The sequence below is a fragment of the Lissotriton helveticus genome, chromosome 3_1, assembly GCF_964261635.1.
Source record: "Lissotriton helveticus chromosome 3_1, aLisHel1.1, whole genome shotgun sequence".
In the NCBI taxonomy this organism is placed as follows: Eukaryota; Metazoa; Chordata; class Amphibia; order Caudata; family Salamandridae; genus Lissotriton; species Lissotriton helveticus.
Genome location: NC_136061.1, coordinates 674,677,004 through 674,749,092, shown reverse-complemented (window position 1 = coordinate 674,749,092; position 72,089 = coordinate 674,677,004).

Sequence of the window (72,089 nt, the reverse complement as noted above, 5' to 3'; positions counted from 1 at the left end):
TGACAGATTTAACTCAGATCTCTTGACTGGGGGTGAGTGGTTGAAGTTTCAGCACTCCGCCCATCATCTTGCTGTGTTTTCTATGTTTGCTCTAAGTAGCCAAGGGTATGCCCAGATGAGGGTCCCTTGCATGCTGTGCCATTGAACTCAAGCTAGTCCAGCAGTTCGGGCTGGACTGTTCCCATGAGGAGCAGGATCAAGACTGATTTGCATATGGCGGGGTCCAAAGTGGGGTGGCAGAGTAAGCAAAAGAACGATGGATTTAACACAGATCTCTTGACTGGGGGGAGTGGTTGATAAGTTTCTGCACTCCTTCCATCATCTTGTTGTGTTTGCTATATCGGATGAACAATGGCAGTTCTGTTGCTTTCAGCCCAAAGAGATCTCAATGAATGGCTGTCATTGCGCTATGCATTATAAGTTTCTGCTTAGTGCATGTTACACCCCATCGAAAAAACAAAATAACTGATGCTAATTTTAGATGATGTAGCTACACCAAGGCAGATTTCTTGCACCGGCTTGGGACTTCCCTCCGGTGGTAATAGAATTGAGCCAGACTACATTATACCACTATTGAGTTATGTCGCCTTATTGCTGGCTAGGAGGTCTGTATCCATTCTTTTAGGCAGAGATCCACCACCAATATTGTGCACTGGCATATAGATTTAATGTACTGTAACAAGCTAATTTAGCTTGGTTCCCAACCTCAGCCTCCCACTTCGCTCCCCAGAGACTTCTGGCAGTCCCTGCGAGGATTTCTAAATGCCCATGGGCAGGATGCACACACAAATTCACCCAGCCCAGTGTAAGGAATAGACATGGATTCGAGCACATTCAAGAATTTAGCAGATGCACACCAGGATACACTCTTTGGTCAGTAAAGAGGCAACACACACTAGACAGTGAGAGGTTATGGAGGCCTTTAATAAACTGAGTAGTCAATGTGCCTTGAAGTGTATCCAGTAACACTGTATTACGTATTTGGGCTACCATGCTCCAATATTTATATTCCTGTGATTATTTACATAGAATGTTGTTTTGCTTTGTAGTTAAATAAAATGATAAAGTATTAACAAAAAGAAACTCCAATAATGATTGTTTAATGGTTAAATGATATTATATGCAATAGGACTCTTAGCAAGACCTAAAAAATGTTGGTGTAAGCTCTTTCGCTGAGAAAATCCTGTTGACATGGTAGGTACAACTCAGAGAGGTAGAAGAGGGGGCTATGGTAGGGGTCCTGGCAGCATCCCACCTGTTTAATACTAAATTAAGATATAAGCACTAAAGCTTTTGTTTCTTTTTTACACCCACTCCAAGTTTTTCTTAGTTTTCATTGAAAAAGCATTTCTTTCAAAAGTCTCTCTGCATGAATCTGAACAAGATGAAGTAAAGTTGTTAAGACGTTTTTGTCTGCCCCACACCGCTGCTGGCAAACCAAAGGGCATGTATACATATTTTTAATATTTCTTCAGCACATACCTTCACCTATCAGCACCTGAGCACTGCCCTGGGGACAGGGTGCTCCACAGTGACCTGCTTACTTGCCGGTGTTTGTAAATCTCTGGATTTGTGCCTTATGCAGTAGCGGTTGGCATCTATGGGGAGTGTTGGGCAGTTAAATGGGTGGTGGGTTTTTGGTCACTATTGATCACGTGCCGCAAATAAAATAATAAAAAATGAAATCTGCTCACCTTACACAGACGACATAGCCACCTCCTCGTCGCACATCCTCCTCCTGTTGCACAGTGATGTTCAGAGCAGCCCCCAGCCAACAGCCTTAACCAATCCTGGTGTTGCTCAGACCAGCATGAGAGAAGAGCCAGGATTGGAGGGCACAGCCTCTCCCGCTACTCCCAGGACACTGGTGCCCTGCACTTGCTCTAACCTAGCTGTCTAGAGACAGTATCTAAAACAAAAGAACTGACGCAAATTTTAGATGATATAGCTACACCAAGGCAGATTTCTTACATTTGGCTTGGGACTTCCATCCGGTGGTAATAGAATTGAGCTAGACTCCCTTATACCACTATTGAGTTATGTCTACAATACATAGTTATGGCCTTATTGCTGCATTGTTGAACTGTAAAAAATGTATTCTGTTAAGTTAGCCTCTACTCCTCTTCCATTTTGTCTACCAGTCCCCATTTTGTGTTTCTGCGGAGACGTTCGTGAAGTCAGAAGTTACGTGTTCACTGAATGCTGGTTGTACTGATAATGCTTGTCTGCCACAGTAAGGATCCCTGCCCTGCCGAAGGGCTTAAGTGCATAGATGTCTAATATGTTAGCCCACCAACGCCTGTAACCTCCCTTGCCTACCTACAAAGATGACGTGGGTAGGGGTTTATCAGGATTCAACTGTTCAGCATGTAAGCATTATACAAAGGGGTTGTGTAAGCATTATGTAACAATGACGAAGTGGTTTCAATGTGTTTCACAAGGCACCGAAAGTATAAATTCCATGTTTGAACTTGTACTTGTTAGCCCCCTCCCTTAGACACTTGCAGTGTCTGAATGATGGGACTCCTCTCATGAGTGAAATAAACTTGTATTTTGTTTCCACTCCCATGTTAATCCTCATTTTGTGAACCCGTAGACTAAGGGTGTCCCTGCACCAGTGGGACAGATAAAAATCTCACTTCTACAGTCGAGGAGGTCTATATCCATTCTTTGGGGCAGAGATCCACCACCAATATCGTGCACTGGCATATTAATTTAATATACTCTAACAAGCTAAGTTAGCTCAGTTCCCAACCTCAGCCTCCCACGTCACTTCTCAGAGACTTCTGGCAGTCCCTGCAAGGATTTCTGAATGGACATGGGCAGGATGCACACACACATTCACCCAGCCGAGTCTAAGGGATGGATATGGTTCGAGCTTTATTCAAGAATGCATAGCAGGTGCACACCAGGATACACTCTTTGGTCAGTAAAGAGGCCACATACACTAGACAGTGAGAAGATCCTGCTGACATGGTAGGTACAACTTAGTGAGGTAGAAGAGGGGGCTATGTTAGGGGTCGTGGCAGCATCCCACCTGTTTAATACTTAATTAAGCTATAAGCTCTAAAGCTTTTGTTTCTTTTTTACACCCACTCCAAGTTTTTCTTAGTTTTCATTGAAAAAGCATTTCTTTCAAAAGTCTCTCTGCATGAATCTGAACAAGATGAAGTAAAGTTGTTAAGACGTTTTTGTCTGCCCCACACCGCTGCTGGCAAACCAAAGGGCATGTATACATATTTTTAATATTTCTTCAGCACATACCTTCACCTATCAGCACCTGAGCACTGCCCTGGGGACAGGGTGCTCCACAGTGGCCTGCTTACTTGCCGGTGTTTGTAAATCTCTGGATTTGTGCCTTATGCAGTAGCGGTTGGCATCTATGGGGAGTGTTGGGCAGTTAAATGGGTGGTGGGTTTTTGGTCACTATTGATCACGTGCCGCAAATAAAATAATAAAAAATGAAATCTGCTCACCTTACACAGACGACATAGCCACCTCCTCGTCGCACATCCTCCTCCTGTTGCACAGTGATGTTCAGAGCAGCCCCCAGCCAACAGCCTTAACCAATCCTGGTGTTGCTCAGACCAGCATGAGAGAAGAGCCAGGATTGGAGGGCACAGCCTCTCCCGCTACTCCCAGGACACTGGTGCCCTGCACTTGCTCTAACCTAGCTGTCTAGAGACAGTATCTAAAACAAAAGAACTGACGCAAATTTTAGATGATATAGCTACACCAAGGCAGATTTCTTACATTTGGCTTGGGACTTCCATCCGGTGGTAATAGAATTGAGCTAGACTCCCTTATACCACTATTGAGTTATGTCTACAATACATAGTTATGGCCTTATTGCTGCATTGTTGAACTGTAAAAAATGTATTCTGTTAAGTTAGCCTCTAATCCTCTTCCATTTTGTCTACCAGTCCCCATTTTGTGTTTCTGCGGAGACGTTCGTGAAGTCAGAAGTTACGTGTTCACTGAATGCTGGTTGTACTGATAATGCTTGTCTGCCACAGTAAGGATCCCTGCCCTGCCGAAGGGCTTAAGTGCATAGATGTCTAATATGTTAGCCCACCAACGCCTGTAACCTCCCTTGCCTACCTACAAAGATGACGTGGGTAGGGGTTTATCAGGATTCAACTGTTCAGCATGTAAGCATTATACAAAGGGGTTGTGTAAGCATTATGTAACAATGACGAAGTGGTTTCAATGTGTTTCACAAGGCACCGAAAGTATAAATTCCATGTTTGAACTTGTACTTGTTAGCCCCCTCCCTTAGACACTTGCAGTGTCTGAATGATGGGACTCCTCTCATGAGTGAAATAAACTTGTATTTTGTTTCCACTCCCATGTTAATCCTCATTTTGTGAACCCGTAGACTAAGGGTGTCCCTGCACCAGTGGGACAGATAAAAATCTCACTTCTACAGTCGAGGAGGTCTATATCCATTCTTTGGGGCAGAGATCCACCACCAATATCGTGCACTGGCATATTAATTTAATATACTCTAACAAGCTAAGTTAGCTCAGTTCCCAACCTCAGCCTCCCACGTCACTTCTCAGAGACTTCTGGCAGTCCCTGCAAGGATTTCTGAATGGACATGGGCAGGATGCACACACACATTCACCCAGCCGAGTCTAAGGGATGGATATGGTTCGAGCTTTATTCAAGAATGCATAGCAGGTGCACACCAGGATACACTCTTTGGTCAGTAAAGAGGCCACATACACTAGACAGTGAGAAGATCCTGCTGACATGGTAGGTACAACTTAGTGAGGTAGAAGAGGGGGCTATGTTAGGGGTCGTGGCAGCATCCCACCTGTTTAATACTTAATTAAGCTATAAGCTCTAAAGCTTTTGTTTCTTTTTTACACCCACTCCAAGTTTTTAGGTCGAGCCTAAACAGCGCATACGCTGTCACAAGACCTGTAGGAAACAGAATATGGAGGGTAATTTCTCCTGCCTCTTGCCATTGGTTAACTCTGGCATTGCTGTTTTTAGCTGGCTTATTGTTGGCTGTCGATCAGATACGTCACTTCCATTTATTCCGGAAGCAGCACCGCCCAACTACAGTTTTCTTCCACTTTCGTGGTTCATGTGTCCCCGAGAGGAACTTTCTTTTAGTATTTTTGCAGACAAGCATGCTGAGTTGCAGCATGACACACTCACTTGCATACATAATCTGCATGGAGCTTGTTACAAGCGCAGCGCTGTTAATCATACATATTCAGCACACCGCTCATCATGAGCGCCGCGCTGTTAATGGTTTCATTGTTTTCTCCAGCCCCTGCTCCCACTCCCCACTCCCTTCTTCCTCCAGTGAAGTATTAGTGGCGCGTCGGCATGAGGATGCGGCAGCTCGCATGTGTGTCCCTAGGATTATGGGGTCTTGTACCTGGAGACTTAAGGCGTTGATGCCTGAGCAGCTGGTGCAAGGCACTTGTGTTCAAGAAGCATGGGGTCCCATGATCTGAGGAATGCTGGGGTTCGTGTTCTCTGCCATGCTTTCGTTGAAGGTTTACAGATAGGGCGTGCATGCAGTTTCGTGTTTCCATGCGCCAACACTTCATTTCAACCATACTCTCTCAAGATGAATTTGGAACTGTGGAAGTAAGCAGGGCTCATCGGAGAGGGTCTCTGATAGAGCAATGTTTAACCCTACCTGGTTGGCACCATAGCAATCTTCTAAAATGCTTAATATTATTTTTTTTTTGCAGTGTTATATAGCGCAAACTCAACCCGAAAGTATCACACGTTTCCAAACGCTTCGTTGGTTAAAACAAAAAGTGCCTGTTCGTTTGTCCATTAACTCAGGAAGCCTAGCCGTGCCTCGCACACATATCTACGGCTGTTTCTGCAGAGCCATGGAAGGGGTGAGCGCCTGACACCAGCTGGTGTATATATACCCTGACAACTGGTTTATTACCTGTGCCTGGCTTCCGGTCCCATACGATGCCTGGCTTCCGGTTCTAAGACTTGCCAGTTTTCCAGTGTGCGAGTTGTCTGTCTTCCGGTCCTATAAGTTGTCTGCATTAATTGTGACATCCCACCCCCCTCCTGACACAGCAGCCGAGACCCTGCTGACGGTGAGTGCCGACACATTATATCCAAAATATCAACGATCATAAAACGCAGAAGGACCTGGTTTATTCCTTGCCCAGCCGACTAAATGTTTTATGACGTGTTGTTTAATGTCTCCTGCTCCCCTGAAGTGCTGAACCTCATGAAGGGGCCCTTGTGGTGAGGATGTAACGCATAAGGTACCAGCTCATCCTGTGGGAACAGTTGCACATTTTAGTTTTGCAGAAAGAAGTGTTTCTCGTCTGCTGGGCATCTTTGTATCCCTTTTGTCTTCTGAGGTTTTATGAATTTCACAGCTTGGCATGTGTTAACACTGCCTCCACTGAAACAAACTTAAAAAATGCTGCAACAATGTTGTGGGCTTTATCTCTGTGGCTGTGTGTCTGCATCAGTGTCTCCATATGTGCCTTTGTATTTTCTTTATTTTGCTGATGCTGGTCTCCAGCATTTAATTTTGGGGTATGGAATGGATACTAATTGTGTGAGCTCTGTGTGTGTGTTCTTTGCTTTATATGTGTGATTATATGTAAGCTCTAGTCATGTGCTGTGCGTTGACAGTGTGTAAATTGTGATTATGTGTGTGTGAGTGCATACTGTGTGGTACGTGATTATGTTTCTGTGCGTAAGGTGCCTGTATGTATACTGTGTGGTATGTAGTTGAGTGTGCATCTTCTGTTGTAAAACTTGCTTTTTTGTGAGAGTTAAACAGAATGATTTGCCAAAAGGCGAACCATGTGAAATATGATGTTTGTGTTTGAGCTATAGGCATTTTAAATTACAATGCCTTTTATTTATGTGCTGTTTTTAAAACAGATAAATAAAAGGCATTGTCATTTACAATGCCAATAGCTTAAACTCTCACAAATGCAAGACCTATGGCATTGCAAATGCTTGGTCTTAGTGTGTTCATTGTAAAAACATTTCTTTCGAAAGTCTCTCTGCATGAATCTGAACGTGATGATGTAAAGTTGTTAACACATTTTTGTCTGGCTCGCACTGCTGATGGTGAACCAAAGGGTATGTATGTATGTTTTTACTATTTCTATAGCACATACCTTCACCTATCGGCAGCTGAGCATTGCCCTGGGGACAAGGTGCTCCACGGTGGCCTGCTGACTTGCCGGTGTTTTTAAATCTCTGGATTTGTGCCTAATGCAGTAGCGGCTGGCATCTATGGGGAGTGGTGTGCAGGCAAATAGGTGTGGGTATTTGGGCACTGTTGATCATGTGCCGCAAATAAAATAATAAGAAATTAAATCCGCTCACCATACACAGACAACAAGGCCTCCTCCTCATAGCACGTACTCCTCCAGCTGCAGAGTGATGTTCAGAGTGGGCCCCAGCCAACTGCCTTAACCAATCCTGGTGGTGCTCTGACCAGCATGAGAGAAGTGCCAGGATTAGAGGGAGCATTATTTCTGGGCGCTCCCAAGGACACTCTAATCCAGTTGTCTTAGACACATGCGTTAGAGCTTTCAAAGTGAGCCTTTCCAGCTGGCCGTCGAAAGACGTCTGGCCAAAGGGACATGCACACTTTAAAAAAGTGCCCAGGTAGCCCACCCTCCTCCCAACTGCTATCACGCAGTAAGCTCTGCCCTGTCCTGACATTCGGTTCGGGACGGAGAGGATGAAAAATGAAATGGTAATAATGAACTTTATTACCATTTTAGTTTTTCAACTAGGGGCTTTTGGTGGCATTTTACTTGGCAGAGCGGCACTCCTTCGCACTAACGCAGGAGCCACCCCTGCCCTTATGTGGGGTCAGCGGAATGGTTCAAACCCCAAGTCAAACATCCTTGTACTGTACCAACCTGGTTCTCATAGCTTGCTACAGAGTCTCTACCTCCCCTCCGCTCATGCACTTAGTCCAGTCAGTCATCCACTGACAATTCAATCATAATGAGCTGTTGACCATAGAGAAAGGACGGACCACATGGACTACAGAATAGCCCAATGTATCCTCGAGGACAGGACGCACAGATACTTTCAGGATTAATTAGGCTGAGGTATCCTCGCCCTATCGAGACCCAAAATAGACCAAAACAATAAGGCATGAGGGTTGTTGTACTGACTTTCATGATTTATTGCTGTGGGGAAATTTTGTTCAAAGGAACTGCCCCGGACAGACTGTGAAGTATGGTAATGTTTCATGTCTATCTCTTCCAAAAGGTCTTTACAACTCATGGCTTTTTAGCCAATTTAGTTGGAAGGCAATATTTGTAAAATAACATATTTGGTCTAATTAAAACGAATTGGGGGGTATAACTTTGCCAAAGGCCTCTTGCGAGGGCCGGACTCAGTTATACATAACATTGGTGACGATAATGATCCTGGGTTGCTTTAAGCTGCCAGCCTGTCCCTGAACACCTGCATAATGCATCGTTGTCTACCACACCACCAAAGCCCACCTTCTCTGATCGCTGCATATCTCAAGGTGGGATTGCCTCTTAAGACGCCCTCAATCACCCCAGCACATTTAAAATCTAATTGTTGTGCAGAATAATAGCACAGCGCGTTACAGCAGCCAACCCCCCATCAGGTGCTGCTGAACGAGATGCAATGTTCACTGAGGAGCCCCGGGAGCCCGTCGGAGGGATGCATTCATATTTATAAACCAAGCCATTATACTTGAAGAGAAAAGGGAAGTGAAGATTAGCATACTTAGAGGAATGTCTGACATAAGAGGATACACATCCTCATCAGATTTCGAGCCTTGCTTGGCTTTCAGCTTTTGCAGTTGGTAGTGTTTTTGAAGTATTCGATCACTATTAATACATGTTAGACCGGCTGCTACTGGTTAGAGGGGTTTCACTGAAACGTGTGGCCAAGAATGCATGTCCATCACAGGTCTGGAGCAAGCTGAAAGATGGCACTTGGACTAGTTGGGAGGGCATCTGGCATGGCCATGGCTGGAATCTGAAACCAGAGTCCGGGAATGCAAAAGACAAGAGCAGCACACACCCCTTAAACACTCTTTGCTTTGGTTTATTCATCATTATCACGGAGGCTTCTTGAGAGGGCCTCGTGTCACTGAGTCCCATACTCACCCACACAGCCATGCATTGTGGAAGCAGGAAGAACTGAGCTCTCATCACTCAGAACTGATTTGTATGCTGGCAGAAAGGAGGCTCTGTCACAATGTCAAAAGAGTACCCTTTCTGCCAACCTCAAGGTCTCCACGCTTCGTTTAGAGTCAGAAGGACCTTCAGCGTATAGACAGCAGAGACTTCTCCGTCTCGTCCACCTGCACACACCTTGAGTCGTAGGCATGGCCCTGTATCTGCCTACTGTATTTGAATTGGGTGGGCACATGGCGATTTTTTACTGCCCCTCACCGCCATGAAAAACATGGCAGTAAGGGGCAGTGAAAGCTTTTAAATGATCGCCATGCCATGGAAGAATGATCACATGGCGACAGTATCATTGTTTTTTTTTGTGTTTTTCTTCAAATCCTGTTTTGGGAATTTCTTTTTGAAAATAAAAACAGTTGTAAATTTGACATATGTCTCCGCCATGTTGATGGAGCCCTCCATATAACTTACAATGCATTTCCAGGAACTGCCATGACAGCATTCCTGTAAATGCAGGAGATGTCTGTAGGGGCAGCAGACATCTCTAAATACGGTGGCAGTGTAATGTACAGTAGTGACAGAAGTAATGTACTCTGCGATGGCAATGGTAATTACTCCGTATGCCAAGAGTTAAATCATCCCCTCATTTTCCTCTCTTGCTGTGTGCACTGCAGTCCAAGGGATTATAATCCCAAAGCACACCCAAGGATACAGGATGAAGAGGCATGGCGGCTGTTGAAAATCCAGTACATCAAGGATGTTGTGTGTACAAGTAGTTGCTCACTAGTTTAAAATTAAAGTGTATAGGTATTTATTTTAAAGCTAATTTCCAGTTTTACTAGCTAAAAACGAGATTTGCACAGATTTCCATGGCTCAAAAAATGCATTCTGTCATGGGAGCCTCTCACCTTGACGTGTTCTTGGTTTACATTTTTTTAAGAGAGGAAGTCTCAGCAAGTTAAGATGGGCCCTTTCATCTCCTCAGCCTTGTTCATTACTTGCAGAGAACTGCACAGGTAGGCATTGTACCTTTATTTAATATTTACACCTGAACCCTGTTAAACATTTTTATGGCTGTAGGAATAAATTTCAGATCATGCATGGATAATGCTCAAATTAATTGTTTTCCCAGTAGCTCAACGGACAATTTTGCTAGCATTGAATTAGGGTCCTAATTTAGAGTTTGGCAGATGGTACAACAACCTCCAGGGTGGCACAGAATATTAACTTTGACACTCTTAAAGACTACTTTCTGCCAGGTTTAGATATGACTGCCAGCCCCACAGTCATCATTGTACGTTGGAAGAAACAACCGTCAAGCAGTATCGTTCATGGTGGATGACTGCTGTCGGTTTTGATAGCAGTCCACTAAACTCTTAACATTTTTGGGGGGATATTCTCAAGAACGTGTGATAACCATCACAAAATTAACTTAACGCAGCTGTCAACATTGCAGTCTATTGCGGGAAAATAACACCGTGTTAACTAAGTATTCACAACACGGAGGCACCATGCGATAGGCCCCCGACAACGCGTCAAATGTCCGCGATAAAGTCAACGCAAAGCCCCAAAAATGCAAAAAAAATTGCGATGATGACAATCGCGACACAAAAAGCAGCGAAAAACAGCGACAGGCCTGCAAATCTCACGCATCTGGTGGGAAAATGCACTATAAAAGCAACCAAGAAAACACACCAAAAATAATTCAAAGTGCGTAGCAACATGGACCGAGTGAACGCGAACCCCACAAGCCCCACAGACCACCAGCAAGGAACAACGGGCCTCGGGGAAGGCCAAGGAGAAGAGGGAGAGGAAGACGGGGTGCAGTCCGCAGGAAAACCAGATCAGCGTCACTGAGGTGACAGAACACTACCATCAACTGACCCACAATTGGACTACCGTGAATGCAGTTGGAGAGTCGAGGAGGTCAATGGAGGAGGTCAAGAGGATCTGGCATGATGTGAAAACCAAACAAAGCACAAACCCGCTGCCAACAGGAAGGCAGCAATGGCGACAGGAGGTGGGAGTCCTGCGCCACAGGAGGAGCTGGAGGAAAGGGAGGCCACAGTCATCAGTGTGAAGACGGTGCAAGGAGGTGGGAGTACGTACACAGTTCTATATGACCTGACACAACATCAAAAGGGTGAGTAATGACCAGGGACTGGGGGGACGGGGGCGATGGGCACAATGGCACACATGCACAATGATGTGTAGCACACTGCACACCTACAATGACCCAGGATCATGTCCCTGATCCCCGTGGCACACTGCAGCACACACACATAGCAATCACAGCACATCCCACGACAATGGGTACAAAGTGCAACACCGACACTGCAGAACAGGGAACACAACTGGGTCCGCTCATGCACAGAAACAGGCCAATCACATTGAACAGAGCAGGAAACTGTGAGATGCACATGTACGTGTACAACCTCACATCGGCCATGTAGTACAAATGTCCACTGTCCCCATCAAATTGCCAGAACTGTCCAAACAGTCACAATGTACATTGTCACACAGTCTGCATGTCAACAAGAACAATGTGCCTACATAAATGTCAACACAATGTCAACATGCATCTCCCCTTCACATTGCAGAGGGACAAACAACAGCTCCAGGATAGCAGACCAGACAGCCCATCAGTGATTCTGGAGACGACCACCACACCTTCAACACCGACGCCCTACAACAGCTCATGGACATCTCAGGCAACCCACCCCCAGAAGCAGGGCAGCCAAGCTACATAGAGGAGACCCCAGCCCCTGCACAGACTACACAGCAGGAAGCACTCGCCACCACAGCTGGCTCCCAACACGTCACTGAGGCTCACATCGCATTCCAATGCCAGGTGTCAGAATGCTAAAAGGAGGTGTCCGAACAGATGCGGGTGGGGTCAGAGCTCATGGAAGTCAAACTACATCACATACGGGTTGTCTAAGTCCCATCAGGGATCACCTAAACCCCACAAAGGAGACCCACACTGCGACTGAGACACATGCATGTGCATATTTCCGGTACTGAACCCCGCCCAGAGTCCCGGAATTACCACTCACACACCCACGCTGGTCCTTCGTACGATGGCCCAGTACACCCCTCATACATATTAAGTGGCTGGCGACAAAGCTACATTTCTAAGCTCTAACCCCTTGCCTGCGATGACACGGGTTGTGTCTGCTGTACACAGCACAATTTAATGTTGTAGGGCCCGGGGCCCTCATGCACCTATCATGACCACACGGACACACGCAGATAGTTTTTGGAACTGGCTATGGGCACGTGCGCCCGGCCCTTTTATTGGCAGGGTCACATGTACAGTGACGCCTGTGCTGGATGTGTGTGGGGTGAGTGTAAGCCAGCCCTCAAGGAGTTGTTGGTGCTGGCAACAATTACAACAGTGACCACTATGAATGCGGAAACAGAAAACACCAGCATAACAGAGACAACTGCAGAGCATCATGGAGGTAGCCGGACCACGTACAAAGGTCACCCAATGAGCAAACAGAAGTGTCCATGAGTTGCAGAGCACTGAGGATGGGGCTTTAGAGCTGAGCGCGCTCATGTGAAGAAAATGTCTACAACTGGGTGCCTTCGGAACATTCCTGATGCAGCTGCAGTGGGGGGTGTCACACCTGCATCATCTTCCTCATCATCGTCACAGGTCTCCCACGCTGCCTGAGGTGACATTGCAGCGTGAGCTCTCCACAACACATAATCAAAATAGAAATGGGCGATGATTCGTGGTGCACTGAGTTAGTGGCACCTGGAGTACTGAGCAGGGGATCAGGCAGATGGTGGCATCCACGAAAGGTGTGAGCAACTTCGTCAGTCTGCCAGTATGACTGTTTCGACACTGGCAGTTGGCAGTTGGAGGCGGTCCTGGTGGTGGTGGCATGTGCCTCCCACAGTGATGAGACGTCCAGGCCGGTCAGGACTCGTTTGATGTGTGAGCCCTGGTGGACTGCAGTTGAGGCTGGAGGCAGCAGACAGCACAGGGCACAAACACATGGCATTGATGACCCAATGCCATCGTCTCAGTGGCCATCCAATATCTCAGAAAAGAGGGTCCCTGACCTGAGCTGCACAGAGTTAGTGGCCCAGGATGCATTGCAGCCGGCACAGGCATCCCGCCACGGGACGGTGCCTTGAGGTGCACTGAGGCAGGCAAGAAAATAATTCTCACGTGGCCTATATTCCTTTTTCAATGTTGTGTCATTACTACTTTCACAAAGATCCTTCAAAACATGGCGGACACAAACATTTGTTTCATATTTATACCTTCTTTATTTCTTTTTCTTATACTTATTTTGCAAAATTATTTTTTATATATTTTTTTGGATTCATTATCATCATATCAAAAAAATTTTTTTAGTACATATATCTTTTCAACAATAGACAGATGGACAATAGGTAGACAATATATACGCAAATAGAAAAATATATATACAATTAAAAACTACCATACAGAGAACACTCCTCACTCACTCTCACCAAATCCACATACATACACTCTCATACACTCCAAATGTATTCTTTCTTCTGTGTCTAAGGAGTCACAGTTCTTTCTGTGAACTTTTACGCTAGGTCGACGCGTTTTGGTGGGTTCAGACCACCTTCCTCAGGACCTCTGACAGAACAAAGTTCATCACAACTGTTTGTGGACTCTGTATGGTTATCTGTAATAATAAATAGAATATAATGTATCCATAACATCATCATTTCGAAACGATAAACAGTTAATCATAACTTAAAGAAGATATACTTTGTCCATAACAATTCATAATTCCTGAAGGACCAACCATTTTAACACAGTACTTTTCATTACTCATTTATTTTTTCATCGTTCTCTCATATGTGTCATAGACCCCAACTGACCTGATCGGGTATTTACATTTAATTTAGAGGAACAGATTTTTTGTCTAATATACCTTAAGAGTCACTTGATTTTTACAGCGAGAAGGGAAGATTCCAGAAGGAGATTTTTAGAATAAAAAAGAAGAAAGAAGATAATTAAATCAATTTGTAACAACACACAATTGGATTTTGGGTAGTCTATGGGACAAATTCCCTATATTCACCAACATGATAAAGCATCCACTGTTTATAGTTAAGCACTCTTACCCTGGCAAAATTTCGGGGTGGTGATCTTTATGTAGACATTCAACCGTCGTTCGGTTATATAGTTCTTCCTATAGTGATATTAAGAAGTTCTTACTTTTGGTCTAGTAATATGTAAGTATTGGGATTCTAAAGCATGATTTTAGGACTGCTTACCCAACATGAATTCTGCTTGATGCTGTATTTCTTATAGCACAGCTCCTGATGCGTTTCTCATTATGTTAGATATGCATCGTTTATCATGGAACACTCTGTTTGAAATACATAAACAAGCTCTCAATACATATCCTACAGATCTCATAAACGAGTTTCTAATAATTTAGATCAGACAAACTAACCTTAATTAAAACGTTTGTGAAAAATCACCCTCGGGATTTCGAAGATGGTATTTCCTTAGTGTTTCATAAGTTATGCTGTAACGACATATTTAACCAGGGTTTTAGAAAAATATCAGATGTATTAAGAGTCCCTAAATAATTTCTCTCAGTTCTATTATTATTTACGAGTATTAACCGCATTTTTCATTCGGATCTCTACTCTTTCATGTTGATGTTATCGCTGACTTTTTATTTCTCTGTGCTTTTCTAGTCGTTGTTATATTTAAAGTTTGCCGTTCAGCATAAGTTGATCTGCCCAATGCTACAACCGCTCAAATTGAGCAAAAGGCAGTTCACATCAGCTTTGTATCCGGCCACCTTCGCATACTATTATTTCCATAGCACTCTTCATTTCTATCTTTACCCATTCATGGCGATTTTATCGTTAACTCTTTGTTTCTCTGGGCTTGCATGTTCGTTTTCATAAATATATAAAGGAGACATATTTGTATTTCCAACCCCACACAGATGCCACTTTTATAGTCGTTATTTTATTTAAAGTTTACCGTTCAGCATAGATTATTCTACCTAGATCTGCAACCGCTCAAATTGAGCAAAAGGCAGTTCACATCAGTTCTATGCCCGGCCCCCTCAACGTACTATTAGGTATTCTCTATGGTGTGCTTACCCCATTTCCCGTCTTGCGTCTTCAAACACTCGCCATCTCACATTCCTTAGGAAACAAAGGCTTCCTTCCGGGCGATTTAAATATCATCGTTCCCGCGCCAATTCGGCTAGTGTGTGGGCGTTTTTGCGTGTAAACACGTGCGCTATTACTGAATGGGGTTAGGTGGTCTCAATCGGATACTGTACTCATGAGGTTCAGTATTATACTTATTAATGTGACAAAAATCTTTTTTGGGTTAGTTTCCATTACATCGGAACTTTCATAAATATAATGAGATTCGTCATCTCAGTCATGCTTAGCAAGGTATCTAATTGCTTACTTCGTATTTTAATGTAAGAGCGAACGCCATTACTGAGTGGAGTACACACCATCGCCTCCATGCGTCACTCGACATAGTTCTAGTATGCATGATTATTTTTATTTAGGATATAGCCTGTTGTTGTTTTTACTAGATATTTTAAGAAGGTGCTCAGACTCCAGTGTCTCATAATTTCTTTTTATAGTAACGAAGATCCCAACTTACACCTCTATCTATTCAGATTTCATCCACAAATATTGTAACTTTTCGTGTTTGAAAAATCAAAATTTGACTTTGTCTACAATTCGAGTTATAACTCGATTTATTTCAATATGAACCATATTATTCTATCATTCGAGTACTCACAATGATCTATAAAGAGGTGTGTTCCATTCTTTATCCACAGTATTAACAAGTCAAATATTAATATGACTCTTTTGTCACATACCATGAAATGTTCTCATTTAAGCCTCTCCGTACGCTATCCAAATGGAAAATCCAATAGCTCTCACGTTTCTTTCTTGTTATTTCCATAAGTTCCCCATTTTTGTGCTGTACTTTTTCCAGTATGCACCATTGTAAGTCAGATTCCCTATGGTTAAAATCTAGAAAATGTTGAGTTAAGGGTGCTGTCATTTTACTTGTTCTCACTGCCGATTTGTGTTCGCTGTACCTTATTCTAAACTCCCGTCCTGTTTCGCCTATATACGCAAGGCCACACGGGCATAGAATATAGTAGATGACGTTTTTACTTCTGCAATTTGTGAAGGACTTCAGTTTCACAATTATATCATTTGATGAATGGTGTCACTTACCAAGGCAGACTCACAGGCGTGACAACTGCCACATTTGTGGTTTCCTTGTGCTACAGACAAACCAGACAAGGTTGTCTGCAATTCTCGCACTTTACATTTGTTCCTAGTGTGGACCAGCCGGTCCTTCAGGTTCCTGTTCCGTCTATAAGCTAGGAGTGGTTTGGCTAACTGTCTGTCATTATCTACGTCCAAAATTCTCCAGTTTTTATTAATTACATTTTTTATCTTGTAATTTAATGATGAATGGTTTATGACGCACGTTATCTTGTCTTGAGGCCTTCTTTTCGTATGATTGAGTAACACATCTCTATCATAATATTTCGCTCTTTTGAAGGCTTGGAGAACCAAACGATGTGGGTAACCTCGCTGGATTAGCCGATCCCTCAATGATGCACTATGGATGGAATAGTCAGATAGCGACGTGCAGTTGCGGCGAATATGAAGAAATTCCCCAAAGGGGATGGAATCCTTCTGGCAGTGGGGATGAAAACTCCTGTATTGGAGAAAAGTGTTTTTTGCTGTGGGTTTATGAAACAAACTGACTTGCAGAGTCCCATTGTTCCCATCAATAATGATATCAAGGAACTCTACTTTGTTGTAGCTATAATTTGAGGTGAACCTTAAATTTTTGTCACTTGCGTTAAGCCACAGGATATATTCTTCAAGTTGTGTTACATCTCCACGCCAAACAAAAAATATGTCGTCGATAAATCGTCGCCATATATTTTTTTTTCAAAAAAAGGGGCGGTTTCATTATAGATGTTCTTCCTTTCCCACTCTCCCATATATGTATTCGCTACACTTGGAGCACAAGATGCACCCATGCTTGTGCCTTTAACTTGCTTGTAAAGGGATCCATCGAATTCAAAAAACGTATAAAAAAGGACTACCTCCAAGCACTGTATGATAAACACATCTGGTCTATTATCTGGGTATCTTTGTAAAAGTGAAGTCACAGCCTGTAACGCCCGACATTGAGGTATGTTGGTATACAACGCCTCAATGTCAAGCGTTACCAGGATGTCTGTAGTTGGATTGAATAATGTGCCTTCAATTTTCTTTATCATATCACCTGTATCACGCACAAATGACTCATATTTCTGTGTCAAAGGACACAGAAATGAGTCCACGTACTTTGAAAGTGGTTCAGTGCTGGAACCTATGGTTGAAATGATTGGTGGCTGGCTTTCATTTTTATGCGTCTTTGGTAGGCCATACATGGCCGGTGTCACTGGACATGTTTTATTCAGGAATTCAAATTCCTTATCACAAATGTAGCCATCCACTAGTGCTGCATGTGTCATTTCCTTAATGGATAAATTGAGATGTAGTATTTCTCTAGTATGAGCTGGTCTATAATGCTCTGTATTAGAAAGCATATCCTGCATTTTCTTATCATAATCAGTTTTGGGTGCATCTTGTGCTTTAAGTGTAGCGAATACATATATGGGAGAGTGGGAAAGGAAGAACATCTATAATGAAACCGCCCTTTTTTTGAAAATGTTTTTTTATGGCGACGATTTATCGACGACATATTTTTTGTTTGGCGTGGAGATGTAACACAACTTGAAGAATATATCCTGTGGCTTAAAGCAAGTGACAAAAATTTAAGGTTCACCTCAAATTATAGCTACAACAAAGTAGAGTTCCTTGATATCATTATTGATGGGAACAATGGGACTCTGCAAGTCAGTTTGTTTCGTAAACTCACAGCAAAAAACACTTTTCTCCAATACAGGAGTTTTCACCGCCACGGCCAGAAGGATTCAATCCCCTTTGGGGAATTCCTTCGTATTTGCCGCAACTGCACGTCGCTATCTGACTATTCCATCCATAGTGCATCATTGAGGGATCGGCTAATCCAGCGAGGTTACCCACATCGTTTGGTTCGCCAAGCCTTCATAAGAGCGAAATATTATGATAGAGATGTGTTACTCAATCATACGAAAAGAAGGCCTCAAGACAAGATAACTTGCGTCATAAACCATCCATCATTAAATTACAAGATAAAAAATGTAATTAATAAAAACTGGAGAATTTTGGACGTAGATAATGACAGACAGTCCGCCAAACCAGTCCTAGCTTATAGACGGAACAGGAACCTTAAGGACCGGCTGGTCCACACTAGGAACAAATGTAAATTGCGAGAATTGCAGACAACCTTGTCTGGTTTGTCTGCAGCACAAGGAAACCACAAATGTGGTAGTTGTCACGCCTGTGAGTCTGCCTTGGTAAGTGACACCATTCATCACAATGATATAATTGTGAAACTGAAGTCCTTCACAAATTGCAGAAGTAAAAACGTCATCTACTATATTCTATGCCCGTGTGGCCTTGCGTATGTAGGCGAAACAGGACGGGAGTTTAGAATAAGGTACAGCAAACACAAATCGGCAGTGAGAACAAGTAAAATGACAGCACCCTTAGCCCAACATTGTCTAGATTTTAACCATAGGGAATCTGACTTACAATGGTGCATACTGGAAAAAGTACAGCACAAAAATGGGGAACTTATGGAAATAACAAGAAAGAAAGGTGAGAGCTATTGGACTTTCCAATTGGATAGTGTATGGAGAGGCTTAAATGAGAACATTTCATGGTATGTAACAAAATAGTCATATTAATATTTGACTTGTTAATACTGTGGATAAAGAATGGAACACACCTCTTTATCGATCATTGTGAGTACTCGAATGATAGAATAATATGGTTCATAATGAAATAAATCGAGTTATAACTCGAATTGTAGACAAAGTCAAATTTTGAATTTTCAAACACGAAAAGTTACAACATTCGTGGATGAAATCTGAATAGATAGAGGTGTAAGTTGGGATCTTCGTTACTATAAAAAGAAATTATGAGACACTGGAGTCTGAGCACCTTCTTAAAATATCTAGTAAAAACAACAACAGGCTATATCCTAAATAAAAATAATCATGCATACTAGAACTATGTGCGAGTGACGCACGGAGGCGATGGTGTGTACTCCACTCAGTAATGGCGTTCGCTCTTACATTAAAATACGAAGTAAGCAATTAGATACCTTGCTAAGCATGATTGAGATGACGAACTCATTATATTTACGAAAGTTCCGATCTAATGGAAACTAACCCAAAAAAGATTTTTGTCACATTAATAATTATAATACTGAACCTCATGAGTACAGTATCCGATTGAGACCACCTAACCCCACTCAGTAATGGCGCCCGTGTTTACACGCAAAAACACCCACACACTAGCCGAATTGGCGCGGGAACGATGATATTTACATAGCCCGGAAGGAAGCCTTTGTTTCCTAAGGAATGTAAGATGGCGAGAGTTTGAAGACGCAAGACGGGAAATGGGGTAAGCACACCATAGGGAATATCTAATAGTACGTTGAGGGGGCCGGGCATAGAGCTGATGTGAACTGCCTTTTGCTCAATTTGAGCGGTTGCAGCGCTAGGTAGAATAATCTATGCTGAACGGTAAACTTTAAATAAAATAACGACTATAAAAGTGGCATCTGTGTGGGGTTGGAAATACAAATATGTCTCCTTTATATATTTACGAAAATGAACATGCAAGCCCAGAGAAACAAAGAGTTAACGATAAAACCGCCATGAATGGGTAAAGATAGAAATGAAGAGTGCTATGGAAATAATAGTATGCGAAGGTGGCCGGATACAAAGCTGATGTGAACTGCCTTTTGCTCAATTTGAGCGGTTGTAGCATTGGGCAGATCAACTTATGCTGAACGGCAAACTTTAAATATAACAACGACTATAAAAGCACAGAGAAATAAAAAGTCAGCGATAACATCGACATGAAAGAGTAGAGATACGAATGAAAAATGCGGTTAATACTCGTAAAGAATAATAGAACTGAGAGAAATTATTTAGGGACTCTTAATACATCTGATATTTTTCTAAAACCCTGGTTAAATATGTCGTTACAGCATAACATATGAAACACTAAGGAAATACCGTCTTCGAAATCCCGAGGGTGATTTTTCACAAACGTTTTAATTAAGGTTAGTTTGTCTGATCTGAATTATTAGAAACGTGTTTATGAGATCTGTAGGATATGTATTGAGAACTTGTTTATGTATTTCAAACAGAGTGTTCCATGATAAACGATGCATATCTAACATGATGAGAAACGCATCAGGAACTGTGCTATAAAAATTACAGCATCAAGCAGAATTCATGTTGGGTAAGCAGTCCTAAAATCATGCTTTAGAATCCCAATACGTATATATTCCTAGACCAAAAGTAAGAACTTCTTAATATCACTATAGGAAGAACTATATTACCGAACGACGGTTGAATGTCTACATAGAGATCAGCACCCCGAAATTTTGCCAGGGTAAGAGTGCTTAACAATAAACAGTGGATGCTTTATCATGTTGGTGAATATAGGGAATTTGTCCCCTAGACTACCCAAAATCCAATTGTGTGATGTTACAAATTGATTTCATTCTCTTCTTTCTTCTTTTTTATTCTAAAAATCTTATTCTGGAATCTTCCCTTCTCGCTGTAAAAATCAAGTGACTCTTAATTTATATTAGACAATATTCTGTTCCTCTAAATTAAATGTAAATACCCGATCAGGTCAGTTGGGGTCTATGACACATATGAGAGAACGATGAAAAAATAAATGAGTAATGAAAAGTACTGTGTTAAAATGGTTGGTCCTTCAGGAATTATGAATTGTTATGGACAAAGTATATCTTCTTTAAGTTATGATTAACTGTTTATCGTTTCGAAATGATGATGTTATGGATACATTATATTCTATTTATTATTACAGATAACCATACAGAGTCCACAAACAGTTGTGATGAACTTTGTTCTGTCAGAGGTCCTGAGGAAGGTGGTCTGAACCCACCGAAACGCGTCGACCTAGCGTAAAGTTCACAGAAAGAACTGGGACTCCTTAGACACAGAAGAAAGAATACATTTGGAGTGTATGAGAGTGTATGTATGTGGATTTGGTGAGAGTGAGTGAGGAGTGTTCTCTGTATGGTAGTTTTTAATTGTATATATATTTTTCTATTTGCATATATATTGTCTACCTATTGTCCATCTGTCTATTGTTGAAAAGATATATGTACTAAAAAAATAAGTATAAGAAAAATAAATAAAGAAGGTATAAATATGAAACAAATGTATGTGTCCGCCATGTTTTGAAGGATCTTTGTGAAAGTAGTAATGACGCAACATTGAAAAAGGAATATAGGCCACGTGGGAATTATTTTCTGTTTTGGATATTTTGTTCCTCTCTCTTCCCTGGCCTAAATCACTTTAAGAGAGGGTCCCATACATATGTTGGTGCACTGAGGCAGGGCCACACTGACTGAGCGGGTCCTCGTCGATGTCCAAGGGGAATATGGCAGAGGGCTGCAGGCGACAGTGGAGGGTGTCCTCCAGGGCATGATGCAGAGAGCAGAAGCCGTTCGGAAGCAGCAAATCGAGGTGTGGAATGCTACAGCCGCGTTCTCACCTCCAATTTGGTATCAGCTACACGAGGATTAAGACAACCCCCAGTCCATAGACTCAGATGCCACCAAAGTTCAAACAAAGAGTGTCCATGAATGACAGCGAACAGACTTAGTGGCACCGGGGCTGAGAGGGGGTGCAGTCTGCGAGGATGCCGGTACAATGTCTTGAACACAGCCACTGCTAAATCAAGACTCAGTTCCAACTGTGTGACCCACTCGACCGCAGCGTAGGCCAGAGGCAGAGGTCAGCAGTGGCCCACAGCCACGTGTCATTGGCTTGCGATGCACAGAGTTAGTGACACCAGGGCAGTTGTCGGTAATGTTTGATCACCTCAGTAATGATAATCCTTTTTCCCTCCTGACTGCAAAATCTACCATAAATAATGTTCCAAATGTGTGACCTACTAGTCCGCTGTGTATGCCGGTAGAGTACGTAAACAAAAAAGGAGTACTGCGGGCCTTGCTCGCAGAGGCCGTGATGGTCGTAGCAGGTTGCCAGGTTCACGTGCCTCTGGCTTGGAGCTTGCACCGGCATGTGGTAGGCCCTCTTTGACACACGCTGGTGTCAGCAGGTGAGCAGTGAGGCCTGAGTGCGCAGGGGTGGGCAAGTCGGGTTTGGGAACCAGCAGCCTAGGGTGCAGCAGGTACACAGGATCGCAGGCAACACCGCTCACGGCGACGCCCTCGTGGTGAGCTAAGGGGTGCCTCCCTGGCAGAGACGTTGGGCATTCCGGAAGAGGACCACGCCCAGAGCTACGTGCTTTTTATTCACACCCCTACGCTGGCCTGGTGTACGCTGGGCCAGCCCACTCCACTCATGCTTACGGGGGGACGTAACAAGCTACATTTCCGCAATCTTCCCCAGTGGCTGGGTTGTGTCCAATGTCAACTACACTCCATACACCAGCGGCGTAAGTCGACATGGATATGTGTGTGGTCTGCATGCTGCAGTCTGGCCATCACATCCAAGCCACACTTGGCATTGTGTACATTCACATTCATGGGCACTTGCCTCCTTCTCCATGCCTGGTTGCCACCTCTCCCCACATTCAGCTATTGTGTGGCTGAGGTGCCATGCCGTTGATGGCTTACGTGCATGGCTGGCCCAGGTTCCCACAGTAAGTTGCGCTATCGTGTCTGGTGGGAGGGCATATTGTTTGGCATGTTGTATCTGAGTTCGTAACGTGTGCATTCCCAGTGTTGTGTGTTGCATGATTGTGGAGTTGAGGCATGTATTGTGTTCATTTGGTACTTGCCAACGAGCAGTGCATTTCCTTAGGTGCCATCCTGGTAGCAGTGGTTGCTGATGGACTGTCGGGAGATGTAGGAATCATGCACACTGCCTGGGTGGTTGTCGTCGACGTTGGTGGAGATTTCCCGGGGGACCGCTATTGCCTGCACATATATGTATGCTTTCTGTTGCGGTTATTTTGTGCAGAGTTGCCAGGGGGCACCAGTAGGACACATGTGCAGTCAATTGCCCCCAAAACGTGCGGGAAGCCAGCTATGGCGTAGACACCTTGCTTGGTCTCTGGCTGTTCCTGCACAGTGTGGGGGAAGTATAGGTAGTAGGGTACCAAGCTGATGATGTCATCCACGTCCGTTGTGAGGAACTTGTATTGGGCTGGCTGTGAGACTCCTCCGACTCTGGCAGTTGTTGGTTGGTAGGTGCCAGAGGCCAACAGGTGCAGCACAGCCAGCAGCTTTGTCTGAGGTGGACTGTTGGTTTTCCGCTGTGTTGGTACCGTCAGCTTGTGGGCAATGATGTGCAGGATACGGATGATGGTTGTCCTTTGAGGCCTGTGGTAGGCAATGACATTCTCTGGTGTTGGGTCTGTGAGGTTGGAGCATTTTCTGAAGGTCTGCTGTCTTTGTTTGAGCTGCCTCAGTGATGGTCTGGGGTGGGGGAGATGGGGGTTGTTGTCCTGGGGGGGGGTGGTGCTGGGTGTTGTGGCCCTGTTGGGGCTCCGAGCTGCATGCTCAGTGGCTCCATGGCATCTGTTGCCCTTCCGGTGTGGCTCTGGCCTTGGCTTCCTTTCCATTTGCAGGCTGTGGTCTGACTTTACACCAGGTCATAGCAGGTGTTAACTTCATGCAGCTAACACGCCTTATCGCATGTTTTGTGGTCTTATCGCCAATCTGGCTGGTCGTTGAGAATGTTGCGGAGGAATGTTGTCGCAGCTTTTTGCACGGGAACGCTTACTGTGCATCTCATTAGCGATAGTTGCCGGGGTCATCTGTGGCGAAATGTTTTGCGGCTGCTATATCAGGAAACTGATAATATGGGCTGTTAGCACCAGCTTGTGAATGGGGCGTTAGTTTTCTCGCAACTTTGGCTTTGATAAAGTGTCGATAACTCAGCGATACCTCCTTGAAAGTATGCCCCTTTGTTTTTCAAAAACAAACTCCTAAAGAGTTTTTTCCCTAGGTCTGAGGGTGTGGGGAAGGGGGTCATTATTTGCTCTCTGTCCATCACTGCCAGGTTTTTCCTGCAAATAATTGACAGAAAAAAAGCATATCACACCGTCCACCCTAGATTGTGTGAGAGGTATAATGCCCTTACCCTTTCAAAGCCCATAATCTGTTGGGCCGTCAGAGGAAGCTCTCCGTGGCTGGAGCCAACAAAGGCTCATTCAACAGAAAGTTTATGGTCCATACTTCTCTAAACATACAACCAAACAGGGAGGAGCAAATATTTCACTACAGTATCAATGAAGAAAATCTGATGTGTAGATATATATAATTTTTTCATTAATTGAACTCCTCATTGTCTTACTTTGTCTTACTTTGTCTATTCACTTTTTGACATTTGAAGTGTACATAATGTATTGTCTAGTTTATAATTGTTTATGTTTGGGATGAATGACTGATAGTAAATAATTTTGATTTGATATATTTCACTTATATGTGTATTTCTATCGTGAATGTATAGTGTTCTAAATAGATCAATGTACAGTGGTCTTTTTTTGCATCTAGAAATCGTTTTGAAAAATAATTTAAAAATATAAAATTGATCGGTATAAATAAAAATACCTCACCAAACTAAATAAAATATAGTTTGTGTTTTGAAGTAAAATTGTGAATAAGGGTGGAGGGGGCATTTTTGGTGTTTTTCTCAGCTCTTCAGAGAGGCACAAATGTATGAGCACTTTATGATCTTCAAGCTGGTAGGTTCCTGAAGGAATACCTGGTCTCTTGCAGCTTGGAACTGTGGAATCAATTGTCGCAGCTTCCATCAATGTTCGACTGTCCAATGGCAGTCAAAGAAAGCATGTGTGCCATCCTTGATCAGGTAAGAGGGTGGGGCTGCCTGAAATAACAATTGCCGGAATATAAAGTTGCCTATGTACATCAAAATTTATCTTGGATGTGTACTCTTTTGATTATCTTTTGGTCTTTGAAACAGAAAGTGATGTGCTTGTTGTACCTGACAGTCTCAGTACCACTCTTGTGCGCTTGGAAGTGCTCTTTGAAATAAGCAAACAATGAAGCTGTGTGGGTTGTTGCCTTCTGTACCCTCTTCAATGCCATTTAGGCGCAAAATATTGTAGCACATATGGTTTTCCACATCCTCCATATTAGCCAGTATCTCATCAGTTTGCTTTGCCTGTCTGGAGAGCTGTCCCTATGCAAGAAATACTGAATCCCCAAGCTAGCTTGTTCGTTCTTCAAATTCAGATACCCAATTGCCTGTAAGTGACAATATTTTGAAATTGTATGCACATCAGTTTGTGTTTTTTAGATAAGAGATCTGAGGAACAGCAATTTTCTTAGGATATTTTTCAAGGAGGGTGCTTAATAGATTATGTATTGAACCTAAAAAGGGTTCCATGGGGTGTTGCTGTGCTGTGTTGGAGACTTTGAGCAGCATTTTTCTTTGAACAACAGTCAAGTCTAGACCCGACTAGTGTGTAAAACTGTTGCCTCAGAACAAAATATGAATTGTTGCACATTTCATTACTGTTATCATTTTCTGCATTCCCCACCCCACCTTGATACCAGCCCCCTCCACCCCCTGTTTAATTAGAGAGTAATGTCCAAACTTGATCATGTCTATCTGTTCTTAGCTTCTAAATGAGTTTATCCCACGATAGACTATGATTATAGGGATTGTCAAAGTTATCTGATTTTGAGTCTACCATAGGCTTTTTAAGATGTTCAGCTGATCATCTAGAATTTGAAAGACATCTGGCATTGAGTAGAAGGCTTCCTGTGACTTTGTAGTTGATACTTTTGGAATTTGATGGGCACTGGTTAAAATGCTCAGTCTTCTCACTGGCCTTAGCTACTGGAGACATCAACTCAATGCATGCGTCTGCATCTTGCATAGCACATTCCCCCCATGACTCATTGCACACTCACTATTCTGTTCAATCAGTTCAGTTCCCAAATTCTACCCTATTTTATCAGAGTAGGCTGCATTGATAGTAGTTATGGGGCAGGCAGAGCTGCTGCAAGGGTTAATTGTAGGGAAGGAAGCAAAAGAGAACTTTTCCCAGAAACTAGCACAACTTTCTCTTTTGTGTTTATGGGTTTATCAGTGCTTTTCTCACTAACATCATTAATAATCACAAAATTATTTCCAGAGAAGCCCCTTTACCTGAACTTATATCCTGTACTGTTACCTGGAGCAATTTCCAGCTCTGGATGTCCAATACATAGATCCTCTCTCCGTGAATGGGTTCAGTCACTTCTGCATTCCCCTCTGCACCAGCTTACAGATTGGCTACTTTCGCTATCTCTAGTTAAGGAAATCAATCCCGGTCTATTAAAAGGGTTGGGGGACTGACACTGCTATTCTTCATCCCCATCTGAAGACAACCAGCTCAACTGCTTTGTTGATTGAAGGTTTTATCAGAAAGGGGCTGTCTCTACCCCTGATAGAAATCCATCAATGCCCGGCCCTTGGACCTTAGAAGAAGATGGTGTCACTGGAGCTTAGCAGCTGTTGCAGTTTTTGCTCCAGGGTGTCACTTTAGCTTAGCAGCTACTGCAGTTTTTTGCTGAGGTACAAGACATTGCAGGGTGCAGTCTTAGAGTCGACTTTGATCAACTGAATGACTTGACCTCCCTTGAATGCCATAGTCCTGACCTTTGTCCTGACATCACTGATTCTCTGCCATCCTGTAATAGCTTCGCTATAGGGATATCACAGATCTTCTGCGTTTGCATTCCCCTCATTCCAGAATTCAGGTAATGCTGATGAGATACATGTAATAACAGCAATTGTCAGTCTTCTGTCTTCCCTTACTTTTTCCTTTAGCTTATCTTTGGCTTTTAAGAATATTCGTAATATATATGACATGGGAAAGGCCTTGTTCAGCTACTCGTCATACTCAAACCTCACTAAACTGCCACTCAGTTGACCTCAATGAGCGGCTATCTTCACCAGTGAAAAAATATCAACGAAGTGATAAAATTCTGACTGTTCAATCCCTTTCTTTTTTATATGTCATGTGAGCCTTGTTGTAATAGTTTTTTTTAAACATTTCATTGTTACTTAAAGCTAGGCTAAATATTTAGGGCCTCATAACGATCGCGGTCAGGCGAGCACCCGACTGCCATCGTATCGGGCAGGTGTCCGCCCGACTACATGTTGATGGTTCCACCTGCCTGATTACAATGCGTCCGCCATGCAGGCAGTTGGAAAACTCCTCTTTTCGATTGCAGCTTGTGCTGCTGCCCTAGAAAAGGGCTGCAGTACAAGCTACAGTGGAAGGGGCAGTTGACAAACATTCATGCACCATGTGGGATGAAGGCCCTACTAAGGGCCCCCAAAGTTCCATTCAGTCTGACTTTACATGGTGGTCGTGCCTCTATGTAAAGGCAGAGGGAAGAGGGACGTCGTAATCACTACAGTGGTGCCTCTGCATGCACCGCACCCGTTAGAGGAATTACAGTCGGACTGACTCTCCGACAGCCTCCTCGAGCCTGTCGGAGGTGTCGGTCGGTCCCTTCGCTTGCTGTAGTCCAACCGACTGCTTCGTAATGCAAGCGGCCGGACCGCTATGCTGGATGTCAGTGGGCCTACTACCGACGGCCTGTCGGTGGCGGGCCCACCGACAACGGAAGGAAGCCTTTAGATTTAGAAAATTGCAAAACTAATGCATTACAAATAATATAACTTCATTCAAAAAAAGTTTTCCCTTTTTTCTTATTTTTCGCTCTGTGTTGTTCGGCCACTGGGGTGGAGATCTCCATACAGTAAAGATAGGAGAGGCGGAATTCGATATCTCAAGGTGGGGGTTTCTGAATTGTATTCTATAGTATGTAAGGTAGTGATTTCCTGTATTGGGCATCATGATTTTTGGCAGTAGCGGTATTTGTATTAACCCTCCTGAAAAACAAGTTGGACTATTGTAACAAGTTCTTCTCGGTTTTTCAAAGTGAACCTTAGTAAGTCTCCAGCAGATCAACGTACAACTGCCCATATCATACTTAACCATCTTCCTCTCTGATCATCTTTCACTGCTGTTCGTACTCGTCTTTGGCTGTCAATTGACTAAAGCTCTCCATGTGCTGCCTGTGGAATTTTACAAGTAAAGCAGTTGCTTCTCACATGCTAATTCCACTAGTACTCCTGGTGCATACACTTAAGAACATCAAGAGCAACAGAGTGGCCGCTCACTCTCTTACTGTGTGATTGACTATGGAATGCTTTTCACGTCTGCATATTAGATAACTCATTTTGCCATTCTAGTGGCAACAACATTATTGTCAGAATACACTTATTGGATCACGGTTGTGCTTTGTAAATACCCAATTAACATAATATAATAAACAAGTTTGAGTGATGTACCTTTTTTTTTGGTCCCGTTTGGAAAGCAGGAGACAGTGCAGCTTACCAATACTGGTGATATGGCACCCTATCACAGATAGTTTCTGCTAATCACATTTAGCCGAAGACGGAATGGGAACCACTGATTAACGTCTTTTGCGCAATCAAAATGAGTCTGCCTGTTGGTCAGAAGAGCTATGTTGTGGTAGATGAAAGTATCCTTTTCCTGTTAACATTTTTCACACTACCTGTAAATAAAATATGATGGGTTGCATTACCACTACAAGTGCCTGGCTGGTAATCATGACTTTTCACCAATCGTGATAATGAGTGGGTATTCCGAGGGTATTGAAACGAGGTGTGAAATAAGAAGATGGATCGAATTATACAGATGTAACAGGTTAGATTATTATCTGAAAAGTTGTTCCCAACTGCTACATAAGCTCCCTCAGCCATAAAGGTACAAAGCTGACTAGGACACATCAACATTCTAAATGCATTCCCAAGGAATCCATGGCCCATCCATTGTTCTGAGAATAACAGGGATGGCATGGGCCAAATCAATTTACAATTTATTAAACTATATGTTTACATAAGTGTTGGAAAGTGGGTTATTGGTAGGGGAAAATGTAGGTCTGCCACTGGCAATAAGGTCACTAACACATGATAGGACTCAACATAGGTCTTAGAAAATGACTCCTATGCTCAACCCTTGGTAATGTGGCTGCGAGCAGACAGGCTTAACTTCAAAGACAGGTATGTAAAGAATTTAAAAACACCAATTCAGTAAATAATTAAGACCCACATAATAAAAATCCAATACTGATTTATAAAAATGGGACATATTTTTATCTTTAAAATGATACTAAAATGACAAAAATCCAATGTAGGGAACAAGAGATATGAATTTTCAAAGATTTAATAAAAAATAGTTTATAGCACTATGTTGTGATACCTGCTCGCGATAGACCGGGCCAAAGCCAAAGATTCAGGCCGGGCGCGATGGAGCCCTTAGCGGCTACAGCACGCGGCAGGTCCTAGTCTCAGTTTCTACCTTCACACTTGAAAACTTTTCTGGAGCTTTTCTTCCCAAGGACCCTCAAACCAGTCCGGATCCGGTTGACGGTTCGCCGCTTGCCTTGCGACGAGTTCCTGGTCAACTTCCCTGGAGCGGACTTAGAAAATTTTCCTTTAATGCTTCAGCGGGGCAACCCAGGAATCCAGGCTGTCACGCGATGGAAGGCAGGCGGCTTGGCTCTCGCGGTTAATCCCAGTCACCTTTTCTACGAGCGGACTTAGAAGCTTTTCTGGAGCTTTTCCTTAGGGGTCTCTCGATGCTCCTCATGTAGCCGGATCCGGTGAGGGTTTGCCGGCTTCAGTTTTCTTCTAGTCTGGGTCAATCTCTGGAAGTTGGAGCGATGGAGCTTTTGGCGGGACGAACCTGGTTGGCTAGGCGGACTCGCGTGTTGAAGGCAGGCGGCCTGGCTTGCCAGGTTGAGTCGGTCCCTCTATGGAGCTTTTTTCAAAGTTGCTTCAAAGTTCTCTAAACTTCTTGAACTTCTTCATGATGTTCCTCAAGGGGTCCCAACGTGTCTCTAACTCACTCCAAAGGTCTGGAAGCTCCAAGATGGTCCTTGAAAGTTGAGGACTTTAGTTCCCACAATCCACTGTCGTCTATTTCTATAGGTTCTGAATCAGTCCCCCTATTCCTGACCCTATTCTGGTTAAACTAACTATCAAGTTAACTAACAGTCAGCCCATGAGGCAAGAAAACCCCCATGATGCAGATACCGTTATCTGACGCAGTCACACTACGGCACAGGAACGTGTTATCTGATTAGGTCATAACGCTTGAGATCTAATTAGACAAGCGACATTCCTCCAGCCCCTGATAAGGCATACGACGTTCTCATAACAAATCAAACCTATGACAACCTGGATAATCCGTGCGGCCATTGTTTTGATTTCACAGAGAACTTTAGTAAAGAATGTGCTAACGAGCAAGTCGTATGACATCTTTATTGACGTATCTATGTCCATCCTTACGTCAATCTCGGCACCTTTAAGGTATAAATATTGCCGACCTTGCCCTATGCAAACACACGCGTGGTGACAAGACAGAGCAGCCACACTTGCCGAAGCCGAGAGCAGAAGCAGACCCCGCTGGCAGCAGCCCCGCCTTCCTGACGCGCTGAGAGACGCGCTGCTATCTCAAACCGAGAGACCCAGCACCGGCGTTTCTGGGCAGCCCTCGCAGGCAGCCTGGAATATCGAGAGCAGAGAAAGAGATACTATTCCTCATCCATCCTAAATTCCAGGTACAGAACTGAATAACCCCTCACAGAGAATTCTTTAGTTATTCACTTGGCAAAAACAAACTTAACTTAAACTGTAACTTTCTATTCCCGCCCACGCATTAGACTTAGGTCAGGTACACGGGGTAGGCGTATTTAGAAACACCAGTTGAGTACGTTTAGTCAAATGTATATGTGTATGTAAATATATTTTAATCATTTTAAACATCATATGGCTCAGAAACCATATCAATGTTTTTACAGTATTATTTTATACTATTGCTTTTAATGTATGCACTTTACTTAACTATAAGTATTGCAATAATATCGATCCATTTCTCATGTATGAGAAAAGAGATTGATCAATAAATAACACCTTTTTATTGAACACACCCGTCTCTTCCTTTTCTCTACATTCTGATGAGACTAAGAATGCACTTACTGACTGAGTAAAATAATTGCCTTGTGCTCACACGACTCTCGAGATATACTCTTGATTAGGGGAGAGCAAAGTTGTCATGTTCTATGGTTGTCAGAAACTAAATCCCTTCTTGTCTAATCAGGGGAGTTAATTCCTTCCTTGAACATTCGAGAAAGTTTCTAGCGAACTCTGAGCTTAGCTGGCAAACCCAAAAATTAAGTCTAGTATCGACAGTAGTAGACCTAGTTAACGTCTGGTCTAGGCCTTTACTGCTGTAGGTACTATTCCAATGTGCAGAGCCTATTGGGAAAATAGGAGCTACACTACATGGCGCCCAACGCGTTTGGAAAGGGCGATAAAACTAACGTAAGACATTTAGAGTAACTCAGTCGTGCTTTCTCACTCAGACCCCTTTTCCCAAATACTCCAAAGACGTCTGGAGTGGGTGAAAGGTTATATCCTCCAAAACCTCGCAGGAGGGAACTCCTATGTATGGTTCTTGGTCAAGTCAACGTTGAAGGATAAACAGTTCCAAAATATTGTGCATCTAATCTTTGTTCCAAAAGAAACCTGATCTGCAAATAGACATAATACCATCCTGTCTGTAAAATGGGAGACAGTGATGAAGAAAGAGAGGCAGTTAGATTAGCTACTGAACTCGCAGATGCTGATGCTACCATGCAAGCAGCAGACCCGAATATAACACTCATTCCGGTCATTAAAAGGAGATCTATAACCTTAAAACTTATAGAAAATGGACTGACACCTAGAGGTGGCACAGTCATATTCGTAATTGAGGCACACGAATATCGGCAGACAGAGGTATACTATTCATGGATACATTTTCCGGCAGCAAATGCTGTAACAAAGTACTTCCACTATTACAAAGTAGAGGAACCTCCTGAAACATACACTCCTTTCGAGGAGGTGGAAGTACCACTCAAATTCCAAGAGCATTTGCTCTTATTTGATGGCGCCCTAATACATAACAATCACATTACAAGGCTCGGTCCTTTAGGAAGACCAGGAGCAACGTGGCCGGTCTTAGCCGGATACACACCACATCCAGACATCGAAAGAATGCCTGCAGCAGAGCTGTTAATACAGCTAAAACAACTACTAAAAATTCATAGACAATTAGTTCAGTATGTAATGCGGACTTCAACAATTCAGCCAGCGATTAAACTTCCACAGCTGACCCCTCACCAGGGGAACACAAATAAAATTACACCACAAAACATCCAATCCTGCCTAGGTAAAGTTCCAGCTAAACGGGAACAAATACCATTCTGGTTGGCACAGAAAATCACCCAAATAGAGGCGGTGTTTCCTGACACCACCCCATTAGAAAAACACAGGATTCTGACTATATGTCTCCCAATGGGAATCGCACCACACATTGAGGACTGTGACACTTGGGGTACAGTCTTTGCTTCCATCTACACAAAAACGCACGGTGTTCCATCCATTTCGGTAATACCAGATGTGCTAAAACAAATTCAAGATGAATACGGTCCAGAACCTGCTTTAACTCTTGGTATGAAATTACTAAAAGACTTCAAGCAGGTCTCGGCTATATTATTAGCCAACATAAAAGGTGAAGCAGCAAACGTGGCGATCCGCCAGAGGTTAAAAGAGACAGATATAGCAGACCAACCAGCTGAAATTGCAAGAATCATAGAAAAATCCTATGAAGAACTAGGCAGAGATAGTCTAGGTGGAATACCAGTAAAACCGCAACTGACTACAAGTCCAGAAAAAATATTTTTTAATAATAATAATTCACCAAAAAAGAACTGGGATGGAAACAAACAATCCAATCCTAAAGAAAAGAAATTCCAGTCCCGAGGAAGGTCTCCTAGGCGAAGAGAGAAATCTCCAAACCAAAGACAGAGGTCACCGCAGAGTGACCCCTCGGGGAATAGATATAACCTTAGAAATAGGGATAATATTAAAAAACCTGATAGATATCAAGACATTGATACACGTCCCTCTCAATCTTTTCAGAATTCCTCGCAGAAATCGGAAAGAAGAGGACGATCAGAAGAGCACGCCAAGTCCAAAGACAAGGAACCTGCTCAGCTAAAAAAGAAATTACAATTTCCAAAAAAGAAGGTAGCCAGTATCAAGGTAGTTAAAAATGCCGAGAATACTGAGGACACAACTGAAAAACGGAGAATGGGCTCAGACAATGCTAGCCAGCGCAGCAGAGGTGAGCATAGCTCGCAAAGTCCTTATGAATCATCTGGAGACAGTGGACACGAATGAATACCTTCAAGTGGAAACTGCAGACACCAGAGTTAGCAAGCCCCACAAGATATACGAGAAAACATTACGTATAGAGGGAGATAAGACTAGGAAAATAAGGGGACTATTTTGGGATAACCTCTCCAAAGGCTATGACATCCTTCTAGCTGAAAAAGACTGGCCACCAGAGTTTGTCAGGGAGTGCCCTCATGGCGAAGAAGTAATTATGCCTGCCTTCTCGAATCAAATACCGATTCATAAAAAATACACACTTGCTAGAAAGTGGGCAGTGGCCTTAGCACCTGCTTTATATAAAAATCATGTAGGATGGGATGAGGATTCTCCTCCTCACAATATCCAGTTAAAATCACAACCTACTGCACAAAGGCAGTACCCAATTAAGCAAGAAGCTAAAAAACAGGTAAATGAAATACTAGATCAGCTAGAATACCAGGGGGTGATTGAAACTTGCACCTCACAAATGAACAATCCTTTGTTTCCGGTCTCCAAACCAGACAATTCATATCGTCTAGTTTTGGATTACCGACACCTTAACACATGTTGCAAAACATTTGCAGTGCAAAACTCACACAGTGCTGCACTAATGAATAACATAGTGCGCAAAAAATACAAAACAACCTTGGACATCTCCAATGGATTCTTTTGTCAAAACATAGCACCAGAGAGCAGATATTTAACTGCATTCTCAGTAAATGGCACTCAAAAGCAATTCTGTCGGTTAGCCCAGGGGTACAAGAACAGCCCGGGGGTATTCTCAGCGAGAGTAACAGAATTACTACAACTATATGATGATGAAGCATTATCTTATGTCGATGACATTTACTTAACAGATGATGACTTGGAGACTCACTTGAAAAGGGTGAACACCATAATACTTGGGTTCGCTGCAGAGGGTTACAAATTCAACTTTAAAAAGTCCAGAATTGCCCATCTGACAGTCCTGTTCTTAGGATATGAGTTATCAAGTGAAGGTAAAAGCCTGGCAGACAATTTCCTAGAGAAATGTGCCGTAATCCAAGCTCCTAAAACACTAAAAAACCTACAGTCAATTCTAGGCTTCCTAAATTTCGGAAGAACATACATTGCAAATTACGCAGAAAGGGTCAAACCCCTTTATGATCTAATTAAACCAGACTTTAAAAGATCCAATTGGACTCAAACACACACAGAACTTTTGAGATCCTTACAAACAGACATGCTAATTAAAACAAAATTAGAAACACGTGATAACACACGCAATCTTGTGATTCGAGTCATCCCAGGGAGATGCGGATTCACATACCTAACCTCTAATGAGGGAGAAAAGGTACCAATTGCATTCAAATCACACTTGTACACAGAAGCTGAACAGAAATTCAGTAATACAGAAAAAATCATTCGTGCAGTTCAAACCGCAATAGCTAGAGAAAAAGAGATAGCTGACGGTAGACATATCACAGTCAGAACAGCAGAATCAGCCTTTGAGGCACTAACAACACCGTGTAATTTACCAACAACAACATTGAATCCGGAATGGATACAATGGGTGAATTCAATCACAACGGACAAAGTATACTACTACTTTGATCCAGAACTAGAAGAATTAAAAAATCTAAAATATGAAAAGACGTATCCTCTGCCAATCGACATTCTGCCTCTACGACATTACGCCTGTGTAATCTATACAGACGGACATGCTCAACCCTCCGTTTGGGGAGAACAAGCATACAACCCCACATGTGAGATTACAAAAAAATGTGGCGCGGAGGTATATTAAAACCTCTATTAACAAAATCACACTCAGTAGAAACTAATTCAGAACAACAAACTGAAATAATAGCATTGAAAATGGCGCTAGATAATGCGGATCGCGAATTCCCGACACTTATAGTGTCAGATTCATATTACTGCGTCAAATCATATAACAGCGATTTGCAGACATGGATTCAAAACGGTTACAAAGATGACACAGATGCACAAATAAAACAGAAACTGCTCTGGGAACAAATAGCTCTTTTACAAAAAGAACTACCAAAGACTCACGTGACTCACTCACTGAGTCATCAACGTGATGGCGTTCACGTTGTAGGGAATTCATTGGCTGAAACAGCCGCAGCGGCAGCCACTAAACCGGCTCCCGTAGTTCGAAAAAAGCGTACATTAAAATACATTGACGGTGAAACATTGCTGGCGGTGAAAACGTCATTAAAAGGCGACTGCTCAGCGTTACCGATCAACTATCCACTCAATTATACATACATAATCGATGCAAACTCCGTCCCTTTTGCTCGAATCCCTGGAGTGGGGGATAGAGTGATTCCAAACATGGACAGGAGAAACTTGTTAATCGCAGACGCACACATGGGCGAGGGTCTCAGACACCTTAAATTAAAAGATTCTCTGGAAGAATTACAATCACGGTACTGGTGGCCAGGCATGAGCCTGCACTACACCATGTTTGTAAAAAACTGCCCAAACTGCAACAGAGATCGCAGTGGGGAGAGAAGCAGTTTAATACCTCGTCGTATCAAGGCAGATAATATTACCAGCAAAAAGAATGGCTTGCGATTAACATATACAGGCTAGTTTCCACTTATAATGTAGATCACCAGCACTCGGCTGACGTCCGGACTGTTATACAAAGATTTGCGAGTCTAAATGGCATATACGCTAAGAGCATGCTACGTTCGACCATTGTTTTCACTCAAGCCCACCAGCCTGGGGGGAAACATGGCCGAATGAGCACAGTCCAGCGGGAATCTTCTCACTTCCTTCCTGAGGGTACGGGATGATGTAAAGAAAAAACCAAGGCAGAAAGCAATCTATAATGGAAAGGATATTAGGTTCGGGAGCTGGGTGGGTCAAACATCTAATAAGTGTCCAACGTAGTCTAAATAACTTGCCAAGAAATTCTCTGAAGGGATTCAGTCCGTACGAATTATTATTCGGAACTAGGATGTTGATCTCTGACCTTGATAGTCAGACTTCAGTGGTAATAGAAAAAACCTTTGATGTCAAAGACCGTTTGGCTATTTTGCAGGACTTAAACAAAACAAGAAAAGACCTGAGCAACATACAGTTGAAACAACAGCCAACGACCACTGAAGAATCACCACCTGTCCCAGCAAGACCTGTCTGGATTCCAAAAGTCGGGGATCTAGTCAGGGAGAAGATCGCGGTAAAGAAGGAATTTGGGCCTTCTTACAGAAAAGCAGTTCCTGTCTTGTCTGTCAACGGGACAAGATCAGTTGTACTACCGCCACTTGCTGGAAAAAAGGAGAACCGAGTTGTATCCATCGACCTGGTAAAACCACAACATGTGGCCGATAACAAACAGTAGGCCAAGTGGACTCCCAATAAGTAGCAGAACACCAAGGTTTGCTACCAGCACAGAGGTCCTAACAAAAAGGCTCATCACATTTGAAACGCCTAAAGAAGAACAAGAAGGACTATGCAACAATGCAATAGAACTCAGACCTCTGAAAACCCAAATAAAGACATTTAGCAGAGACACACCAATCTATACTGAAGTACCAAGTGAAAATGCAAAAAACAGAAATCCTGAACCAATTGGAACAATTGACAGAACTGCATCCGGTTACTTCATCAACTTCGATGATTCCTCTGACGGCTTCAGTGAATCAAAGACACAGCCATCATCAAAATCCTTTAAAGACAAAGCTAAGGAACTTTTGAAACATCTGAAAGAAACATATCTGGTTTCTCCATGGATTGAATTTTGGGTGGGTTTTGGTGCATTTATCCTCATACTTTGGCTCATCATGGTATTTACTTTGGGACGCTTCATTGAGGGAAAATATGCTAAAATGGACACAGCAAGTCAGAACATCAACTTGATCCTCAAACCACACACATCTTCACACGTCGAGAAAAGAGAACTTTCTTCAGCCAACTTCACAGCCAATCCGATACCTGGTGGGGTAGCCTGGGACAACACTGACTATGAAATTTATGGTCCGGTCGAGATCCTGAAATATCCACACCAAATCAAGATCTCCTTGAGTGACTTTGCAAAACCAAACTCATTTGCTGATGATTGGGACTTCGAAAGTATTAACAACATGATGTCTGACTTAGTAATGTCTGCTAAATTTACAAAACATGATTATTTGCAAGGTTCTACAAATTATGATAGTATGTATTGCTATAACCATTATGGTAACCATTTTTTACATAAATCTGCACAACCTAGAAATGTTTTAAGTTATAATCAATGGGAACATTGTGCTACACCTCCAAAAGGAAGCTCTAGAACCGTATATGACAAATATTCATATTTTTCAGGTTTTAACATAAGTAATGCTGAAACATTTTATTTTAAATTGTCAAACAAGACAGGGATGAAAACCATGATAACCAACACAAAATTGATATATTCAGATTCATTCTTCGAAAAAATGAATACTTTTGGATTTGATTATTGGGACAAAAATGTTGATTTGAAAAGTGTTTGGGGTACAAAAGATTGGCAAGTACAGGGTTTAGAAGCTTTGTTAAGAGCCTGCATGATCCCAGAACAAATGATATTTTTAAATGACACTGTTCAACAAACCACCTGTCTTGGTTTTGCCAAAATCAAAGATTTAAATAAACCGTCTATTCCAAAGCCAACAATGTTTAGCAATAACTCTGATACAGATGAAGAGATAGACGTAAACCATATATTAAACCAAAACAGAACACATCCTGATTGGAAACAATGGTTGATCTGGCCCACAGATACAAATAACTGTCAAGATAGATTCCTGAATAAAACACAGGGTTTCAAAATGACCAGGCCAGACCCTAGATATCCCCAAAGACATCACCCAGGGATAATAACAACCTACAGTGTGGGCAAATTATGCCTTCAATGGCTACAGACTTCCACACTGCCTGAAATTAAGCAACACCTAACTTTACTTACTGATGGTGCTGACTTGCGTGATTTCATACTGGGACCACGCAAACAGCGTCAAAAGCGTTTCATAGCAGCCTCTGTATATGCGGCATACAATGAGGCCTGGAAGGTTACTCAAATTGAGACAGCAGAAAGAATACGGGAAATTGACCGTATTAATTTGGAAAAATCACTATCTGTAGTGGACAATGGGTTAATGACTCTGTCCTCCAGAATTTTTTCATTGGACAGCATTGTGTCTTCAGCAATCGATATATTATCGCAAGACTTACTGTTATTACAACATGGTCAGTCACAATTGCGTTCCATTGTACAGCTTGGCTGGACGTTACAAAATCTGCGTTCAGGCTATGTGCCTTGGCGTTTAATCAACACAACGTCACTATTCCAAATCTTTAACCTTACTGATAGACAAATCGGTATGGCGCAAAAGGGTGCTGATTATACAATCTTGAGCATTGAAAAACTAGAAAGATTACCGTTGACAATGTCAGAACGACCTGTCAGTGAATGGATAATCCACGGAATCATAAATATTCCAATCTCAACCTTCAGGTTTCAATACTGCCAAAAATATATACAGGCTGGCATGTACGAGAAATTGGGAAAAGGGTACCTTAAAACAACTTGGAACCTGCCCTATTCACATGCATGTGTCAGTAATAAAGGACAGAAAGTGTTTCTTAGTGGCAACAATTGTGCTATGTCACTAAGCGGCATGCTTCTGTGTAACGGAATTAGTTTGCATGGAGCCTGTGAAGGGAATTCATACAACCTTTCATGTCACCAGCAAGGCGCACCTGCAACTGAAATAGAACCATTCTTTCAAAGACTCTATAATGGGAGTTACATTCTTATTGTAGACCGCAGATGTTGCAGTCTTATGCCCGGGACTCCTTATCTAGTAACTACAACGGCGAAGGTCAAGTGCTGTGGACGTTCTTTATTCCCCAGCTCCTTTCCAGACAGGGAGGCAAGGGCATGGCCCAGTTTGAAAATTACTTCTATTCGAATAGATACTTTAAGCAGAATGAAAACAGTGCTTCTTCAGACGCCTACAAGGCTCACGTCATCAAAAGAAACGTATGATCTACAAGTCGCAAGGACGACTGCAGAGATACATACATTATTATCAACTAATTCCCCCGTACATTTCGCGGAAATCCTGAGCGAAATCTTAAATATTTCTGATACCACTGGGGTCTCAAAGGTATTTAAGACAGTATTTTCGATGGCATTAACACCATTCAAAGCCATACTGGGTATTTTTCCAGATTTCGTCCATTCGATTTTTGGCGGACTTCCCCTGATCCTGGGACTAATTGCAGGAATCCTATTCCTAGTCCTTATTTTTCGTTATGGCAACCCATGTCACAGATCAAACTCTCGCGACAATGGAAGATACGATCCTAGCCATTGGATACCGGGACCGGATATCAAAAATCCTAGGACTCTCCCGGCTTAGAGACCTGAACATGACTTGGTTTCTATCATTACGACCAATGTGGCAAAGGTGTGTTTTACCTGTACTAAGGTGTCTGCTATGCGGAGAAGAATGCGTGTTAGACACCTGTCTGACGCTACAATCGGATGCGCCAGTGGATGCAGATACACTGTTGGTTCCTACCAAGGTTCACGCTTTGTGCTGCCCTCAAAGGCTGCCAATCCTGATGACGGCATTCCTGGAATCTTCACCACTACGATTGAAGAGTAGTGAAGTTCAAGATGAAAGCAACATCGAACAGGTACGACCTTCTGTCAGCAATGCGAATCAGAATGTCAATGGAGACAATCATGCGCATGAATGCATGGTTACCCCTATTTCCGACTTAGTGGAACTTTCCCATGAAGCTGTTGACAGTTTTTTCGAAAGCCTGAATGATATGATGTTCTCTCCAGAACAGAAATAGAGACTTTTGAGTAAACTCGCACACGGCGTTCCCTGAATTCGGCCTTCAACTTTAAAAATAAAGTTACATGAACAATTTCACTCCAGCTCACGGACAGCAATATTTTTCAGCAAGCCCCTTAAAATATTTTTCTACATATTTTTTTCCCGGGACACTGATCTTCTGCTTAAAGTAAGAAACTATTCCTAGAGAACTAAAATTTCTATTTTTAGATACTTTATAGACTTTAGCTGCTCGCTGGTATGTTCACAAATATTTTATTATGTGATGAAATGGTCTCGAACTTCCTTTCTGTATAGCCATATTAAGAGCCATTTCATGTGTATTTTTCAAATACCAAATTAGCAATAATGCATACAAATGCGTGTTTACTTTTGCATTTAATTCATAGCTTAAGTGCATACAATATATATGACTGCAATTTTTCAGTATATTTGAAAATTTCGAAATGCATTTATGTATTTTGGGGTGGTAAGGTATACACTATACTCTATAGTATGTTGTACTATGTTATACTATGCATAGATTAGTAGATATGACCATAGTTAGCGTGGAGTGGGTGTCGTGTATTTCTATAGGTTCTGAATCAGTCCCCCTATTCCTGACCCTATTCTGGTTAAACTAACTATCAAGTTAACTAACAGTCAGCCCATGAGGCAAGAAAACCCCCATGATGCAGATACCGTTATCTGACGCAGTCACACTACGGCACAGGAACGTGTTATCTGATTAGGTCATAACGCTTGAGATCTAATTAGACAAGCGACATTCCTCCAGCCCCTGATAAGGCATACGACGTTCTCATAACAAATCAAACCTATGACAACTTGGATAATCCGTGCGGCCATTGTTTTGATTTCACAGAGAACTTTAGTAAAGAATGTGCTAACGAGCAAGTCGTATGACATCTTTATTGACGTATCTATGTCCATCCTTACGTCAATCTCGGCACCTTTAAGGTATAAATATTGCCGACCTTGCCCTATGCAAACACACGCGTGGTGACAAGACGGAGCAGCCACACTTGCCGAAGCCGAGAGCAGAAGCAGACCCCGCTGGCAGCAGCCCCGCCTTCCTGACGCGCTGAGAGACGCGCTGCTATCTCAAACTGAGAGACCCAGCACCGGCGTTTCTGGGCAGCCCTCGCAGGCAGCCTGGAATATCGAGAGCAGAGAAAGAGATACTATTCCTCATCCATCCTAAATTCCAGGTACAGAACTGAATAACCCGTCACAGAGAATTCTTTAGTTATTCACTTGGCAAAAACAAACTTAACTTAAACTGTAACTTTCTATTCCCGCCCACGCATTAGACTTAGGTCAGGTACACGGGGTAGGCGTATTTAGAAACACCAGTTGAGTACGTTTAGTCAAATGTATATGTGTATGTAAATATATTTTAATCATTTTAAACATCATATGGCTCAGAAACCATATCAATGTTTTTACAGTATTATTTTATACTATTGCTTTTAATGTATGCACTTTACTTAACTATAAGTATTGCAATAATATCGATCCATTTCTCATGTATGAGAAAAGAGACTGATCAATAAATAACACCTTTTTATTGAACACGCCCGTCTCTTCCTTTTCTCTACATTCTGATGAGACTAAGAATGCACGTACTGACTGAGTAAAATAATTGCCTTGTGCTCACACGACTCTCGAGATTGACTCTTGATTAGGGGAGAGCAAAGTTGTCATGTTCTATGGTTGTCAGAAACTAAATCCCTTCTTGTCTAATCAGGGGAGTTAATTCCTTCCTTGAACATTCGAGAAAGTTTCTAGCGAACTCTGAGCTTAGCTGGCAAACCCAAAAATTAAGTCTAGTATCGACAGTAGTAGACCTAGTTAACGTCTGGTCTAGGCCTTTACTGCTGTAGGTACTATTCCAATGCGCAGAGCCTATTGGGAAAATAGGAGCTACACTACACCACTGGTACAAAACCTTTACAAATCCACTGGTGGTTCTCCAAGGTGCAGATTTAGTTGGTGATGTTCCAGGTGAATTCTTTTTCAGCAAGATAATCCGCAGGGCTGTAGTTTCAGATGGTGCAGTCCTCAGAGGTCAAGCCTTAGAAATCTTTGCACAGCAAAACTTCTCAACAGGGCACTTCTTGCTTCAGTAAGTTTCAAGCAGCAGATCTGGAGGGCTCTGCACCGCTCAGATACTTATTCCAAGTTCTCTGGGTCAAGCAGGAGGTCACTTCTGACCAATGGCAGAGTAACTCCTCCAAGATATGACCACATCCTGTAAAGTGTAGCATTATTTTGTCCCAGAGTGTGTCAACTCTTCGAAATCCATAATGGCTGATTTTCCAGCAAGGAGGTAAGAGCTGGCTAAGCACACCCCTAGGATGGCTAATTTACTTAGACTCTCCCCCTGCATCTGCTCATACCTTGCTTAATCTTACCATCTGCCTAAGGTGGGAAGTTCAGATTTGTAAAGAATACTGTTCTCTGCTCCCCTAGTTTACAACTCCTCCCCCTGGCCTGGCATTCCTATGGAACAGCACACTGCCCTGCCCTGCCAGCAGAGCTGGTTAACCCCAGGGGCTCTTTATCACCTTCACAAGGCAGCCTGGCTAATCCACTTATCTCTGACCAATCAGGGCAGACCACTTGAAGGCTGAATTGGGACTTACAAACAAGAATGTCTTATAACTTCTTGTATGTACAGTTTAGGAGAAATTCAACAATATGATGTTATTGCATTCATTAATATCATTCTAGGAAGTCTTTGGATGGTATTTCTAGCCCTCTCCTATCAAGAGTTATTAATCAATAACTTCCTACCATGTTAAGCCGGGTCTGGTAGCACAGTGGACTAATGCATCCACTGTAGGGGCCTGTGTTCGAACTCATGGTCACAGGTTCTAATCCTGGCGGGTCCACTCAGCCTTTCATCCATCTGAGGTCAATAAAGTGAGTACCATTGAGTTCGGTAACAATATACATCTGTTATTCAGCGCCTTGAGACCCTTGGGCGATATGTGCACTTTACAAATACACATGTTATGTTATGTTAATCTATGTAACAGGGGATTTGCAATGGGTACAATTACTTAAGCCATTTTTCAAGCACCAGGACTTACAAAAACATATTTTATAAGTACTTGTCTTATATCTACAGGAACCCCACCCCATGTACAACTAGGGGAGACTTTAGGGGTTCTGAATCTGTAGAGATATTGCAGATCCTCCCTCCACAGTGCTCCTAACATCAAAGTCGAATTTGAGCAGCACTTTACCACAATGAGGGGGGTGAAATGTGAAATTTCACTTTACCCAGGAATATGAAAAACTCATTCTATAAGGGTGTACCTTATAAATACCTGACATCCCACCCCTGGGATGCCTATGGGAGACCCTGGGGGTCCCTAATATGCCAAAACATTGTAGGTTATCCATCTTTAAGCTATATACACCAAAGTCGAGTTTGGTCACAATTTACTTTTTAAAAGCAGTTCTGGCACCCAGGGCTGTTTTTAAACTGACCACAGGCTTCAGAAGTGCACACTTGCAAGTGCAAAAAGAGCTGCTGGCCTCTAAACTGCCATGACATAGGGTACTAGGGACTTCCAGGTAGTTTCAATCTCCCTGCCCTTTATATACTAGGGGCCTATAGGGCAGGTCATGCCAATCACAGGGGTACCCCACCATACCATTAGGTACCCTAGTGTATGTAGGTGTTTTAACTGTATTCTAATGTGTCTCTTTCAGCAAATCACTGGCCCTGGGCCTGGTCAGGCAGAGCCCAGGGTCAATCAGAGTCAGTTACCACCAGTATCAGTCAGCAAAAAGTTGGGGGGTGCCCAGGGCACAGAATGACTTTGCAACAATAAGGTAATTATAAATTAAAAGAAGGAAGATTATAACAGGAATGCCAACGAAGTGAATAGGCATAACATTTTCACCACCGGCAGTCATTTCCAATGCCTGCTCCACACTAATATTCACTTCTAAACGTGCACCTAAGTGGTTAAGGTGCAATTGGACAATGCGTGGAAAAGCGAATGAAAATCTCCCATGGGGAAGGAAAGCTACCAAATAAAAATGGTCTTCCGTTGACAGGATAATCTCCTAATGCAATGCATGGGGACTTTCCACAATGCTGAAACTTTAGGGCATATTTACAACAACGTGGCAAAGAGTTTTGTTAAACCAAGAAGGCTAATGACACGCTCCGTCACTTTAGAAACGCAGGGCTGCACCATATTCACAAGAATATGGTGCCGCCCTGTGTTTCCCCATGCGCTGACACTACATTTAGCTGCCTGGCGCCAATGCAGGCACCCTTGCACCATAGTGCAAGGGTGTCTGCATTAAGGGGAAAATTGTTAATGTGCAGGAAGGTCTCCCTTCCTGCACAGAGAAAATCTTTAAATGGGGTTTTGTAACTTTTTCGTGTGCTGCTTAATGCAGCACACATAGAAGTTACAACATATCTTTTTTTTATGATTGTTTATGTGTAGGAAGGGAGACATTCCTGCACATAAACAATCTTTGATGTTTTGCTGTTTCTATGTGTGCCACATAAAGCAGCACACATGGAAACAACAAAAATGAGGAGAAATAAAGCATTTCTTCTCTTTCGCCTGTTTAAAACCAGGTTTTCCCTGGTCTTAATTTTGGCGCTGCCTCCTATTTGCACCACCCTTGTAAATAGAGGGCAGCATCAAAATCAATGGGTTTTGCAGTGGAACAGCCACCCCATTGCCCTCTTCTTTCATGCTAAGTACAATGTGAAAGGGTACCTTATTTACAAGGCAGCGTTAAGCCACTTTAGGTGGCTTAACGCTGCCTTGTAAATAAGGCGAAGCCCCTATCACCACCACAACGTCACTAACAGGACATTCCTGTGGCAACAGGGGCTTGTAAATATGCCAAGTACAACAAGGAGCTGAAGGGGTAGAGAACAGGTCATCCCCCACTCATGTAATCACAAACATCAAAGGACCTGTTCACACAGTGAATGTATTACTCAGAACCCTTCCAATCCATTACAGTCTATAAACTTTATGTGTTGGACCAGCGGGTAACCTTATACCGTCTGTACAGGAGGGACCTGGATCACCATTCTGTTATAAAAATCTGTTATAAAAAATCTGATGTGTTAATTCGCTTAAGTCTCCCATGGTCAAACCCACCCCCTGGTGTGATATGACCAAGCTCATGTGAACAAGGGTAAAAGATAAAAGGTGAGAAAAAGTTGCTGATGCCTCACGGAAGTAACACCATGGGAGTAAGCAGGTAGGTACTCGCCTGCATCCTCAGGTTCTCATATTCAGCAGCCACCAGCCCGTAACACAAACTTTGATAACGTAAAGCAAAGAAGAAAAAGGCAAAAGACAAGGTGCTAGGTGTGGTAACGATTGCTGTCTATACACCAGATAGCTTATCCAAGTGTGTGACAGTATCAACCCAATGGGGGATAGCGTGATCCAAACTGAAACACCGCCCCTCCCAATTTAAAACCGAGCTAGACCACACTGGCTATGTAAATTTATTCCGTGCTGTGTGTCTACTCATTTAAAAGCCGACATGTTTCATTGCCAGGGGTACTCACGGCAATTTCATCAGGTGTGGGTCAATTTCTCCACCCTGCACCAACGATTGTCTATTTTGTGTATTCCTAAGGGAGACAGAAAAATAGTAACATAACATCATCAGTTGGTACCTAATCAAACGTGGACTATCATCGTTATGAAAACCACCCTCATTACGTCAATGTATTTACCGGGTTGCTGCCCCGCACGGGCATACCTATGACCCTCTTAGCATGTGAGTGTGTATGCGTCCACTATCTCACTGGCTGTCACGGTTGCTGCAAACATCAATCTGTAAAACAGTCGAAAGAAGAATTGTAAAAAGATGTGCATTGTGGGGTTTAAGTGTGGCCAGTGTCATGTAAGACATGCAGACAGGTATTTCTAACTCGCTCTAATATCTATAGAGTGCATGTGCCCTCCACTATAAACATGAAACACCCCCCCTGCGCCGGTTTATCAGTGTAGTAACCCCTGCAGACGCCTCGCTGGCTACCTCAAGCCATTAGCACTGCCTGACGTCTCCACTGTTGTAACCTGATTTCATAATCTTAAATGCGGAAGCTAGCCAGCAGGACCGCTGCACACGCCTATTCTGTAAAACATTATATTTAAAATTTAACGCTGGCTCTGTTTGGGGTGAAATCCTGCCACCCTCACCCCTGCCTGTTTGGACCAAGCTCACCGTAACCGCATTGGTGTATGGCATTCTTTCAGCACCTCGTTGGTTCGGTGGGCAGCCTGGATTTTCAAAACACGGCGCACTGCGTCATTACGTGCGTGACCCATCCCTCTCCCCGGCATCTCATTATTCTTCCGGATTGAAGAGGACAATATTCCTCTGGAAGAGATTGGTGTCATGGTTGATGTAGTTGGACTCAAACTGGCCTACATAGATGCAGGCCAGGCTGGGAGCGAATGTGGCCCCCATCGAGGTACCAGATACCTGTAGGTACATCCGGTCTTTAAAGGCAAAGATATTTTGGGTAAGGGCGATTTCTATTCATTGTAAAACAAATGTCTGTGGAATGTCATAAACCCCTCGCATTCCCCCAGGGCACATGCTGCTGCCACCAGTGTTGCCTACTGGGGGATGCTGGTGTACAGCGATTCGATGTCAATGGTGACTAAAAACTGATGGTCCGGGTCATATACAACGTCATTTAGTATTTTCTGAACGTCAGTGGTGTCTTGAATGTAAGAGGGTTGTGGGATAACACATTCTCTCAGAAAGAAGTCTGAAAACTGCAACAGGGGTTCCAATAATGATTGGGTACCCGAAACTATCGGGCGCCCAGGCGGTGGTCGCTGGGTCTTGTGTATTTTAGGCACGATATAGAATGCTGGAACCCTAGGTTTCATATTAATAAGAAATTCAGCCTCTTTGTACGTAAGCCATTTCTTTTCCTTTGCCTCCGTAACCATCTTAATAATGGTTGACTGGAGTTCTTCGGTGGGGTCCCTCATAAATGGGGTATAATTTTGTCGGTCTCCCAACAGCCTGGCCACTTCAGCCTCATAGTCCTGGGTGTCCATCACAACCACCGCCCCGCCCTTGTCAGCCGGTTTGATGGTGATGGCGGAATTATTTTGTATGGTCCTCACAGCCTGCCAGTCCCGGCTACTCATGTTGCTGTGGGTGGTGCAATTCATGTTTTGTTCTAAATTGGAAATATCTTGATGGACTTTCTGTTCAAAGACTTTAACCTCCAGACCCATCAGGTTTTTTGGAGCGCAAAATTGTGAAGGGCATCGCAGGTTAGTCGAAAAGACTGAGGGGTTGTCCTGTTCCTTACCCTCAAAAAACCTCTTGAGTTTGATCTTTCTCATGAGGCCATACAATTCCTCTTGAAGTTTAAAACTGTTGTGTTTTGGAGTGGGGACATACCCTAGGCCCTTATTAAGAACCCTAAGTTTGTCCTCGGTCAGTTGGTATTGTGATAGATTGACCACTATGTTCCTATAACTCATGTCTAGAGGGGAGTTCTGCCCCAACTGCATGTGATTCTCGGAGAGAACATCTGCCATGTTGAATTCAAATTCTGACATGCCCGTCCTCTCCCTCTGCCTCTGTGGGTGGCCCCTTGGGCTGGAGGGTGTTGTCCTAAAAAAAGCCCGGAACAAAGCACCTAGGTCCTTGTTTGATCTTTCTTGGGGATTAAATCTTACTCTTTGATTAGATGTAGATAGCTGGGCATTGTAGTCGTCGTCCTCACTACTCTTTTTGTCAAAGGTCCAATTGTTTGGAGTCCTCCTGCCCTGACGTCGCCCACCCCTGGGGCCTTGCGGATGTAATGTCTGTTCCGAGGCTTGTTGGTAATATTGATCTTCCACGTACGGGAATGCCCACTCGTGGCTGAATCTATCTGGATTCCTTCTTAATCCTTTAATCTTTTGATTAACTATGTAGGTTTGATATTCTCCAAGGTCACTTTGGATCTTAGCCAGTTGTTCTTTAGTGTCTTTGATAGTGGTATCAGCCTTAATAGCTTCCTCTAACTGCAAGATCTCCTTAAGAAGTTCTTCACGCAACCTCTTGGCCGTATTAATAATCAGGATAAGTCAGTCCCGGGTGCACTTATTGGCCATATAGCTCCAGTCCACCCGGAACCTCTTATCCTCCAGAAAGATGTTTGGCTCAATGCGGACCAAGAGGCTCGCTGGTGCTGGTGCTCGCTGGTGCATGTCCTACACGACACCGGCCTCACTTAAACCCCACAATGCACATCTTTTTACAATTGTTCTTTCAACTGTTTTACAGATTGACGTTTGCAGCAACCGTGACAGCCAGTGAGATAGTGGATGCGTACACACTCACATGCTAAGAGGGTCATAGGTATGCCCATGCGGGGCAGCAACCCAGTAAATACATGGACGTAATGAGGGTGGTTTTCCTAACAATGATAGTCCACGTTTGATTAGGTGCCAACTGATGATGTTGTGTTACTATGTTTCTGTCTCCCGTAGGAATACACAAAATAGACAATCAGTGGTGCAGGGTGGAGAAATCGACCCACGCCCTGATGAAATTGCCATGAGTTCCCCCTGGCAATAAAAAATGTCGGCTTTTAAATGAGCAGACACACAGCACAGAATAAATTTACATAGCCAGTATGGTCTAGCTCAGTTTTAATATGGGAGGGACGGTGTTTCTGTTTGGATCCCGCTATCCCCCATGGGGTTGATACAGTCACACACTTGGATAAGCTATCTGATGTATAGACAGCACTCGTTACCACAAATACCACCTTGTCTTTTGCCTTTTTCTTCTTTGCTTTACTTTATCACAGTTTGCGTTACGGGCTGGTGGCTGCTGATGATAAGAACCTGAGGATGCAGGCGAGTACCTACCTGCTTACTCCCATGGTGTTACTTCCGTGAGGCATCGCCAAGTTTTTCTCACCTTTTTTCCTTTTACCCTTGTTCACATGAGCTCTTCATATCACACCAGGGGGTGGGTTTGACTGTGGGAGACTTAAACGAATTAACACAACAGATTTTTTATAACAGACTTTTATAACAGAATGGTGATCCAGGTCCCTCCCGTACAGACGGCATAAGGTTACCCGCTGGTCCAACACATAAAGTTTATAGACTGTAATGGATTGGAAGGGTTCTGAGTAATACATTCACTGTGTGAACAGGTCCTTTGATGTTTGTGCTTGTAAATATGCCCCTTTGTGCACAAATAGTTAGGGATAACATACATATGCATAATATGTACTTAGATACCATACATATAGAGGAATATATTCAGAAAGCCACAAGCAAAGCACGCAGACCCAAGCTTTAAGTGGCATATTCTGAAGTGTATTTCTTTCCTGTAATTCGTGTCCAAGTTTCACTGTTCAGTAAGCACACGATGGATCTTTTAATTTCGCAGTTTATGACCCACCACCACCATGTATGAATATGTTTATTTCGAAGCAGTACAATTGCAGGTAAACCCGATTAAGATGAGGTACATAGGCCTCACGTGCTGAAATCACCTGGAAACATAAACACAGTTTCTGCCATAAGTGTGTTTCTTTTCCTTATGGAAGCTGTGACATTTTGCACCAGAGCTCCCTCTTGACTTTAGGCCTCTTTAAAGCACGGAATTATAGGACAAATCTTATTTTAACTGTAGTGAGATTAGCTTTGGAAATGATGATAAAAGCTGGAGGGTAAATTGCTCCAAGGCCCTTGGAGACAGACTGCATTATTCTGCGCACTCAGCCCATCCTTCGGGGATTCTGTGACACTGTTTCTCTGCCTGAGCAGGGCCCATGCCTCTCCGGAAGGTGGATGATTAATGGCGGCAGAGAATGCACTATTCTGCTGCCCCCAAAGAGCCGGCGGGCAGGTGCACCACCACCCACAGCTCATCCTCTCCGGCTGGGATAAAGGATGCCACCTCCAGTCCAGTGCTCTGTTTCCATGGCCACTGTGTTTCAACCGGGAATACTTGTATTACCAGACAATCCCTAGAGTCTTGAATTTAAGCAGCAATTGTTTTGAAGGATTTAGTTGGAAACCTTTTCGGCTTTCTCGTACTAATGAAACTTGGGCTTTTACAAGAAAAAGATAAGATATATGGATGAGGGTTAGCTACACCAGCACATGAAATGTAGGCACATGCTGGGACAGATCACAAATACACTGCAGAGGTGCGTGTGGTAGATGCTGGCAGCCATATTGGAAGGAGCTGGGCATTTCAACAGAGAATGGCTACTACAACAAAAATCTGAAGAATCAAGGGCATAAGGCAGATAGCACACGGTTTGTTTTCATAAGAGGAAACCAACACAAGTAACAGCCATACAGGTCTACTCAGAGCTGCAGCAGGACTTGGGTGTGTTAGAATAGTCAATACAGCAAATTCATTCTTCGGTCCAACACAGTACAATGTATCATTATGCCTCCTGTCACTCTGAAGCAAAGAAATGGTGATCTTTAGAGATGTGGCTTCTTTTAGTTTCTATTTTCCTTTGTCCCCTAGTTCATCTTGTCTGCTCTTCTGAATTGTAAACTAGTGTCTTTCCCAAAGAAACCCGAAATGAAAAGGTAATAACAGTCATTGGAGGTGACCGGAAAAAATAAATAATATTCCTTGAAGTACAACGCTTCATTGGCATACCAGTTGTGGAATGCAAGAATACAAATTAAGGAAAAAGACATAAGAAGAAACAGCTCTAAAGCTTTTTTTGCTGCATCTTACATCGATTAAGAAGTCCATTGTTCAGAGGAAGTTACCACTGCATTGAAATTTATATTCTGATATCAGTAACGCAATGGACGCTTGTAGCAACCACCCTGAGCATGCCCTCCGCATCCTCAGTTTCAATGCCAGGTCTCTGGTGCTTCACTATCAGGCCGTGTATGACCTGTTACAGGAAGAAAGCCCGGACATTGTGGCTATCACTGAGACTTGGCTGAAAGATGACGATGCGGCCATTATCAATCTGGCATTTCCCTCTGACTTTACGGTCTTTACCCTCAATCGACCAACTAGGGGAGGGGGAATCGCTCTTGCCATTCGATCCAGCTTCACTTGCAGCTGGTCGCCCCTGACCATTGCGGGGTGTGAAAGTGCGGTGTTCAAGATTCTTGTCACCCCACATTTCTCACTCTCAGGGATGGTGGTTTATCGTCCCCCTGGGAGCGAAGCGGCGTTTCGCGCTGCTTTTCCCGATGTGGTTAGCTCCTTGGTGGTAGGTTGTCCCAATTTTTCGATCCTGGGGGACCTTAACCTTCATTTCGATAAACCTAACATCCCCCTGGTTAATGGCATTCTCGCGGATCTGGAGGCCATTCAGCTGACGCAGCTGGTTCAACAGTCCACTCACATCGGTGGCCACACGCTAGATCCTTTCTTTACCAACTTGCCAGATGCTTCTGTCACCGCCGTCTCACCCCTTGGCTGGACAGACCACTCTTTGGTCGCCATCAGTACCCCCCTGCCGGGAAGGATCACTATCCCCCCTGCAAAACTGGTCGTAAGGCGGCATTGGAGTAAATTACGGTTGGAGGACTTTCACCGTATCCTTGCTGCAGAGCCATTAGATCCTTTTGTAACTGTTGATTCAGGTTACGATGGGTTCTGCGCTTGGATCTCTAAGGTGCTTGACGCGCTTATCCCTCTTACCGCCTGTAAGATCAGTTCTAGGGATTCTAGTCCGTGGTACGACGGCGCCCTTCGTGCACTCAAGGGTAATTGCAGGCGAGCAGAGAGGGCTTGGCGGAAGGCGTACGATATGGGGAAAAAAGCTATCTATCTCGCCTCCGTCAAATTTTACCATCGGGCTGTTTGCCGAGCTCGGGCAACTTACTATACTGCTGAAGTTGGCAACAGCTCCAATCCCTCAAAAACCATCTTTAAACTGATGAAGGATCTATTAGCTAAACGCCCCGGTGCTCCGACGACTGGCTCCACCGCCCACTGTGAGGCCCTTGCTGTGTTCTTTCAGGACAAGGTCCAAAACATCTATATGACCTTTCCATCTACAGGGCCCCCAGGGGGGTCCCCGACCAACATCAATGGAGATATCGCTTTGCACATGCTGCCCCCGTTGACATCTGAAGGGTTTGACATCTTGGCGAAGCAGGTCAAATCTGGGTCCCCCGCTGACCAGCTTAGTTCGACTCTTTTCAGAGATCAGTCGTTCGTGGGACGGACCGTGGTGCACTCCTTGATCAACATCTCGTTGGAGTCTGGCACGGTTCCCCTTAGCTGGAAGCGGGCGGTGGTTTCTCCCATCTTAAAGAAACCCTCACTGGACCCGGATAAGCCCGAAAATTATCGGCCTATCTCTTTGCTCCCTTGGCCTACCAAAGTCCTGGAGGCCCATGTCAACAAAGTTCTTACGGCCCACCTTGCCCAGGCTAACATCTTGGACCCCACCCAGAACGGCTTCCGTTCTGGCCACAGTACGGAGACCGCCCTTCTCTCCATGGCGGAACATCTCCGCACAGTGATGGATGCGGGGCAGACAGCGGTGCTCGTTTTATTAGATCTGAGCGCCGCGTTTGATACTGTGTCCCATCCCATCCTGTTACATCGCCTGGAGGAGATTGGGCTGGGTGGCACTGCCCTCCAGTGGTTTCGCTCCTTCCTGGACGATCGTTTCTTTAGCGTTGCTTTGCCACCGTTCCAGTCCCAATTCCATCCTCTGAGACAGGGAGTCCCGCAAGGCTCCTCGCTGAGCCCCACGCTGTTTAATCTGTATGTGAGACCGCTGGCTGAGGTCATCAAGCAATGGGACATGACTATGGTCTCATATGCTGACGACACTCAGCTAGCGGTTACGATCAGCGGGGATGCGGACCGGGACGCCCCTAGGTTTCAGAGTGGCCTTAGGGCGGTGGCAAGCTGGATGAAGAACAACTGTCTCCAGCTCAACGCAAAGAAAACAGAGATCATGATCGTTGGCAGGAGGGCGGAACTTTGGGGGGACAAGTGGTGGCCCGTTGAACTGGGGCCGGTTCCCCGCCCGGTCACGGAACTAAAGAATTTGGGAGTATGGATGGACCCTGTTCTCAGCTATGTGGGCCATTCGAAGAAAATCGCGGCCTGCTGTTTCGGTATCTTGCGGTCGCTGCGTCCCATTCTGAAGTTCTTTGACCGTGGTACCAGGCAGCTGATAGTCCAGGCCACTGTGCTATCTCGCCTGGACTATGCAAGCTCTCTCCTGGTAGGGACCAATGTGGCAGAGACTACCCGCCTCCAACGTGTGCAGAACGCCGCGGCGAGAGCCATTGTTGGCTTACCTCGAACGAGCTCCGTCTCTGGCACTCTGAGATCGCTGCACTGGCTGCCCATCAAGTCACGTATTCAGTTTAAAGTGCTTTGTCTGGCGTTTAAGATCTTGAGGGGAGGAGGTCCCCAAATTCTTGAAGATCTATTGTCTTGGTACGTCCCTACCCGTTCTCTGAGATCGGGGGGCCAAGCTCTTGTCGTGATCCCTCGATACAGGCTGTGTCGGGTTGGCGGCCGGTCCTTCCGGGTCAGGGCAGCCGAGCTTTGGAACTCCCTCCCAGTTGAGCTGCGGCTAACAGACAACCTGTTAGCGTTTCGCAAAGCCTTGAAAACCTTTCTTTTTTAAAAATGTCCCTTTTGCTTTTATCTGTTGTGTTCTTGGTATTTGTTGCACATTTGCCTGCCATGCGCCAGGACGCCCCTTAGCTGGGGCAGCCGTGCGCAATACAAATGTGTGTAACATAACATAACATATTCAAAATAGCACTTGCGACATGGAAAGTCGTAAGTGACCACAACTCGATCCAAGTTTGAAGAAGCCACCCATGACAACCTAGAAGAAAGAATCCATAACATAAAGACAGACAAACTAATGAAACTAAAAATAACTAAAACCAAGTGACAAAAGGCATTTAAAGGTAAGATATGATGCACTAGCCAGGATGTTACTGAGCTCCGAAGCTGCATCGTAGCGCCAGTCTCAGTCTCCTTCCGCCCCATGGGTGAAATGTAAAAATCTTGCCCAATACATGGATCTTCCACTTCAAAATCAGATTTGACAATACAATTGAGGGGTCTCCGAATTAGGACTAAAAACAGTGAAGATTACAACTGCATGCAAAATGATTACAGCCAAATAATCATTGAACACGAAAAAGCTGTATGCCTCAATCTCGCCTCTTACAATTTACACAAGAATAGGGGTTAGACATCTTAAAGGAAATATTGTTGAATCGATGCTAACCTTTCCTAGGACCTGGCACAAAATTGTAATGATGTTCCTTTACGAAAAGGAAAGGCACAAGAAGTAACAAGCAGTAAGCCACATAAAGTGTGAAGCACAACTACTCGTAGAGATGATTCAGGGCCACCTAAATGAGCAGTTAGAAAAAACAAATTATGATATCACTATCTTAATGAGGATCGACCTAGACAGCCAATATTGGACCTGGGCTTTGTTTGAATGACCTGATTGCACTACATATAGGCCTTTCTGCAGTACTAAACACCTTTGGTACAAAACAACTGTGCAAGCAGGATTTGGGTAGAAGGAAAAAGTAAACATTTCATGTGAATGTGGGAATATAATAAGGAGTCCTATTGGCTCTCACATTGCTTATCCTGTACCAAAACAATCAAGACAAACCTATTCGGCTGAAAGGACGTCCCAATAATAACAGGCCATATCTTTTATGCAGAAGATTATCTGCTGCTGGCAGTACAGTAAATATCTTACAAACATTGCTCAACTCAATGACAGCAACAGCTCAGGCAAGGAAACAATATTGTCTTGGTCATTTTGGACCTGTCAACTGTGTTCAATACAGTCAGCCACTTCATTCAGATAAAATATCAGCCAGCTTATGTAAATTGTTTCTTGGAGATCAGTGCCTAGCCATAACTCTGCCCACCCACAGGTCTTCTTTGGTTTGCCTGCAATGCAGCGTTCTTCATGTTAAGCAATACTGCTGATCTTTCTCAAGGCATACCTAATCCCACCCATACCGCACGTTAAGTCCCATAGCCTGCCATGTGTACTTATGCTGATAGCTGTGGTCATTTGCTCCTTTCACTCATCTGCGGCAGATCATTCTCCCACCTCGCCGTCAAGACATGGAACACCTTCCCATCCTTTCGGCAGACCCGGGACCTGCTGACCTTCAGGAGACATCTCAAGACCTGGCTATTCGAGCAGAAGCAAAACACAAAAGATGATGGACGGAATGTTGTACAATGGCAAAACATTCACCCTCTGTCCTGTGCTCTCCATGCCACTGGAATCAAGCTATCCAGGCTGATGAGGGCTGAAAGCCCGAAACCGGTCCTTGGATGCTTGTTTCCAGTCCAGGGAGGACCTGGCTTGGCAGTTCGGGCTGGACTGTTCCAATTGGGCACAGGGTCAAGACTGATTTGCATATGGCTGGGTTCAAACTGGAATGGCATGGTGAGCAAAAAAACGATGGATCTAGGCCCAGATCTCTGTACTGGGGTGAATGTATGACATTGTTCTGCATTCTGTCTATCACCTGTTGTTTTTGCATTTGTCACGCCGAGTGGGACGGGTATGCTCAGACGTGAGTCCCGCGCTCTCCATGCCACCGGAATCAAGCTATCCAGGCTGATTAGGGATGAAAGCTCGAAATCGGTCCTTGGATGCTTGTTTCCAGTCCAGGGAGGACCTGGATTGGCCGTTCGGGCTGGACTGTTCCATGGGCACACGGTCAAGACTGATTTGCATATGGCTGGGTTCAAACTGGAATGGCATGGTGAGCAAAAAAACGATGGATTTAGGCCCAGACGTCTGTACTGGGGTGAATGTATGACATTGTTCTGCATTCTGTCAATCACCTGTTGTTTTTGCATTTGTCACCCCGAGTGGGACGGGTATGCTCAGACATGAGTCCCGTGCTCTCCATGCCACTGGAATAAAGCTATCCAGGCTGATGAGGGCTGAAAGCCCGAAATCGGTCCTTGGATGCTTGTTTCCAGTCCAAGGAGGACCTGGCTTGGCAGTTCGGGCTGGACTGTTCCCATGGGGCACAGGGTCAAGACTGATTTGCATATGGCTGGGTTCAAACTGGAATGGCATGGTGAGCTAAAAAACGATGGGTTTAGGCCCAGATCTCTGTACTGGGGTGAATGTATGACATTGTTCTGCATTCTGTCCATCACCTGTGGTTTTTGCATTTGTCACCCTGAGTGGGATGGGTATGCTCAGACGTGAGTCCCGTGCTCTCCATACCACTGGAATCAAGCTATCCAGGCTGATGAGGGCTAAAAGCCCGAAACCTGTCCTTGGATGCTCGTTTTCAGTCCAGGGAAGACCTGGCTTGGCAGTTCGGGCTGGACTGTTCCCATGGGGCACAGGGTCAAGACTGATTTGCATATGGCTGGGTTCAAACTGGAATGGCATGGTGAGCAAAAAAACGATGGATTTAGGCCCAGATCTCTGTACTGGGGTGAATGTATGACATTGTTCTGCATTCTGTCCATCACCTGTTGTTTTTGTATTCGAGCAGTAGCAGCACCCCACACCCCAGCGCCTTGAGACCCTCAAGGGTGAGTAGTGAGCTTTACAAATGATTGATTGATTGATCTGTTTGTGAAGATAAACCTAGAAAGGATATACATACCATTAGCATCTGGTTGCAGGTGAACACATTAAAACCTAATCCCACCTAGCTGGATGTTTTCATGGTAGGACATCAGATACATCTTTGATCCCCTCATCACTGGTTAACTGATGTAGGATGCCCTCCGATTTGAGCCGAGAATGTTAAAAACATAGGGAGGTTAATTTTAATTCTCACTTAATATACCAACATTGGTCAATATGAAAGATTATTACTTTCTATGATGAGGCTGGATACTCTTGAGTGCAATCAGTAATGCGCAGAAATCAGTTGAACAGGTTTTCCCTAAATAGGGTGGGCACGTGTGATGCCCTCTCTCTGACAACCAGCACTCGATCAGGCTGTCGGAGTAAGCGTTCTATCAACTGGGCCAATGGGTACACTTGTGACAAAAAAATTAGAGTCTGCCCAACTCTAAGTAGGGCATATGACCAAGAGTTTGGCAGACCACGTACTCCATCATGTTTGTGTACCCTGTCCACCAATCACTAAACCAGGCCTTAAATTTAATCCTTACTTCAATAGTGGAATTCTATGAAATACAAATATCAGCAAGATCACAAAACTATTAGCATCAACAATGCCTATATGCATGTTTATGAAATATGCTTCACAGCAAATCTAGAATGATTGATTCACAAAAATCAATGTGAAGGATTCTGCCACAAATGAAATGGTGTGCCCTGGTGGCACTGTTGTGGCTCACATGGATGCAGGTTGTATTAAGAATCAGGTTAAACCACTGTAAATGTTTGAGCTGATGTTACTCTGCATTTATGTCTCACAAAGAATCCATGAGTTAGCAAAAACCTCAGGCAAGATGGCCACTCAAACATGTTCACTTTCTCCCTTACTCATGTTGCCAGAGTCCTTTCTTCTGGTCATTTTGTATGGCTGTCATTTATATATTAAGACTCCCCTTTGACATGAAGACAGAAGACTTGATATAAACTAATAATAAGGGTGAAACAACAGGCCTTCATAACTGATGGCTGATAGTTCTTCAAAGTCTAGCAGGGAAGTTCTCTGTTATGGATATGCTTTCAGGCACCTAGGAAAAGGGACAACAAGTGTAAATAGTCACTTTAAACTTAGAATTAAAGCTGGAGTACCCACAACTTGCAGTGTAATGTCACTGTGGCTGAGGACAACGTAAGCTTTGGTGAGTGGATTGACACCTCTGAAGTGTGTATTTGTCGATTGCTTTTGGAAACATTGATAAGGGGGTATTTAGTTTAAACTGTAGATCTGAGAGTTTCCTGTTCCCTTGGGCACAGGGTTCATTGCCCTATAGTGAGAGGTCTTGATGGTCTACTGTTTCCAAGGATGGTTAGGAGTTAATTAGGAATGGGTTCTGCCATCCTTATTATTAAGGGCTGTTAGAAATGGGATCTCTGGTTAGCTAGGGCTTGCGCCTAAGCCAGGCAGAAACAACCACTCTAGTCAGGGCAAGGGAGTTACACGCTGAAGATAACCCCTGATCACCCCCTTGGGAGCTTGGCACGAGCAGTCAGGCTTATCCCAGAGGCAATGTGTAAAGAGTTTGCACAACACGCACACAGCAACAACATACTAGGCACACCACAAGAGGAACGCCACACAAAGTTTTATATATATATGTATATAAATAGCCTTTGTATTATCATAAACACATTAGAATGGTAATCACAGAATATACACTGTACCACCTGGCACTAGGCAATATTTACAGGGGATTATATACACATGACTGGTCCACTTGTACCACTGTCAGAACCATCACAAAGTGAACTTAGTAAATGTAGAACATATAATAAGCATAGAACACAACCAGTAATTACTGGCAAACATTGTACCCAGCATTATACTGCAACATAAACCATATTATGCAGAGTATCACATCAGGCGTAAAATACATTATGTGCCAACCTCATAAGCCTAAACATATTAGACCATAACCTCCTAAGCATAGCTCACATTAGGGGCATGACTTACAGTAGAGAATAATGTCACAAGCATAAACCACAGGATGCAAAACCTCATACATAAACCACATTGGAGGCATAAAACAGGATGAATCAATCACAGTACATGAATCACATTTCCTGCGCAACACATAAAGCACATTAGGGCCTGGCACCCTACAAACCTCACAGTCCCCCTGGCCAACTGGCCTTCTCAGAGGGCTCAAATGCCCTATGTCCCAAATGTCAGGGCGGCTGCCAATGCAGCAGAATCCATGTGCGCAAATGCGCTGGGGCAGAGGAGTGTATCTCACTCCTATCTCATACAAAAATGCCCCCAAAGAACTGTTGGCCTAAACGTAGCAGCTGACGCTAATTGACGTGCAGCTGTGAGTCCAATAAAGGCCCTGGCACCACTGTGCCCTTGGAACAAATGTGCTAAAGTGTTGCAGCTGCCCGTGCTGGTGTGATGCAGCTGAGAACAATGGAAATGGGCCCTGGCACGACTGTGCCCTCGGGACCCCACTGGGGCTCTCTGAATCAAATACTGCCCCATCGTTGAAGTTGCCCACTGTCAAGTGGGGCAACTGTGTACACATGGCCAAAGTGGGGGAAGCACATGCCCCTCTGGGCCCTCTAACAACCACTCTGCCCCTTACTTGGAGTGTCCCGCAAAGGCGCTCTGCTCAGGAAATAGGCCTTGACACTGTGCCTTGAACAGGCACCAACAGCACTGGTGAAGTCCCTACTCACCGGTGCTCCGGGGCAGAATTCCTCCGGGCTCCTCCCTTGCTGGATTCGGGTCCGGCACTCTGCGCTTCTCCTCACTTCACCTGGGCCCCCTCCTGGGACCCCTGACTTTGATATGGGGCCCGCGAGGCTCCGGACTTCCATAGGCAGCCGGCGGCACTTCCTCCTGGCATGTTCCTAGAGTGGGTAAACAGTCTTTTTTACCTCTTTCTTTTGCCCGATTCCCCATTTACCCAGACCTAGGACCTGATTACGAGTATGGCAGTCCACAGTCCATAGGACTTCCATACTCATGGTGGGGGTGCGGTGATGGTCGGGGACTGCAGCACCGCGGTCCAACTACTGAATCACGGGTTCACCAGTAAACCACCATGGGACCGCTGCAACCGCCAGGGATCCGCAATCCCTGGTGGTTGCTCTATGGTCAGGGGAAGCAATATGCTTGGAGGTGGTGCTGCAGCACCGCCAAGCATATTACGACTTTCCCCACTGCCAGCCTTTTCATGGCAGCCAGTCCGCCATGAAAAGTGTGATGGTGGGGAAAGAAAGGGGGCCCTACCCGGCCCCCTGTTGCCCCTGTGAATGGGGATGCACGTAGAGGGCCACATGTCTTTTTCTCAAATACAATGGCAAAGGTTCTTTGCAAAAGGTGACAACGTTGCAGGGGGTTGCCCTGTTGTAAACCATGTTGTTTAATCCCTGTTTCCGCTTCCTTTAGAGCTGATTGACTTTGCCGCTTCTAAAAATTTCCTGTAGCACTTCAATACTCTTCCTTTATTAATTGATTACTGCTGCCATTTTCAAACAAGTTAAAAGATACAACTCAGAATCATCCACCTTCAATCAAATATTATCCATTATCCACTTAGGCTTGCCAACAATTGACTTGACCTGGACAACCGTGATATATTCGACTGTAGAAAGCACTGCTGTTATAAGAAATTCCTTGTTCTAGTAGGGGCAGAAGAAGAGAGGATGGTGAATGTTCAAGGATCTGTTCCATGTGATTTTCTCCTGTATTTTCCTTGTTCTACTCTCATTCATCATCAACTGAATGTGATTTTAACTCTCATCAAACGTATTACTACATGTTTCAAGCCACAGCAACACAATCACAATTTCAGTCAGTGATTCGGGTGTGGGTTAGCCTCTCGTGTAGTCTGCACATGGTCAGGGCACTATGAATCACCTCACCCACTCTCTGGAATACCCAGTCTTACAGAGACCACATACACAGAAGAGGGCATAATGCAGATAACATTGCCTCAAGGGCAAAGACACTGTAAAAGACTTGACTGTCGGAACTGGCAGTGTCTGGTTAGCTGAAGGGATGCCCCCATCAGGCAGAACTACAGCTCCCGTCAGGCAGGTGATTAAACTTGCTATATAATCTGTCAAGCTCACTACAGAGGCAATGGGTAAATCGGATCCCTGACAGAATATCAACAACAAAAATATCGAGATACAAAAATATCAGAACAAAAATATCGTTGTCCAAAATATCGAGGCTCTATCTACATGATGGTAAGTGCAAAAATATCAGAAAAATGTTTAAAAAATAATGTAAATTAAAGGAAATAATACATATAATTAAAAAAAACATAGTTAGAATTATTAGAATTGTTTTTTAATTATAAGTACATATAATGTAAAAATAAATTAAACATACACATACATAAAATATATATATTTACCTAATACTATTGATAAATAATTATTTTGATTAATTTCAAATTGTTAGAAACATATTACAAATTATAAATACACATATATATATATACACATACACCAATAACATAAAAATGTAAATAAAATATATGTATAATAAATTAAAATATTTAAAAATTGTTATCTTTTTAAAATACATTTTACACTACATTAACTGATACAGTAAGGAAAATGTTGGATAGCGGAGGGGATATAATTACTATTCCCACTCCAGAGAGTGCAACAGTAGGGAAAGTGTTGGATAGCGCAGGGAATACAATTAGTATTTCCACTCCAACAAATGCAACAGTAGGGAAAGTGTTAGATAGCGAAGGGGTAAAAATTACTATACCTATACAAGAGAGTGCAAGAGAGGTGTGGTTCTGAAAATTCTGGACTCATATCAACATTCTAGACTCGAGAATTAAACTTCGTCGTAACATGACGAATTTGGTATGAAAAGACCGACAATGGCTAGTACAGTATGTACAAGCATTTTCGTCATATTCGAGTGACGATTTTGCCTCGAATTCGTCATTCTCGTTCTGAACCCTTGGCTTCCATTTTATGTATGGCAGCCATTTTGTGAGTTGCCCTCACACAGGCAAATGGATCAAGCCAAATTCGATTCCAAAGGACACGTACACCTTGATTGACTTTTCTCTGACCTGGGCAAGTTGGAACCATTGCCCCAGGCCGAACCTGTTTGGTCAGTTCCTCTCCCAGTGGCCGAACGAGATAGCATCAAGGCAGGACAGGCCATAAACCTTCTCATCGCACACACACCCTGCCAAATCTTGCTCACACCTGTCCCCGCTCTTTTCTCTCTAGCTTGCTTTATGATGGGGAGGTGCCCGTTTTATTGGGGGTCCACCGGTATCTGATGGAAATGCTGGACCTTGCCGGGTAATTTGTTATGGGCTTGACAAACAGAAATGTGGGCTGTCATCATGACTCTGCTTTTCCTTTGTATTGGAAACATTTTTATGGTATAAGTAAAATGTGGAGAATGTTTGCCTAAAGCACAATATTTCGTATAAGAAGAGAAGCCTGACTTTGTGAATTTGAGCAGTCTCCTGAGAATATACATCCCGTGTGTTGTACTTCTAGGACCTGTTACTTGGTTGCAGCCAATAAAATCGATCCTTGACTTCACCTAGAAGACTCTGAGTTTCTGTGGTCTGAATCAGGAAAGTACTCGAGGTCTTTGGGTGTGTTCCCTGACACCGCTGGGTTACCGGTTCGTTACCGGTTCTGAAAAACCCAGTACCTCAGTTGGCGCCCAACGTTTGGGGCGATACCAGCGGTACCGGTCCAGCCAGAGGTTCGTGAGGAGCTTTGTGAGAAAATTCTGGAGGAAGGCCGCCACTTCATCGACCCCTGCATGTCGACGTGGTCCGTAAGTCTTTGCTGCGAGGTTCCCCGCTTCCCGACGGCCACGAAGGACTGCTGCCCTGGCTATCGCCCTGATTTGGACCCTTGAAGTTTGGTAGAGCGAAACGATAAGACGAGTCTTCTGGTGACGTCATCGATATCTCAGTTAAGTATAAGTGGAGCGTCTCCCAGTCCTTAGTTGGTTCTTAGTTTTGGGTATCCTTTGGGATCATTTGGAACTTGCAAGTGCCAAAGCCAAAGGACTCGTGTATTCACGAGAAATATCGTAATCGATAATCCTTTGAAGTTTGGAGCTAGACTAGAGAGCTACTTGGAAATTTGTTTTGTCTTGGTTGTAATAAAAGGGACTCCCGATTGGAGGACTCGTGTCCGGTTCCTCCGATTGGAACTCCAACTTATGAATTATATGTGAAACATGGAGTAGGCCCCATCACATATAACGAAGTGTGGATCAAATACACCAGAAAAGATGGTGTTTTAAAATGGCCCCAATACGGTAGCCTTGATACCGAAATCCTAGATAATCTTGAAGTTAAACTTTTTAAGAAGAAAGCCCGGCCGGCAATGTTTGACTCTTTCCGCCTATGGCGTAAGGAAGCCAAACAGAAGGAAATTAAATTAGCGAAGAAAAATAAGAGAGAAAGGGGTATTTCGATAATGCAAGCTGCTATGCAGTATAAAGACAATGAAGAAGAACAGATGAGTGAGCAGTTGCACAGGCAACGTAAAATGGTAATAGATAAATGCTATCCAGTTTTACCGCGTCTTCAGCAAGATGCAGCAAAAGAACTTGAAAAAGATCCGTTAATGTCGCATCTGTTAAGTTCGCCACCCCCCTACGCACAAAATGCTACAGCACCTCCGCAACCTTTAGTTGCGCAACCCGTGGTTGCATTGCCTCCTGCTCCTCCACAATACCCACCAGCTATTCTTCAGCTGGCTCCTGCTCCTTCGGTGCAGCCTCCTCAGGGCCCACCGATCACATCTGCTTCACCTGTGCTTTCTACGACTTTGCCTAAAGCACCTTCTATTTCTCCTAATGATCCCTCTGCTATTGCCTCTGCTACAGCCTTATCTCACCCTGTTTTTCCGCCCGTTCTTCCGTCAGTTTCTCCTTCCGTTCGACAGAGAATGGCCAACACTGTTACTAATCTTTTCTCACCTTTCTTCGGGTCGCCTAATACGACCCCTAACCCGGAACGAAGACAGTTGCGGAGTCAACTGCCTGACTATCAAGAGAGAGATTTACTGAATCGTTTAGCGCATAAATGGGTTATCGACGCTGTAAGGTGTGATGTAGAGTCTGTCATGGAAGTCTTCCATCAATGGGAAGCACCTAAGCAGAGATGTGTTTTTGAACAAATGTGTGTTTTTCTCTGCGAAGATTTGGAAGACAATGATATGGAATACAACCCACCCGAGTTGTGTCGTGTGCGATTCGACTTCGCAGAAGGCATGATCGTAGGTTCCGATGTTGAGAAAGCGGTTGAGACATTGTTGTCGTATCGGAGTAAGGGGGGCACTTCTCGATCACTATTTGAGCGCGACGCATCCGGTAGGAAAAAGGCGCGACAGTACCCCATGAGAGAAGTTTCTCCAGTTTGGAAGGAAGAAGTGGCAGCTGGTCCTGGTAATGTTCCACCACTTGTGCCAGCACACTTTCAGCGTGTGTGGGTACATGTTCCTTGGAAGCGAACTGAAGTTTTAGCCCTTAAACAGACATTGCCTGATCCCCATAAAAATCCCGCAGGGTATTACAAAGAGTTGTCACAGACTGCTGGGTCATGTATAATGAATTTAGCAGACATAGATATGCTGTTTGGGAACGTTGTTCCACAGCCTTTATGGGGAAAGATTCGTCATGTAGATCATGATCAGGAGTTAGGTGACTCATGGGCTAATATTACTGCTGCAGATGGCCGACAAGTTGGTGGTGCTAAGCCTGAGCCTTTAATACCTTCCTGGTAAAATAATTGATTACATGAAAACGATAATGCCTGCGATACGTGTAAACTGGGATAAGTTGTCTGCATGTAAGCAGAAGAAAGAAGAAACGGTGTCTGATTTCTTCACCAGGTTTGAAGAAACGTTTGTCGACCACAGTGGTCAAGATATGAGCACAGAAGGTGGTCCGCGATTGTTCGTCGATAAAGTTGTGCACAATCTGCTTCCAGAGTTTTGTAAAAAGTTGAAAGATTCAGAGAGTTCTTGGGCAGTTTCCTCTTCAGCACAGATATTGGCTACTGCACAATATTACGAAAATAGAGACAAAGACGAGAAAGATAGAGCAGAAAAGAAAACTAAAGAACTGTAAACGAAGGTTTTGTTACAGCAAGCATACCCGCCACGTGGTGGTAGTGGCCAGAATAATGGTGGTCAGAATAACTATCAGAATAATTATCAGCAGCCTCAACAGTATCAGAGGAACTCGCAAAGAGTCGAGTATACTCAGCCACGTGTTCCTGTAGGCCCCAACCAGTGTTCGTATTGCAAGGAAGAGGGTCATTTCAAGAATAGTTGCCCTATTCTGTTACAACGCGCAAATGGTGGTTCAAACACAAGAGGTAGAGGTGTTCAGCAAGCACCTAGAGGTAGAGGACGTGGAAACGTCCCCCAGAACGCACGTCCCGTTCCACCTCAAAATTCTATGAATAGTTACGATCAGCAGAATAACGCATCTGGTAGGACAGCCCAGTACTATACTGATGATTATTATACAGAAGATGAGCATTGAGAAGGTAATGATTGCTAGGACAGCCATAGAGAAAGAGAGGGAGTTGTTTCAGTTCCAGTAGATCAGAGTGGACCATACGTCGAGGTGATTACATCAGGTGTGTCAGAACCTTTTCTGTTGGATACTGATGCTACAAAGAGTTCTATTATGCACTCCAAACTCCCTGGCGCACCTTTGTCTGGCGAAACGAATGTTTCTGTAGGTTTTTCTGGCGCCCCGGTTAGAAATCCGATTTCTGACCCTTTGTCTCTTTCTGTTGGTCCTTGCGAATTAGAAGCACCCCTTATTCTGACAACAGGTTGTGGTGAAAACTTGTTGGGATTAGATCTGTTAAAAAGATTGTATGCGACTTTGTACTGTTCTCCTTCGGGAGTACAGCTTACACTGGGTAAGAAAGTGGTTTCTCCGATGTACTTGTCAAGGGATAAACTTCCAACGGAATTGTCGTTTCTGCCTGATATTCTTTGGGCTACTGGTCCTAATGATGTGGGTCTCTTGGAAATACCGCCATATGTTATAACATTGAAAGCCAATGTTAAATTGCCACGGATTCCCCAATACAAAATATATAGTGAAGGTGAAAAAACTTTGCTAGCGATCGTTTACGATCTGATTGAAAAGGATGTGATTGAAGAGACTAGAGGCAACGTTTGCAATAGTCCTGTTCTGCCTGTTTTGAAACGAACCGATCCTCCTCAGCCACCTGTTTACAGATTTGTGATTGATCTGAGAGAGGTCAATAAAATAGTTGTGCCACAATTTCCAGTTGTCCCCGACATTACTGCCCTATTGACTATGATTCCAGCTTCTGCAACATGGTTTTCGGTGATTGGCTTGAAGAATGCTTTCTTCAGCATCCCGATTGCTGAAGAGAGCAGGGACATTTTCGGCTTCAGTTTAGGAGGACGAAGCTTCCGCTTTAAACGAGCTCCATAGGGCTACTGTGAAAGTCCGTCAATATATAGTCAAGCTTTAAAGACACAGCTTGATACGATTGTTTTACCTGAAGGCGCTACTCTTGTACAGTACGTTGATGATTTGCTTGTTGCTGCAGATACGGAGGAAATATGTAAGAAAGCCACGTTGTTATTGTTGCGTCATCTGTGTGATTTGCATCACAAGGTGTCACTTTCCAAATTACAATATTGTCGACAAGAAGTGACCTACTTAGGTCATCTCTTATCAAAGGAGGGAAGGAAACTGACCCCAGAAAGAATTCAGGCAATAGCGAAATTGAGTGTGCCAAGAACACAGAAAGAAGTGCGTGCTTTCTTGGGTATTACATCGTACTGTAGGCAATGGATACCAAATTTTTCGTTATTAGCCATACCTCTGGTGGCATTAACGTGTAAAGATACACCCAATCCCGTTCCTTGGTCTTAAGAGTGTCAGAAAAGTTTTTCTGAATTGCGCACAGCATTATGTTCGGCTCCTGTGTTAGGTACCCCCAACTACAGGAAGCCCTTTGCGCTGTACGTCCATGAAAGAGAGGGTTGTGCATTGTCCGTGCTGACGCAGTTATTCGGTGACAAGCAGCGTCCATGTGCATATTTTTCGTCGACTTTGGATCCGGTAGCTAAAGCATTGCCGAGTTGTTTAAGAGCAACAGCGGCAGCAGCTGTTTCTATTCGACAGTCTGCTGGTCTAGTGATGAATAATATGCTAGTTGTGATGGTCCCACATGCAGTAGACACGTTGTTAAACAGAACCAAGACACAGCACTTAACTAGTGCTCGATTGTCAGGTTACGAATTAACATTGCTAGCGAGTCATGTGCATATAAAAAGATGCAACTCTCTCAATCCAGCTACGTTGTTGCCAATTGTAGAGGAACTAGATGCTTCAGAACAGCATGATTGTTTTCTTAGAACAGAAGAAGAAACGAAAGGGAGAATAGATCTTAGGGACACTCCTCTGGCTGAATGTGATGGTACATTGTGGGTGGATGGTTCATGCTTCAAGCTCCCGAATGGTGATACGACTGCAGCATATGCTGTCACGACTTTGCATACGATTGTTAAAGCTGCACGTATTCCACATAATTCAGCTCAGGCAGCAGAATTGATTGCACTTACGAGAGCATGTGTGTTGTCAAAAGGAATGAAAGTGACTGTCTATACCGACAGTCAGTATGCATTTGGTGTGGCTCATAGCTTTGGACGATTGTGAAAAGAACGTGGGTTCCTGACTTCGCATGGAGCTAAGATTCAGCATGGTCAGTTGGTAAATGAGCTTCTTGAATCACTGACCTTGCCTCTGCAAATGGCGATTGTGAAATGTAGTGCTCACAAGAAGGTGACTGATGATGTTGGTTGTGGAAATGCATTTGCCGACGAAATAGCGAAAGAAACTGCAAGGAATATATGAGCCGAATGTATGTTGCAGGCCCCGCAAGATGGGTTGTGTTGTTGGAATGTGTGAAGACACGATAGAGAGTGTGAAGTCGATTCAAGCTTAAGCTACAGAAAAAGAGTTGAGTGTGTGGAGAGAAAGTACGGGTAGAATGGATGCAAATGGCTGTTGGGTTGAATTGTCAGAGCATCAGAGATGGTGGTTACCCGATGCATATGTGCTTGCAGTGGTTACAATGGCTCATGGAATGGCTCACATCAGCGTGAAAGGGATTTGCAAGTTGTTGGCCCCAGTATGGCAAAATTCAGGAATTCCCAAGTGTGCAGAGAATGTCGTCAAGAATTGCATGGTGTGTCTGAAACACAATCCTGGTAGGGGAACCCCAACTCCAGCTAGTCATTTTGCACCTCCTACGTGTCCGTTTGAGGTTTTGCAGCTAGATTTCATCCACATGGAGAGGTGCAACAATTTAAAATATGTACTCGTTGTTGTTTGCGCCTTCTCAAGATGGGTGGAAGCATACCCCCTAAAAGACAATACTGCCTTGTCCACAGCTAAAGCCCTTGTGAAAGAGTTCTTCCCTAGATTTGGAATGCCTAGAATGGTCTGGAGTGATAATGGAAGTGAATTTGTGGGTCAAGTGATGAAGAAAGTATGTGAAGGGCTAGGCATTCAACAGAAGTTCCACGCTGCAAATCACCCCCAATCAGCTGGATTAGTAGAATGTTACAATGGCACGCTTAAGTTAAAACTGGCCAAAATTCAAGCGAGCACAGGTCTTAAATGGCCTGATGCTCTCCCTTTAGCACTCCTATCCACCAGAATGACTGTGCATTCGCGAGTGAAACTTAGCCCCTATGAGATAGTCTTCGGCCGCCCGGCCAACATATGGGGAGTGCCAAGGCCCACAAAGTTCAGCGAACTAGAACACCCTGTTTTGCTTGATTATCTGTACGAATTGACAGCTAAATTGCGTGTTTTGCATCAACAGGTTCATGACACCCTGCCTCCGGTCTCTGAAACTCCAGGTCACGCCATTGACCCTGGATCCTGGGTGCTGGTCAAGAACTTTCAGCGAATCAAGAACGACCAGCCCAGGTGGACCGGACCGCACCTCGTCCTTCTTTCCACAAGATCAGCTGTTTGAGTGGAGGGGAAGGCTAACTGGATCCACGGGATCCACTGCAAACGGATCCCTCTACCTCTGCCGTACGACAAGTGGGTCCAGAAGGGTGTTGGGCTGTTGGCGACTCAGAAACTGAAACCGTGCCACGCTTTCTGCCTTTCAGTGATGCACGAGTAAAAGGAACATTTACTGAACAAGAGAGCGAGAACATTTTGCAACCAGTTGTATCACCGTCATTTCGATTGGACACTTCAGAACCTGAACTTCTTTTTCATGATAATACGATACCAGGAAAACGACGGTATAATTTGAGGCCGAGAAATACGAACTAATAAAAGTGTTTTTTTTCCCTTCCAAAGTACTATTTTTGAAAACGCAGCTCTCCCATCTGAGAAACTTGCTTATTTTTGTTTTTCGAACCGCCATCCGGGTTCCGCTGCTAGGGCCGCGATTGCCCAAAGTCTTTGGGGTGCAGCTGACGACGTTAGGTCGGCAGTTCTGGTTGGTCCAAGGGAGTTGCCCTAGACTGACAGAAGCATTCCTTAGCAGAATCAACCTCCCATCGCGGGCAGCACCTTAGAGAGGATGGAGTTTTTCGAGATGGAGAGACCTGCCAAGGAAATGAACTTCAAACACAGATTATGTAAAATAATGACAAAGAAAAGCTTTTTGATATTGTGCATTTTTATGTTATTCAGTGTGATGACATTTTTAATAGGTTATGTTTTATTCTCTTTTCGAGTAACATTTGCACCCACAGCATCGCCCATACCTCCCCCTACTGTTTCCTCTCATTCTTTTCAACCCCTTCCTGAACACGAATCAGCTAGGAGATTAGAGTTCATTAATAACTCCTTTGTTTAGCTCTTACACCAACACCAACTTGTAATGAACACAACTAACTGTTGGGTGTGTGGTCTTATGCCTCACACAACGGATAAAGGTATCCCTTATCTGGTCCTGCCTTTCAGCCACAACGGTTCTGTGTGGGCATACAGAACAATGTTCATATATGCACATGAGATCTACCCCCTACGTTCTGTAACAGACAATCCAAACAAAAGTGCTCTAGTTAAGGGTATAGTCGACATGATTAAGGAAGGTATTTCTTATGAGACTATCCCGAGAGATGAGACACAAGTATACATAGGATGGAACGTGACTGGATATGGAGTTACCCTGAGTGAGAAACAGCAAGCTAAGAGATCTTCCCCGATTTGGATTGTACCCCATCAGGGTCACCTGTGTCTGCAAAGTATTGGCAAGAATCCCAGAGCTCAGTTAGGGAAGAGTATCTGCACTAAAACGTATGTTTTTGCAGCCCAGACTTCCCCTTCGTTTCTAGCAGCTAATGGTACCTATTTCATCTGCCATGATAGAGCCTATACATGGTTGCCCCCTGACTTCTCGGGCACATGTTTTGTTTCGTTCCTGCTGCCTCCCACTTACACAGCAGCGGCAGATTACCACAAGACAAGGATAGTTAGAGGTGTCTTGAGTAAAGAAGACACTGCAGGTCAAGAATCTGGGGACTTCGTAAAGGGTTTTCTGCCGTTCTGGGGACCCATGGTTAACAGCAGGAACATAAGGCAATTGACAAGGGTAGTTGAATCCACCGTAGTTGAAACTGCTGGTGCCCTTAGTAACTTGACTGCTGAGCTCCAGTCGGATCGTCTTCATACTTGCAGACCGAGGTGGAGTATGTAAATTGATCCAATCGAATTGCTGTGTTTTCATCCCAGATAACGCTCCAACAGTGTACCAGGCCATCTCCAAACTACATAAGATGTCCGAATCTATTCATGTGGATAAAGGAGATTGGTCGTTAATAGGATGGTTCTGGGAAATGATATCCGGCTGGGGATGGAAAATTCTGATGGTCATTGGGATGGTCTTAGCCATTCTTTTCCTGTTCTGTCTGTGCGTGCAGTGTGCTCCTGCAATATGTGGCCTCTGTGCTACATCATGTGTAAGGAAACCTGTATTAAGAGACAAACTAAGTACTAGAATGATGTTACAGCAACATCTCAATGACTTTAGGAATATAGACCTGGACTCAGATTAGCATGAGATTAGGTTAAATTGCCTATGTAAGGGCAAAAGGAGGGTTTGTGGTTCTGAAAATTCTGGACTCATATCAACATTCTAGACTCGAGAATTAAACTTCGTCGTAACATGACGAATTTGGTATCAAAAGACCGAGAATGGCTAGTACACTATGTACAAGCATTTTCGTCATATTCGAGTGACGATTTCGCCTCAAATTCGTCATTCTCGTTCTGAACCCTTGGCTTCCATTTTATGTATGGCAGCCATTTTGTGAGTTGCCCTCACACAGGCAAATGGATCAAGCCAAATTCGATTCCAAAGGACACGTACACCTTGATTGACTTTTCTCTGACCTGGGCAAGTTGGAACGATTGCCCCAGGCCGAACCTGTTTGGTCAGTTCCTCTCCCAGTGGCCGAACGAGATAGCATCAAGGCAGGACAGGCCATAAACCTTCTCATCGCACACACACCCTGCCGAATCTTGCTCACACCTGTCCCTGCTCTTTTCTCTCTCGCTTGCTTTATGATGGGGAGGTGCCCGTTTTATTGGGGGTCCACCGGTATCTGATGGAAATGCTGGACCTTGCCGGGTAATTTGTTATGGGCTTGACAAACAGAAATGTGGGCTGTCATCATGACTCTGCTTTTCCTTTGTATTAGAAACATTTTTATGGTATAAGTAAAATGTGGAGAATGTTTGCCTAAAGCACAATATTTCGTATAAGAAGAGAAGCCTGACTTTGTGAATTTGAGCAGTCTCCTGAGAATATACATCCTGTGTGTTGTACTTCTAGGACCTGTTACTTGGTTGCAGCCAATAAAATCGATCCTTGACTTCACCTAGAAGACTCTGAGTTTCTGTGGTCTGAATCAGGAAAGTACTCGAGGTCTTTGGGTGTGTTCCCTGACACCGCTGGGTTACCGGTTCGTTACCGGTTCTGAAAAACCC